The following is a 71,709-nucleotide window of genomic DNA, read 5'->3' as shown; positions in this document are numbered from 1 at the left end:
CCCTGAAAAATAAGTGGAGGAAAATCCATAAATGGGCATGTGGTGCTCATAAACTTGTTGTGCAGACTGAAGAAGGCCCAGGTGTTTAGTCTGAGGTCATGAAAAATAGGGAAGGAAAATCCATAAATGGGCATATGGGTGAAAGGTAATGGGAAATAAGGGGAAATTGGGTCAGTGTATTTAGAAAACATAGGAGATGATTCCGGTAAATAAGGTGATATGGCACCTGGGCTCCTAGGAGCGCCAGGGTATATATTGAGAAGATATCTGAGGTTTTTTTTTTTGGTTCTTCGGGGGCGAAAGTGTGTGTGTGCGTGTGGGGGCGCGTGCGCGCGCACGCGGGCGCGTGCCCGTGTCCGCGGGTCAAGGTGGGTGGTTTTTATTTTTGCAAGGACGTCGCGAGAGTTCTTGTTTTTCTTGATTGATTTTGCATGACATGCTCTTTTTGGGGGTTTTCATTTGTTACTTCTAATTTGGCAATTTGTTACTTCTAATTTGGCAATTTGTTACTTCTAATTTGGCAATTTGTTACTTCTAATTTGGCAATTTATAATTTGTTGGCTGAGTGACCACAATAAAGAAGTTTGCTCATTCTCATCCAGGTCTGAGGAGTTTTCTCAGTATTTTTGTAGTAATTATAGAGTTAACAGTGAAATTTAACTAAAGGCCTAAGAGAAGAGATCACCCTGTGATGTGTCGACTTGGAGACCGGCTCTGAGTTCCGACACTTATCTTATAAACATAGCGTAACATACAATAATATAAACTCGCATAGCATAACCTGCATAGCATAGCCTAACATAGCGTATCATAACAGACTGTACAACCCGTCAGCCCTAAGGTCGCTTCCAGCTCAACGAACGCACCATTAAACACGAACATGCATGCCGTATTGATTTACCCTAAGTTCAAAGCATCTTCAAACTTCCCTTTCGGCTTGAGTATACTAATAGTAATCACGACCTCTATAGTTCCATATCGCAAACACAAAAGGAGATAGCTTGTAGTTTAAACTCCAATTAGCTGCCAAGTGTAAATCGCAGCAGCAGCAGAGGAGAGGAGAGGAGATGAGAGGAAGCAGCCCCCACAAAAGATAGCTTGCGGTTTAAACTCCAAATAGACACCAAGTTTAAATCACAGTTGCAGCAATGCAGAGGAAACAGCCAAGCAGATAGACTGGAAAAAAAAGCATTTAAATAGGGCGCCCTGTTTGAAAGGGACCAATAGCGCGCGTAGGAATCAGATCAGCTGATGGGCGGGGTTAGTAAATTGACATCAGCTGATAGCCAAGCTTGACTATGTGGCCTGCCTGAACTGACGCTGAACGCTATATTTATTGGATAGTAGCAATAAGTTGAAAAATATGAGAACGGTTCACACTCACATAACAATTGGCTACTAAGCAGTGAGAAACAGGACTATGAAGTAGTAAGTTCTGCAAACAGAATTATGAAAGCACAAGCAATTTTGCAATGTTATTGAACATGTTATGACAAACAGTATAATTGATAACAGGCTGGATAAACCTACCACAGCTCTACAACAATGAATCATAAGTAGTTAACTGTTTAATTTTATTTATTTATTTATTTTTGTGTGTGCATAACTAAACGTGAGCTAGATTAGTAACGATGGCTACTGGGGATCTCTGAGGAGACAGCAGCTTGTGAAGCTTGCCAACTCTGGGAGTCGTTGACAGAAAATGTACTGTATTTAAACTGCAAGGGTACAATGAAATGCACATGACATGAAAAGACTAATTATAAAGATGCTGATTGTTGGTACAGACAAAACAAAAATTGTAATACAAGTAGAATGAACGGTCATATCAGCCACATTTGTAAGGATAACAATAATGACAGAAATACAATAATAGCAAGCAAAGCAAAACAGAATGGAAATTCAAAGTAACTATGTGGAAAGGCAATGCTTAATATGGGTGTATGTAACACTATGTTGAGGCTAATATAGTGGCCAACGATCAGGACACAGACTCAATTTTTTTTGTGTTAGATCAAATTATATTGAAAACAAATTAAATCATTCAAATTGAAGACACTAGAAACCGTTTTGCAGAAACACACTGCATATGTCTTAAACATCTGTGAGAATATAAGGGCATTAAAGCAAGACAAAATTGAAACCTAAAAACAAACCAAATATTTGCTTGTTCTATATGCTCTTCACTCAAAGGTTGAGACTGAATTGAATGGTATCACTGAAATTGTATTTTCACTGGTGCAATGAATGGGATGTACTATGTACTATGAATGGGATATGCCAATAGTCCCAGTTGTGAAGTAAGACAGATCTGTGTGCACCTCTGGTGACTGTAAACCCAATCCTACAAATTGCACTCTATCCTCTGCCACTTGTAGAGAACCTGTGTGTTTTCTAGTGAGAGGACAGTGTTTTATTAAAGTAGACTTTTCACATGATTCCCTGCAGATGAGGTTCATTTCCCATATGTTACCCAGCAGAAAACAAAGAAAAAAGATGCCGTATATATATTCTATTTCAGGCACAATGAGCAACTTTCTGTTACTGCCACTGATATTTGGACTCAAAGACTTGGGCTGACTCAACCTTGGCTACAGTCATTGAAATGGTCTAAGAACACAAGCAGTGAACTGTCAAGCTGCACAAACTGCACAAAGAGTCCAAGATGAGTTACATACTGGCTATCCTGGGATTGTCAGAATGAAGCCTTGGGTGTGTAAAAGAGAGTTTGAGAGTAATCATTTGACTTAATTTAATTTGAAAACACAATTCTCAAATTGCAACCTTCTTCAGGCCAATCATGTGAAACATATAAGCTCAGTTCCTCATCACACAACTACCAACAAGCAGTCTGAAAGATTTGTCCGAACAGTAAAACAAACATTGAAGGCCTCTGGGGACACATCTACACTTCAGACACAGCTTGAAACATTCAATGAGGAGGTGCAATGAGGAATGGAGACACATGTAAGTGTCACTTGTCCAGCACCATTGCAAAAGGAGGAAAATGTTCATACTGACACCCCAGTAGAGAAGCAGACAACTCAACATACCTGGCATTCCACCAGCACAGGATAGACATTACCTGGTCAGAGTAATCAAACCTTCAGATTGTCATACCTTGTAGAATTTTGCCATGATCAGGATCCCTGCTGGATTAAGTTAATTGTAATTAGTTACACGGCTGTCAAGTGTCACGCATTGAGCGTGACAGTCACGCATTTCGGTCTTTTCTCCCACTCTCCCACCACACATTGTATTTCTCAGGCAGAAAAACTGACTATTTATCATATATTTAATATGCCGCAGCACCCAAAATGTATCTGTCCGCACCGGTCTCTATATGGAACCGGGCAGGCATCAAGCGTGTCTCTGTAATTGTTCAGCATCATCCTCATTCACCCACAGAGAAAACCACTGGGGCTGCGCTCATCACTTTGAGCACAGAGTAAGCCATGATCTCCTGTTGTAATGTTACAACAAATTCACTTGTTTGACACAAACAATGGCATTTTGACTGCTGTTAGAGATGTTTCCCAGATAATCAGCATCAGTTTTTCATGAGTGTCTGTAACTTAGCCAACAGTTTAACAGCCTGTTAACTGACAACACCTGCTCAGAACAAGTAGTCTAGGCCAGTGGTTCTCAAACTGGGGGCTGTAGCGATTATGGCTCACGAAGTAAGGTAAATATTTATAAGTAACTATAACGTGTTATAGTGACTTCTAAATATTTTAACCTAAGTTGAAATTAATGGTAATGGAATTAACGTTACACTTATTTGGTCTGTTTGTCTGGCGAACAGGCCGTGTAACCTTTATTAATTCTATGAAGGCGGCATCTTCCCGGCCAAGAAAGATTCGCTTCCCTTTTACTTTATACCGTAATTTAAATTAAATTAACTTAATAGAGCATGTAGTTCAGACCCGATGTTGCAGGTACCGTAATTTGTGAGCGATACTCAGAGACAATCACTTATTTGGCACAAAAATTTGGCATTTAATGAATGAGACAAACACAACATAAACTAACTACACAAACAAACAAAAGAAACAGGGAAAATGAAGATGAAAATAAAATAAAACAAAAGAAATTAAAATTGGGGAAAGGGAGGCAGAGACTGGAAAGAAGAAATTAGAGAAAGGAAGGAAAGGAATGGCAAGCTTAAACTTCAAAATTAATCACACCCTAACTGGGAAATCGTCACAGAAACTTAAATTCACCTTATGATTCAATGAAAGATTCCTACTTAAAATTACGCATCTAAATTGTTTGGTAAAGGAAACGGTTACTTGCATTGGCTTATTGCACAAGAGTCCGGATGCAACAGAGAAATCTCTGAAGTCAGTTAGGGTGGGGTCAGATGTTCTTCCAAGTTCTCCTGAAAATCAGAGCAGTTGTCGTTCTTGGAAGTGAAGCTTGCTGGAACTTCTTTGAAGGAAGATGGAGTCGTCTCCAAGTTGTTCCGAAAGTCTGACCACGGATTAGTGGTGTTTGTGACAATTTAAAGGTCGTGAACTCCACCCATCTTTGGGGAGATGACCAATACTTCGGTTAAGATTTTGGAGGGAAAAACTCCCTTTGTTTCAGGTGTCTGTGGGCGTGGTTTAGCTATCAAACTTTTAGATGACTTTAAAGTTTGATCCAGGGTGTATTAAGACGGTATGGCGCCTTTCGTGCTCAAATAAAATACACCATTGTTTGAAAAAAGAGTAACTAATAATTTTGTGGTCATTTGGATACTAAACATGAAGGGTAATGACAGTATAAAGGCAGCGGTACATTACATACACAGATCAGTAATCGAAGGGTAACATGTTAATACGATATTGTGTTCTTATAAAGGCAAAGAAACAAAAATGAAACATAAAACAAGATGCACTTTCATTAGGGAAGTAAAAAGAAAACGATAGCTTCGTATACATTCTGACATCAGACCTCAAAGGGGCATACAGCATTAGAACAGGTATACATTAACATGCCATGATCAGTAATTAGAGTATAACTGATGTTAAATACAATGTTGTTTTCTGACGCATGAATAAAATACACCCTTGTCAGGAAATTAAGGAGCAAATAATTTTAAGTCAGGCAAGCCTTAAAAGAAGAACACATTACAAAAAGGGTTATAAGAATGAGAACCTTAGAGTACCTTATCTTCGGGTTTTATTAGTAAAAGGAATGTCTCATTGTGTTGTGTGTGTGTGTGTGTGTGTGTGTTGAGGGCCCCTATGAGTTCAATCAGAGCCGCATGGGGTTATCTGGTCTTTGTGTAGGCTCCAGTCATTCTGGAGCCAGGTGTGTGTGTAAAACTGGGTTGCTCATCGGTTAATTGAGGAGTAGATGTTGAAATTTAGGGTGCCTGGGACATGAAATCTAAAATGACCTGTACCAGATGCTACAGGGCCCTGAGATGGTGCCAGAAAACATCTGAGTAATAGAGGCCCCTGCTTCCTTTTATCAAAGGTGAAGTATTGAAGCAATTTGTGAGGCTATCAAAGTTCACAGCCTTGGTTTTAGTGCTTCCACATTCTAATGCTGATGCCCAGAGGATGTTTTTGATGGTTGGTTTGAACAAAACCTCAACATAAAACAGCTTGTCTCTGGACGGGACATTGTCCTCAATCATACCCCTAAAAATGGCTGGGCTTGAGCCAAACTGTTTTAAATGGGAACCAACATTACAAATGATAAAGGAGTCCAAAAAGGCAACAAACACTTTACAATAATAATAATAATAATACATTTTATTTAAAGGCGCCTTTCTAACACTCCAGGTACAAAAGAAGAAGAAAAACAACAAAAAATATAGTTATACAATACTTACATAGAAAAAAAATTGGACCAACATTACAAATCATGATCTAGAATATGCTAAACTAAACAGATGAGTTTTAAGCTGAGATTTAAATGATGAAAGAGAATCAATATTACGGAGCTCAGATGGAAGTGAGTTCCAGAGCTGAGGTGCAGAGTAACTGAAAGCTCTGTTCCCCATCGTTACAAGACGGACAGAGGGAACAATGAAATGAGTGGAAGAAGAAGACCTAAGAGTGCGAGTTGGTTTTGGAGTATGAAGAAGATCAAGAAGATATGAAGGTGCAAGCTTGTGGATAGCTTTAAATGTTAGAAGAAGAATTTTATACTTGATACGAAAATTAATGGGAAGCCAGTGTAGCTGTTCCAGAACAGGTGTAATATGATGGATAGAGGGAGTACGAGTGATAATACGGGCAGAAGAGTTTTGAACGAGTTGCAGCTTATGAAGGGTTTTGTGAGGAAGCCCAGTAAGAAGAGAATTACAGTAGTCAAGCCGGGAGGTTACTAGACTGTGAATAAGAGTGGTGGTAGATTCAGTGGTGAGAAAGGAACGAAGCCTATTGATATTTCGAAGGTGAAAGTAGGCAGCCCGAGTAACATTATTTACATGTGAGGTAAAAGAAAGGGTACTATCAAAAATGACACCAAGACTCTTAACCTGAGATGAGGGAGCTATGAGAAATTCATCAATGGAAATAAGAAAATTTGAAAATTTGTTAAGTACAGTTTTTGTGCCTATAATGAGAAATTCTGTTTTATTGCTATTTAGTTTAAGAAAATTTGCTGAAAACCATGATAATAAACCACAACAGTCATAATCTCTCTCTCTCTCTCTCTCTCTCTCTCTCTCTCTCTCTCTCTCTCTCTCTCTCACACACACACACACACACACACTCAAAACTCTGTCTTCAAAACTTGAGAGCCCTGTAGTTATGTTATTGTATCTGTTCACAAAACTACACAACACACTAGGCTTGTTATAGTTTTCAAATGCACTATTTCACCCTCTTTTTTAATGTTGAAAGTGTTTCAATCTAAACGAATCAGCCAACATTAATGAGTAAGCAGATCCTTGTTTGTTTACCTAGAACAACAATTACCAAGTTGTTTATTTCAGCAGGAAAGAATTTATGGTAAAACTATAATGATTTCAATAATGCTCATAATTATAAGTTGCACAAAAGCTCCTGGTTACACAATTCCACTTGACTATGTGCAGTTGTATAAAGGAAATTATTCATAAGAACACTCTCCTGTGTCACACAGATGAGGATGGGTTTCCTTTTGAGTCTGGTTCCTATCAGGGTTTCTTCCTCATACTGTCTCATGTAGTTTTTCCTTGCCACTGTTTTTTCTGGGTGCTCATAGTGATAAATATAATTTTAAATTTTGCATTTATATGCAGAATTTTTATTTTCCTGTAAAGTATGCATGTGATGGCCTTTATTCTCTCTAGACCAAACTAGTAAGTAGGTATTTGCCTAGATTTGGAATTATGGGAACACTTCAAATCTTCTTTTGATGGATGAGCTAATCAACATATTTATGACAAGCAATTGCTTAGGGCTTTTGAACTGCCAAGTCACCTAAAGCTTGGCCTCCTTTGCACTACATATTACTGCACACTGTTCTTGAAAGATAAACTCTCACTTTATGTCAAGATAAATAAAGAATGTTTTGAGTTCATTAATATGGAATAGAAACAATGTGTTCAACTTGATTGACAGATGCAAATATAATTAACATCAATTGACAATAATTGTGAGAAAAGCCACCAAAAATATTGCCAGAAACAGGCTCAGAAACTGTATTTTCAGAAAAAGATTTACTAGAAGAAAAGATGAAATTTTACATCTAATATTTTATAAATAATAACAATGGTAAAGATAATTGGACATTTATTTAAATCACGGTTTGTTTACTTTGCACTCCTACATTTTTCAGTGTAGACACTAAACAGTTGTAGAAGCATTTTATGGTTTGTACATTTTATATATATTAAATATATATTTAAAATGTACTGTGTTATGGTTTCTACTGTTCAGTGCATTTTTAATGTACTGTTTTTCTTATGGCTTGACAGGTGTGCTGTATTAGTAAACTCTTATTTTCTTGTGCTATATTTTATTTTATATTATACCAGTTTAGGGTCGGAAGACAAAGTGACCACTAGGGGATGAGCCAGAAACAAGCTTCATTGCAGCTTTAAAGCATTAAATCCTCTAAAAACACGAAAAAACCTATTTACCTAGAAAAGTCTATACTCTCAAGATTTTCTTAAGCCCACACACAAAGCATAATATGATTCATAGACGTCATACTATTTGAAAATTTTTTTGGAGAAAACTGACCTAGGTGGCGCTAGACCATTTTTCCCCTTATATTTAGACGCTTTCCTTTCTTCACTGGGGTAATATTTTCCAAAACAAATAGTCCACAAAAATCCCCAGAGGTCCAAGGAACTGCAATCTGTAAGCCTTTTAATCCAAAACGCTTTGGTCGCCTCGCAAATATTCCGTTTGTGTTCCGAAAACTGAAAACAGTAGTGCGCCATCATCTAGTTTTTCGGCTCTAACTTCTCATTGGGGGGGGGTTCAAAAATTCTAAATTTACGTCATATTTATAGCCCAGGGCCTAACGAATGAAACAAGCCCTCACTTGAGCCAATCGGTGCTTGCATTGCAGAGATAGACGGCTGAGAAGCCAATGATGTCATGACATCATTTTTGGAAACCCGCCTTTGACTGACAATTACTCCTTCCAATAGCAATGAAATGGGCCGGGACCTCTACAGCTCTTTAGCCAATAAGGAGACGATTCCAACGGTATGCAACATGCCAAGTCTCCGCAGCCTGGAGCTGCGTGAAAAAGGTGCGCAAAAGAATTATTGCGCAATCCTCGACCTTTTCACAGTCTCACAGCTCAGGGTGTCACAGCAGACTTTTCACAGCAGACTTGTAGACAGAGAGGCTCTGTGTGTTTTAGGCCTTTTAAACTGAGCAAGCAGTCTTTTAATTCAAAGTTATACAGTAAACAAGTACACAAAAACACATGACCGGACGGACATGTCCGTAGAAAAATATTTTTATTGAAGCCATTTTTGTGTCTTTTGACTTGATTTTTTTTTGGTGAGAGCCAAGACATGTGGCTATGACCCTCAGTTGTTATTTGGTCCCTAACATGTTCCAGAGAAATAAGATTAATCAGTTTATCAGGTAAACAACTCAGGCGGAAAAGAAAACCTTCTAGCCACTGTAACTTTGTGCCAGTAAGATACAAGTGTCAGAATCAATCTGACACTTGTATCTGAAACTAGAGAATCTCTTCTTTCCAATGAGAGGCTCACCCCTGTGGGTCAAAGTATGTGGGAGCTGTACCACTTTTTGTTGGGTAAGTCATGTAGGCGAAAAACCTGCAAAAAGGGGGCGAGGTCCTGAACAGGTTAATAATAGGTGATAACATCCTTCAGCAAATTGGATGACTTTATCATATATTTGCACAATAAAAACCTTTGTGGACTGGATTGTGTAACCTCATATCTTGTGTATATGAAAGAATTTATTTTAACTAATATAAATATAGTAAATATAGTAATATACTAATAAAGATTTACTGTGGAAATATTCAATCAAAGTGTATAAATGTGTAAGTAAAATGTTGCTATTTTAAAATCAAGTGGTGAATAAAATATGTGAAATTTGAAAAATAATGTATTATCTAAAATTGAAGATTTTCACTTTAATTTAACTGCCATTTTGCTGAAAACCAATCTGTATTTAATAAAACTTCTGTTTATGTTTTCTAGTAGTATGCATAACTTTATATATATATATATATATATATATATATATATATATATATATATATATATATATATATATAATGAATTAATCAGAAGTAGAATAAAAGCTAGCTATTGATGCAAGTGCAAACTTACAAAAAAAGAAAATAAGCAGAATGAATGAACTAAATATCCTTTGTAAATTTTATATGTGTATGTGTATTTCAGTATGTGATATGAGCCAGATGTATCATGGGACAAATGCAGATGTGGCTAATCAGGAGAAGTGGATTATGGGCTGGTGACAATGAATTTAATGTTGGTGTTATGGTACTTTTGTGCAAAAATTCTTCTGAAATGTGACACAAATAAGCTTTGATAAAGTGGAACTAAATGAGAAATATTACAGGGCATTTAATGGGGGTTTGGCAAAAAACGCAAAAGGTCAAAGTACTCAAAGTTCTTTTCATTCACATCTTCTACTTCTGTAGCAATACAGCTTAAATGAACAATACATTTTTAAGAAAAAATATCTTTAAAAAGATTGGCTGGAAAGTTGAACTGAGCTTTTCTACATAAACGTAAGAGAAAAAGAAAGGGAATGATAAAACATTTTATCCTCTTTGCATCCGTTCCGCCCACTATTTTGTCAGGCAGACCGATTTCACTTGCGTGACAAGCGAACTTGTGTGTGAGGGAGTGATAAAACTTAGCGCTATAGCAACTTATGAGCCAATAGAAACAGGAGAAGCTGTTTACAATGGGGTGTAGCGTTGCTATAGTTGCTGGACAAACCTCCTGCAGCAGGTATTAAATGCAGACCCCCCCTTGAGCACGCAGGTTTTGCCAGAAACGCGCAAGCATTTATACCCCCATCGTATCGGAGCCGTGTGAGTATCAACGTTAACCACTCAATCTTTCAGTTTCGCCCCATCAATCAACAGTTAACGTTACACCACGCCATTTCTAATAAGGATATAAACGACATACCGTGCCTTTCTGGATGCCCTATTTATCGCCCTTTTTATCTTAACTTCATAAAAGCAGGTGAGTTTACACAACGTTAATTCTCTCTCTCTCTCTCTCTCTCTCTCTCTCTCTCTCTCTCTCTCTCTCTCTCTCTCTCTATAACATATATATATATATATATATATATATATATATATATATATATATATATATATATATATATATATATATACACACACAGAAATGAAGAAATAATATATATAAAATTTGTTAAAACCTTAATAATAAACCCTCATAATTGTTTAACTATGTTTACTATGTTTATGTTTAACCTGTTAGTGAGTAAAGTCAGTGTGGCCTTTGGAAGTTCTTGTTTTGTTGGAAGAATTTCCTTTTGGAAGACTTTCTCAGACAGCTTTCATAGCGAGCTGAGACTGTTCGGGAAATTCTATGACCTTCAGTTTGTCATGTATGCTGGCTTTTAGTGGCTTGATCATTCACCATTCTTATTTCAAATTTTAAAGAAAGATGCTTACACTTCAGACTCATATTCTTAACTAAGCTCTTTTGATATGTTTCAGTTAATGTTTGCCTCATACATAATACATAATACATAAAACTGGCTGTGGACTAGATGGGCATTTTAGTGTTTTCTATACAGGTCACCATTTGTGAAGTGCATTAAAAGGTGACAGACATGCTGTCATTGAGTTGTATAGATTCCTGCCCCAAGGACTCTATGGGGATGGAAGAAGAAGTAGCCATTCCTGCTATGAAGGTGAAGGACCTAATAGAAAGCAGCAGTTTTAACAACAGCAGTTCTGACAACCTGGATGACAGCCTTACCAGTCTGCAGTGGTTGCAAGAGTTCTCTATCCTTAGTGCCAGTGGAAGGCAACAAGATATTTCTACTAGCCAACACCAGAGCAACCTCTTTGAGCAGCAGTTGGGTGGAGAAGCCCCTGCATCTCCTTTAGCAGGTGACCTTGCCACTATAGGCATGCCACTGACCCCTGGTAAGCCTACATCGACAGCAGTTCCTGCCTTGTGCACTCTGCCCAGCTTGGTTGCACATGGGCACTGCCCAGATGAGGTTGACTACAAGACAAATCCCCATGTTAAGCCACCATACTCATATGCAACCCTCATTTGCATGGCTATGCAAGCTAGCAAGAAAAGTAAAATCACACTCTCTTGTATCTATAAATGGATCACTGACAACTTCTGCTACTTCCGCCATGCTGACCCTACCTGGCAGGTAAGTTAAACTGGTCACCAAAAGTCGATAACAGTGATCACTTTGTTTTCAAATTTATTTGCCTCCCCAAATAGCAAAATTGACTATGTATATCCAGGAAATTTAATTTTAATAATAATAATTTTGCATTTATGCTACAGTATACTAAAGTCAGAGCGAAAGACCAATTATGATAGCAACCATATCAGACCCTTAGGATTTTGGATATAAACAAACATCTTCTTAGCACAATGATTGTCTGTTAAATACAGTAGCACTGAAGCAAAGCTTAGGTGCTGTCTAGATTGAAAAAAATGCAGTTAGTTTAGTCATCCAATGTACTAATTAAATTTGAAATTTTTTTGAGAAATAAAAAAACACTTGTGGGTGAATGATTAATTAGCCCCCTAGCTTTCTCAGGATAAGCCAGACATTTCCTCAGTTTTTAGTCACTCTAACTCAAAACATTAAGATATAATGTTTAACTAGGATTAAAGGGTCAGTGCTTCTTTTAAATATAGTTTCTTAGTGGTACTTTTTCAAGCTCTACAATTATGCTGATTAAAATAGGGAATGAACAAAGAACTTGTGTTCACCATTCCCAAAGTGTTTCGCTTTACTGTAGAGAAAAATAATAAGGAAAAGCATGAATTTAACGAAATGATTAATGAAAGATGCTATTGTGGTTTTGTCTTCTCTCCAAATAAATTCAGAATTCCATCCGGCACAATCTCTCACTGAATAAATGCTTCGTAAAAGTTCCAAGGCAGAAGGATGAGCCAGGAAAAGGTGGTTTCTGGAAAATTGATCCGCATTATGCTGAACGTCTCCTGACTGGAGCTTATAAGAAGCGAAAGATGCCTCCAGTACAGATTAATCCAGCTCTTAAAAATCAACTCCGAATGATTTCACAGCCTGTCATGACCATGCCAACAAATGTCACAAGTGTTCTACATGTTAGTCCTGAGTCACAGCAGCTCTTACAAGAATTTGAGGAAGTCACTGGACTTAACCTGAACTGGGATCCTCGCCTAGCAGAAACCACTTCATTTGATTGCTCCAGTGCAGTAAAAGACTGCAAAAGAAAACAGCCATATGGCCAACGGGCTGGAGGTGCCAAAGCTTTTTGCCGCTCTAGTTCCCCACTGCTGGCCACAGAGGAACCAAAAGTTCTGGGATCTCTAAAGGGTAATTTTGACTGGGATGCTTTGCTAAATTCGGCCCTGAACGGAGATTTGAACCTGAATGAGGGTGGTCCTCTGAGCCCAGTGCCACAAGATGGGGACCTAATCGTACATAGCTTTCATGTTAACCCAATGGAGGCCTCTGTCAGTATTGCAGAGAGTAGCATGCTATTAGAAACACAAAAGGACAGTAGTGTTGATTTTGATGAGGAGACATTTTTAGCAACAGAATTTTTACAGAGTCCTTGGACAGAGGAAGAGGAGAAGAATCATCCTGATTTTCTTTGTACTTCTACTGTTAACATCAATCAGCTCTTTGATCTGGGTGACTCACTTCGTGACGACATTGACAGCAGAATTGAATCTCTTCTCTAAAGAGTTATAATATGTAACCAATACCATTAAAATATTATAAGGAGTGGTGAAGTTTAGGGCTGTTATATTCCAGAGTACAAACTTTGGTTCTACAGCATTACCTTTTTTAATTTTTTTTGTTTGTTTTTGGCAAGTGATTTACCTAAAAGCCACTGATCAAAAACTGCCACAACAGTTCTATTAAAATCAAATTCTTCATGACTGGACTGTGAAACCACACCTGACAAACAATGAAATTACAGAAAGAAATTAGTTAAAATTAAATCCTAATTTTTTTGCCCATTGTTTACATTCTAGATGTTTATTTTAACTATTTATAGTTAAAATCAAGTAAGAAATACATATTTGTAGCATCTACAAAATACAATAAGAAAATGTAAATGTAACCATTTATTCCAATCGAGGTACCTGCTTACAAGGAACAAAATATGCAAATAAACATATACCACAATGATAATACTGGACTCCTAGCTATATGCAGTTTCATATAACTAAACTCTTTTTATTCTCACTACAAGCATTTTAGCTCATATACTAACAATAACAGTTGTACATTAACAATAATATGTATTAGAATGGCATCCTAAAATGTGTTGAAGATAGCATAGAATTATTACTTTATAATGTTTAATATGAAAGTGCCACACGTCCGCTCATTGTAATTCAATTTCTTTTTTCTTTTAGCATCTTAAAAAAATATTTAAAAAACTAACAAAAAACTTCTTAAAAGAAATCTTTTAATATTAGCATATACATTTTAAGATAAAACATATTAAATATATACTATTACATTATTAAATATCTACAATACAGTTCTTTACTCTTAAGCATAGCGTTAAATTTTTATTTCCTGAATTCTGATTAAAATGTTTAATTCAGCTACAGATGCCTATACCTATAATAGTTAATATGTACCAATTGTAATAGCTGGCAAAGACAGTGTTATGTGTTGTTATGTTCTGAGCTGAAATGAAATACTGGTATTCTCCTTCTGTGTATTATAATTAAATGACAATACAGCCTGACACTCTTAGAATTATATATGGGCTTGTGCTAGATACCAGTGTTCTAGACTGTATAATTTTGAAAGTCAGTATTTCTGCTCTTTTGGTGTTTTGTACTCAGAAAATTTTCACATCCCTTATAGTTTCAGGCCTCCATCCAATTGGATCCATGGGGAGACTTATGGGGATGAGTGTTCCAGTCCCTCATATCATTGGCTGAACAGTGCATTGGCTACAATAACAACTACCACCACCACTTGATTAGTGAGTGAGCATGATTAGTTAAATGGATCTACTTATGTATTCAATGCCATCTAGAACATAATAAAATTTTATCATAAGTGAATACCATAGTGTTAGCAGATCCCTATGTACACTGAAGGTGACCCCAAAATATTTGTCTTTCCCTGAGATATTTAAAGCCAAATGCAAAGCTAAAATCTAAATGCATTTCTTCTGCTACATTTCTGCATGTAACAGGATCAGTGATTTTGCTGTTGATAACTGAGGCAGATGGTGTTAGGATTATTACTAATTACAATTATTATTACGATTTTTTTTTGATGAATTAACATTTGCAATATTTAGACATACATCTATATAAAAGATAATATTAGCACTTTAAATATTCATTAAACACTAATATTTTGGCTATTATATAATGCTTTCCTTACTTTTCTGTGAAGGACAGGTTATCTCTAGAATGACCAATGCATACTGGAAAGAGTCCTTCCAGGTAGAATGCATGGTTGGTAATTATAATGTTGACACTTGGTTAAATGAGAGGCCAGAGTAACCTGATGCAAACATTATTGTCCATCACTGCTGAAGGAAGCGTGTAAGGAGAGCTCCCTGATGAAAGGTTAAACCTAGCATGTTTTTTAGCCAGTCCAGCAATATTTGGAAACAAAACTGCATAGTACAAAAACATTTACTGAAAAGGGGAGAAAATGTTGAGATCATCAGTGCTATGAATGTAATTCAGGGACATCACATACATTAACAGGTAAGATTTAATTTCTACGTAGCCAGACATTTGTTACGAGGGTCAAACAACTTTGGTGTCAGAGCTTCTATCAAACTGCGTTTTCAGGATAAATTTTCCACTGTTGCCACCACAACTCCAATGGTATTCCTTGAGCTGTGTAACAAAAAGCGAAGAGCACAGAGTGACCACTGGTTCAGGAATCATCTCTAAGCTCAACTTTCCCCCTTTTTCCAGAAAAAGCCCGAAAAAGGGGGGTAACTGGACAAGAGAGAGGTAGAAAACATCTTTTTTTCAGCACATGCCCCTCTCATAAAGACCTGTCTCCTGGGTAACTGTGGGTGCCATTGTCATGAAGACTGGATGCAAAATGGGAAAGGGCCCATAACAGTTTCTGCAAAACACAGAAAGAGAAAGAGTCTGGTGTTTCCCAGGATTTATCACAGTGATGGTGCAGTTTTTGAAATTACATGGCTCTAGTGATCTAGTAAATGAAAAAGTGTACATATGTGAATTCATAGAATGTATGCTGCCATTGAAATAAGAATTATCTAAAGTATTTTAAGTGAAGGTCTGTGCTCCAGAATCCTTAAACTACAGATACTGTATAACTAGTCTCTACAGGTATTGAATTCTGTAACACACTACAACACACCTGTAGTTAATTGTAACAAAAAGCTATGTTGTAGAGGTCAGAAAAGAAATGTGGCATTCATGCTTGGGCAACAATTAGTAGAAAGATAAGCACTGGCATTACACATGAATTCAATATGCCCTCTAAAGAGATTATTTATACTGTAGTGGTTTCTTCATATAGTTGCCAGCATTTTTGCTTATGTTGCAATAAGCAAAAATAGCCAAGTACATTTAGTAAAAAGTGAATGTCTACACCTTACAGACACAGATGCAACTGAAATGTGGATGTCACACAAGAGCAGTTTGTCATTGTATGCAGAGTTGCTGGTGGTGGGTTTATGGTGTGTGTGTTCTCTGAGCCAGTGCCTCTTTGTGTGTGAGACACTAGTATCAGGGTAATCTGACATCCATCACCAACTTAGTGGGCAATACACACAGTGCAGAGAGAACAATGCCTAGTGAAACTGTGGGAGGCCTCTTATTCATTACACAAAGCTGTGACTCTCTTTTGTAGGTGTTTGGGAAGCAGAGGGGGATGAGATGGCAAAAGATTGCCATGACAAAACTGTTTACCACCTTAGCCAGAAGAGGGATCATCATGTCTTGGAGTGATATGCTGTCACTATACACCATTCTGTTATTTGTATTTTTTTCTTTATAGTTTCTTTATGTTTCTGTAATTGTTCTAGGTGAAACAGGGCTACATTCACCATTTTCTTAAAAATGTGAATTAAAAATACCATACAGTAGCATGTGGTGCCAACTGTGTGCATACAGCACTTGTAAGCACCTCATATTTTCCTTAATCATTGAAAATTGTACAGTTATAAGGTCTCTGTGGACAAATACAGCAGGTCTGAATGACTATATATGATGACACTGTTTTGGAGTGTAAGAAATGCAGTTATTTGCTGCACCTTTAGTAGAGGTGCACTCAGCAAATATCTGATCTCTTCACTTGGAAGGGCACATCAGACTGCTCCTATAAGTAGAAATAATTACATAGAGATATAGAAAAAGAAACACAACAAAGCTCATAGCAGCCAGGTTCAAGCTTTGCTGTTTACTGTGTGTAATCCTTCTGGCCTCCACTTTGAATGGGCAAGTCCAGACCTGTAATGCCGAGCGGGAGGCAAGCCCAGCATTACTCAATGCTGAATAAAAAGTTAAACAATAAAAAGTTTATATATATATATATATATATATATATATATATATATATATATATATATATATATATATATATATATATATATAGGTGTGTGTGTGTGTACATACTGTTGGGTGGACTCTAATAAATAAGAATTTAGTCTTCTCTTTAGTATACAAGCTTAAATAAATTTCTTTATTTTTTGTTTCTCAGCAGAGTGAATACAGCAAAATTATGCATGATGCTACTTTACATATCTTAGGTTCTATTGTCAATAGGTGAGCAGCTGTGGTGACAAAAATCCCACAAAAGGCCCAAACAGATCTAAAGTGGGACCCCCTCATAGAGCAGCCCAGCCAGAGCTTTGTCTTTTCCTAATTCTAACACAGCGGTAGCCATAGAGTCTCAGGACTCTAACCTCAGCACGGACCTGTGATGTGCCTAGCACTCCTGGAACTAGACTGGAAAAAAATAGACAATGAAGCGAAACAAAACTTTTTTTTTCCTCTCCCACAGGCTTCTTGCTGTCTGTCCAGGGCTAGTAGTGGACAGTGTGGAAACACTGTTTCAATCAGCATTTTTTATCCTGTGGATATCAGAACACAGAATCAGAGCAGAAGAAATCACAGAAATAGTGTAGAAATTGTTTATTGTGCATTTTTACTATATGAATTATTACATGATCACTATATACAGTAAATGTATCTGATTAAATGACATTTTAATGTGTAATGCATCCAGAGAGATTGTGATGTAACTCATACTGTTACATATTGAAAAATTCTGAGAGTTTATATGCATGTCTGTTAGCAGAGGGGCACCTGAAACCTATGTTATATGTGATGTGTTGGCAACTTAATTATTATTACTGTTAATAGGTGAACTGGAGATCCATGAATTTTTTTAAGTTTATCAGCTAAGCATCTCTTCTTCATTCTTATACAAAAAGAAATAGAAATGCCCAGTCTGTTACTGTGGGGGTGATCTTTAGACCCTTCAATGGATCAAACACTTATTAACTGAGAGGAATGCAAACAAGTCAGGACTTACAGGCTAGACACAGTAGAAAGACAGAAAAAAAAGGAGGGGAACGTCCCGCAATCACCACCTCGACAAACACAAAATAATCCGTTCAGTGAATACGCTTTAACGTTTTAGAACTAGGGAAAGCAATTAAGGGAGGAATATTTGACTTCACACTGAGTTGTAAAACTGTGTATTTTCCCCTTTATTCACTGTGTATTATTAGATGTAAGTGCACAAGCAATATATTGTATTTAAGCATTCCATACTGTACTAATTGAGAGCGATAACTGTCCCGTTCCTCCCAAGCGCGGACACAACCACACTGCAGGAATGGAAATTAGATTCATATAATTTGCTTAAGTTATGAATGAAACATCTGTCACGATGAGACACAGGTGAGACAAAGGCGAGTGAGGATCCAAATGCAGTTTAAAGTTTTAATAAACAAAACACAATTGAACAGGCAGGCAACACGGAACAAAACAGGAAACGGGAACATGGACATGAACACACCCCATACCAACAACGACTAACACCAGGGAAGTGAACAAACAGAGTAAATGTAGTAAACAGGAACCAATCACAAAGCGGAGACAATCCGAGACAAATACAAAACACCTGGGGAAGAGATGGAGTGCAATTAGTGTCCATGGTAACAAATGAGTGGGCGGAGCAAACAATTAACAGGGCAAGGCAGCAGACAGAAACAAAGGAAAAAAAAGACAGACTCATTACAGCTTAATAGCTCCCTGTTCTATTTTTAATATGAAATTGATAGATATCAAAATATACATCTTAGCTAAAAATGCTAAATTGTAAGAAAACTGTAAGAAAAAAATACTGCATTACCCTCTAGCATTATTCTTATATATCCCCGTAATTAGTGTTTAACATAGGAGGGGAAGTATACTCATTTTTCTAGTAATATGGACACTGAGACAATCAGAGTTCTCTGATCAACTTTGTTTGAATAAAATTCTTGAGAAGAAGCACTAAATACAGCTAACCTACATTTTCTAAGTATACCAGATTTCAATAATTACTTTTCCCTACAAAAACATTTGTCCCCAAGGCGTAGTGTAGGGTGTCCAATCGTATCCATTTGTTATCCGTGGATGCAGGTTGTCACTCCAGCCAAAATGAGCCACGCCACATAATGAATCAGTTGATCTTGCGTACCAACAGCAGGCATTTGTGGATAATAGTGGACAATGTCTAGGTTGCCTAGGTTGACATTTTACTTGGAAAAAGGGATGTCCACTCAGGCTCAGTGCTTTCAATCAACAAAGTTCTAGTGCGACTTTTTCCGCTGACTCCAGCCCTCACTGGCCAATGGATGATCATGCGCCTGTACACGAGATCACGTCAGCAGCAGAGTTGATATCGATATACAGTGAATGAGTCAGACGCTTTTTACACTAGCTAAACAACCATTACATTTCTTTAAAAAAAAAAGGAAAATGCTGTCTGTAAAGGTCTGTGCTCTTGTATACAGGGGCTTACTGATGTGTATTGATGTTTCTCGGCGGGTGGGGTGTAATTCGGGTTAATCGCTTCCGGGTATCTGTTAGATCACTAGACTGGAAAAGAAAACTAAACTAGAACGGTACATTTCCTAAAGAAAATGTGAATGTGCTTGCACGTGGCAAATTCCCCTCATCGTGCTGAGTGTTTTGATATATGACATGTCCATGTTGTGCTAATTTTTTTATTTCGCTTATTTTGGGGGCGGGGCTACACGTGACGTCACGTGAATACCCGGTGGGGTGCCAATACTTTTGTCGAAAAGTGGCTACTGAGGGTTTGGACATTTCATGTCAATACTGCAGTCATTATGGGATTCTACTTTTATTATACTGCATCGAATAGTACATGCAATTCTTAATGTTGAATGATAGATAGATAGATAGATAGATAGATAGATAGATAGATAGATAGATAGATAGATAGAGGTGTGGTAAATGTATTGACTGGGGGCCAATACTTTTGGAATCATTGGATTGATAGTGTGGAGTTGATAGTTACATGTACTGAGAGTCTCTTTTACATCTACAGAGAGAAAAGAAGAGAAGCCGAATTTTAAGAATTCCCCATTCAAATCTATGGGAAAAAAGCCCCTTTGAGCTTCCGCATCTGGAATTCCGGAAATCCGATCACTTACAAAAAAATAGCACACTTCTGGCCGGTCAATTTGACACCTCATTTATGGGTCTAGGACAAAAGCTGCGGGACAAGTTACACGCCAAAATTTTGTCCAGCAAGATAATAAGAATGTTGCTTTGCAAGCACCATTAATAATAATAATAACTAGAACGTACATTTCCTGAAGAAAATGTGAATGGTGCTTGCACGTGGCAAGTTTCCCTCATTGTGCTGAGTGTTTTGATATGTCACATATGTACCTATATGTGATATGTACCTCCAAAGTTTATAATGGGGGTCTATGGGGAAAAAAGGCCATTTTGAGACCCGGTACCGGAAGTACCGGTACTCTAATTGCTTAGAAAAGTCATCGCACACCTCTCCTCAATGAGCGAAGTTTATAACACATCATTTTACGCTGGATATGCGCATAAGCACTTTGTGCCACTCTGCTTTGGAACCTTTGATGCTATAATAGTTTTTGCAACGAAATATTATTAATATTTAGCCTTTTTATTTGTTCCTTATACCTTATTGTTAATGCTGTTGCTGAATTATACAGAAGCCTATTATATGTTTCGTCATAGGTTATGATTTTATGCTGTTTTTATGTATAATAAATTTGTGTGTAGTAGTGTGAAGAAGTTTATTTATAATGAAGTACTGGGTTGTGTAACAAATAAAAGAGTGATCATAAGTTCAACACAGGGGATATAGATATTATATAAACTGATTAAGAAAAAACAGCACCACTATTTGATTGGTATAAGCCAATAAGCAGATTTTGGTTATTAAAATCAGATCAGTAAGTAAAATTGTTAAAAGTGTATACTGTGCTGGGACCTGTGTTCCTCTTAGCCATCTTAGTGCTGTGCTGTTATGTCTGTATTAGCCATTGGACAGTTTGGCTGCATTTGTTGAGATTGCATGTTGTGCAGAGGACAGAATACATTGAGCTTTTTTGAAATGGAAAAAGATATAGAACTTAAATTTTCTTTGCTCCTTTTGAAGTAAAAAATAGATGTCTTGTGTCTATGTGTCCACTGATGAGCTTAAATAGTACTGTATCATAGTTGTGAGCCTAATGCTGAAATGAAACCGTACATACCTTATCTGCATGACCTTATCTCCTTAAGTTTATATTCACAGAAACTATTGGGGGAACTGCCCATGAGCATTGGAATCTATTTTTGCCATTGTTGATTTGGCAGAAAGTTCCGGCTCTTAGCAGTTAGTGTATTATTGTTTCTAGTTCATGGTTTTCCACGATTGTGACCTCAAACCTAAACACCAAGTACTACCCACATTTGTTAGTTTGGTAACAATCCAGTTGCAAGAAATGTCAGGGATATCAAAAACATGTTTCTTTCACTTTCAGTATCAGCTTGCACATCATTTGCACACGTTAATGTTTCCCAGGCCTCCAAAGTGTCAAATGTTTCCACTATTCAAATTGATGTCATTAACAAAGGAATTTCCAACGCTTCGAGGCACAGGAAGTGCCACCTCCACCTCCCAGTTTTTCTTCATGATGTTCAGATTGTTTGGGTTACACGTGTGTGCTGCAATTTTTAAAAAGTGCCACAGATTCTCAATAGAATTGTGCTCAGGACTTAGGTAATGTATCTTTTTGTTCCTAAGCCACTCTAGTGTTGCTTTGGCCTTGTGCTTAGGACCATTGTCCTGCTGAAAGATGAATTTCCTCCCAATCATCATTTTTTTTTAGCAGACTGAAGCAGGTTCTTTTGTAGCATTACTCTAAATATTCCTCCATCCAATCTTACTTCAATTCTAACAAGATGCCCACTCCCTGCTGATGAGAAACATCCTCACAGCATGATGCTGCCACCACATAGCCCAAATTTCTTTTATCTTAGTCTCATCTGACCACAAAACCTTCTCCAAAATCACAGCTGGGTTGCTCATATGCTTTTCGGAAAAAATCAGACGTGCTTTCAGATGGTATTTTTTGTGTAACGACTTCTTGCTTGCCATTGTTCCATACAGGTTGACACCATTTCTCCAATTCTATATAAAGTATAATGAATATTTATTAATGCAGCCTTTTTTGCTTTCTCTAGCCAAATAAAAATAATAAAACCTGTTATTGATTTGGAGTTCCATTGTGCTTTTATTAAAGTTGAAGTGAAATATTATCACTCTCAAAGGGAGGAAGTTGGTTATGTGCTGGCACTTGCTCTTCTGAATATGTCCACTTTGGGCAGGATGTCACAAGCCCATTCTGCTGATTCTCATAAGCATCAAATATAAGTTTAAGTTTAAGTTTATTTTATTTGTATAGCACTTTTTTACAATGGGCTTTGTCTCAAAGCAACTTTATAGAACATGAACATAGAAACGAAGGTAAACATGAAGCGAAATATAGAGTATTAATATAGTAAAAATTCAAGATATACAGTATATAGTTCAGTGTGTATGTATGTATGTATGTATGTATGTATGTATGTATTTATGTATGTATATGTATTTATCCCCAATGAGCAAGTCTGAGGTAACTGAGGCAGCAGCAGCAAGGAAAAACTCCCTTAAATTGGTAAGGAAGAAACCTTGAGAGGAACCAGACTCAAAGGGGAACCCATCCTCATATGGGTGACACTAGAGGGTGTGATTACAAATATACAGTCAAACAAATGTTGAATTGGTGTAAAGGTCACATGGAGTTCAGATCTCCTCTTGGTATCATAGAGTCCCACTGGAGCTGGTAGATCTGTAGATGTCTCAGGATTCTCAGAGTGAGCCTCATCTCAGTGGGGGTCCAAAATCTTCATCGCACGGAAGATGATCAGAGCTGGTACAATGTCTGGATGCCTCAGGATGGGTGTGAAAAAGAAAAGCAGTGTAGAGGGATTAACATATCTGCTGTTCATAAAAATGTGCAAGTCTGACATAATTGTGCATAATTTTATGGGATGTATTATGTGTGTGTGTATGCCTGACTAAAGAGATGAAATTTTAATCTGCTTTTGAACTGGGAAAGTGTGTCTGAGCCCCGAACACTATCAGGAAGACTATTCCAAAGTTTATATAGACATATAAATAGACAGATAGACAGATATTCTGGGAACTACCAGAAGTCCTGAGTTTTGTGATCTCAGAGAGCGTGAAGGATTGTAAGGGTTGTGTTAAAAGACTAGTTAGATATATGATCATACTTTCTTGTCCTAGTGAGAACTCTGGCAGCTGCATTTTGGACTAACTGTAACCTGTTTATTAGAGATGCAGGACACTGCCTGGTTTGGAAACAGCACCGCTGGCAACCGTAAAACCCTGAAAAGGGTCGTGCGAACTGCCAGCCACATTGTTGGAGGTGAGCTTCCCTCCCTCCAGTACATCTACAACAGGCGGTGTATAAGAAAAGCTCGGAGGATCACTAATGCTCTCTCTGCTCCCCTCAGGAAGATGTCTCCGCAGCATCCGATCCTGCACTATTCGACTGAGGGATAGCTTTTTCTCTCAGGCCATCAGACTAATTAACAGCCATAACTAACACAGCATACAGCATACTTCCACAATATGGTATGATACACACTGCACTCAAACTTTAACAGTTCAACACTAGACTACACACACACACACACACACACACACACACACACACACACACACACACACACACACACACACACACACACACACTGCATTCATACTGCATCTATACACACACACTGCATTTAATTTAATATAACAATCTATCTGACAATAAGCTATCGGTACCACAGGACATTTCTGTATCCGTACAGTCTGCTGCACCTTACATGTTACATATATATTACATGTATATAATACATATAATACATATATATAATTCATACTGTATATAATGGGTAGTGCATTGTAAATATGTCTAGTAGTACACTGTGTGTAATGACTTTGTATGAGCACATTGCATCTTTTCCACAATTTCCGCATTTGCACATTTCAACTGGTACTAAGCATTTTCAAAAATTTTTAACCTGTTTGTAAATTGTTCTAATTTCTGTTTCTTAACTACTGCATGTAAATGGTTCTGCAATTTCTGGAGCTTACTCCCAAGAATTTCACTCACCATGGCACATGGCTGTGGTGATGTGACAATAAAGGTGGCTTGACTTGAAAATAGTACAGTCTAGAGCTCATGAATGCATGAACTATCTTCTCAGCATCAGATACAGGCAGGATGTTTCTCAGCTTGGCAATGTTTCTAAGGTGGAAGAAGGATGTTTTGTGGTATGGGTGATTGATTTTCAAAAGACAAGTTGCTGTCTAATATAACACCCAGGTCTTTCACTGTTGAGCTTCTAGTAACAGTACATCCCTCTAAATGTAAGTTAAATTGTGAGAGTTTCTGTGTACTGGTTTTTGAACCTATAAGAAATACTCTGTCTTATCAGAGTTTAACAACAGAAAGTTGCAGCTCATCCAGTCTTTTATCTCTCTAAGGCATTATAGTTGAAGTATGCCTTGAAAATGTCAAAGGTCGTGGACCTTGGTTTGACTAAGAAACACACTGAAGCTCTGTGGTCTTGTCTGATGTTCAGGTTAAAAGTTTAGCAAAACTGGTGGGTTTAACCTAATCTGTCCTGGAGCAGGTTACCTGTGGAACAGAAGTTACCATGCCAATGAACACCAGTAAAAGCTGAGCCACTGTCATAGTGCCTAAAACCCAGCATAATACACCATTTTTATGGTATTTTATTTAAGGCAGGAAATTAGTCAATATGTGCAATAGAGTTTTTTTCAAAAACTATTACAGAGAATGCAATATTGTAACTAATTATTTTCAATTTTACTTTAGGTCTGTCAAGCCCACTGTTTACATAAAACACTTTAACTATTAATGGTCATTAATTGTCTAAAGGTCTCAGAGTTTTTACATTGATTAGGATTTAGTCCTTGCTAGGAGGGCCACTGTTATAGAAGCATTTGAACATTCATTCAAAAATATGTATAGAAATGGTTAAACAGATATTCATAAATAGAAGGTTATCAATTACATTCTACTTCAAGAATTAAATTAAAGTACAGTAAGTACAAAATAAAAATAAGATGTCTTGGTGAGGTGTGATGTAATATAGATAGTTTTACAATTGCAAACACATCAGTAAGCACACATTCCAAAGGTTTTTTTAATTTCTTATATCAGTTTGACAGTGATTTTTTTTAATCAAATAATGACACATCTTGACACTGCTGACATTAGATTGTAAAATTTAAATGTTTTTCAGTTCAGGAAAGCTTGCAGTTTTTAGAAAATTATTAAAAAAAAGGGTTAGGCACTTCTGCTCTTATAATTATAAGCTCCTTATCTGGCATAGCTTTTATTATTTACTAGAGAACTGGCCTTGACTTATATTTGGCATACACTGTATTCATGTTTGATTAAATTGAGACAGTGGTTTTGACATAATTATATACAATGGGTTAGTACTTGTTATTTTGTATTTTTAATCTAAAGCATACATTTGGGAAGACAAGATTTGTATAGCTGGCTATGCCTTAAATTTCAAGTGTTTATATTTTATTACAAATTTAATTATAAGTTACTTCTCAAGGTGTACCAGTCTCTGAGAAGAGGTAGACTATGACAGATGAATGCTTCATAGCATAAGTACTGCATTATCAGAACTGTCAGTCATCACATCAGCCGTGTATGTTAAACACACTACTGCTGCTGCATATTGTACAAAAAGCATATTGCACAATATTGTTATTTGCACTTCCCACACTTTATGTACATAACTGATCAGTTATATATTCTGTATTCATATTTAATACTCATAATATCTATTGTATGACATCTGCATTTTCTTGTATAGTCTTTATTTTCTTGTATAGTATAGTGTTATTTATGTCTGTACTTTTGAGAGTCACAAACAGCTGGAACCAAATTCTTTGTGTGTGCCAACACACTTGGCCAATAAACCTGATTCTGATTCTGATATTGGTCACATATCACAAATGGTACTTTTTTTTTGGACTAATTGGAACATAAAGGTGGTAAAACAATGTTATGATGATAATTATTTACAATGATATTTATAGCAAAATATAGCAAGTGTATGATCGGTTAATGAAATGGACAGAGTGCGACTAATGTGGTTTGAGTTATGAATGACGTTTCAGGAAGGAAACAAAGCTTTGTTTTATGTGGTCAAGTTCCACTAGCACTAATACTGAGGAAGTAAAACTGCCCAATACAATATAGGCCATATACAATTGACTCACATTTGATAAGAATCTACAATATTTATGTAAAATATACATTATAATTTCTCTTAAAACTGACTGACCAAATATTCACTTTTTCAGTGTGCACTACTAGGCGTTTCATTTATTGTTTCTGTCCAATGGGACTAGACAATCACAAGAAATCCGAACACAGCAACTTTCTCTAAAATCTTATATTAACTCAGTGCGGTTTATAATTAGCTTTGTTCGGGGAACCGGGATGGACGAAAAATACCTGTGTGCCACGTTTTCTGGGTCAAAATAAATATATTTAAGTTCAAAACTTGCCTCTCTTTTATATTAAAATTGTTATATTACTTTATGTTAAACAGCCATTCAAGAATTGAAGTCATTTTGTTTGAGCCTGAAAACACAAAAATGTGCCAGACTTCGGACTTGGACTGGGAAACTGATTTCCACTCTTATCGACAGCAAATACTGCTTCTATTCTGCCCTCTTGTGGGAAAGCTACAGAATTATAACAGAACATTGGGATGCACTAGGACCCAGGGGTTGAAAAGGTGTTTTTGAGAACGGCTGCGACGGATATTCAACCGGAACTGGAATTCAGTGCCTTTCGCTCACTAGAGCACGTGTTTACTATGTTTACGTGAAGATGGCTGCAAACGGTACTCAGTTGGGGCTTGTTCAGGTTGATTTTTGTAATGAATTGCTGAGGTAAGCGAGATTAATGACAGTATTATTTTTTTGTTTATACTCATGTGAACCTTCCGTTTTAAGCACATGTACAGAACGAGGTCTCAGTGACGGGACTTCTTGGTAAAACAGGTGTTTTTGGTCATCCACCTGTTTAATTACGCAGTGTAAAATAAATATTTATTTAAGACTTATTAACTTCATACTGCACACGACAAACGGACACGACTGTCGGATTTCGCCCCCTAGTGACAGTCGCACGGAATGTGCAATATGATCGTGTAGACGTCAACATGGGAGAGAAAGCTAATTCTCGCGGTCTCGGAAAACCCATTACTATATGATCGTGACAACCGAAAATATCCACGAAAATCTTCTATATTGAGGCGCAACTCCTGCACTAAACGGTGATACTCACCGAGACCTTTTCTCCGAGTCAGGTAGTGTTTTATCCACACTGAATTGCAATGTTTTCTTTTGCGTCTCCAGTAAAGGAGAGCAAAAACAAGAGCCTGTATTCTCCCTCCATTTATCACGGTGAATGAATTAATGAAGGAGTAAATACAATCAATCAATGCAACAATAAATCCAGAAAGACCGCGTATAATTATTGAGGAAACATGGACACAACATTAAAAATAATACAATATAAATATTAATAATGTATTACTTTTTTTATCAATAACAATGTATTTAAAACAAAAAGATTGTTTTTGATAAAGTTTAAAAATGACAAGTTAATATTAATACTTTTCAATAATTCTTGTCACCTCGTGCACACGAACCTGATTGGACAACATTGGAAAACATCACTTCCGGTCAGCATATCGGATGCGATGTAGTCGCACAAATTCCAATTTTTTAACGGATCCAAGAATTACGGATCCGCAGATGGTCGGCACCTCACACAGTGACTTTGCGACTCTCCATAGGAAACGAATGACTTCCGGTTTATCGGCGGTAGTTTGTCGTGTGCAGTGTGAAGGCCGCTTAAGCCACCTAAAGTGCATCTGTGCAACCTGGTGCTAACGAGGACAAAACAAACAAGACAGACAAGACAGTGCAGGACAAAACAAACAAGACAGTGCAGGACAAAGGACAGTGATACTAGATATGATTCGTATCTCATTGTGAGATAAAGGAACAAGCAGAGGTCACAGACCTGGGCTGACAATTAAATCTTAGTTAATAGGTATTTTGGACAATGGAACAATTTTAGTTATTTTGCCAGAAGTATGGAACCCATATTCTTTGCCAGGCCTTTCCTGCAGCTACTTACAGTCTTTCTGCCTTAGGTTTTGCTCAGTTGTCAGAATCAGAATCACGTTTATTGGCCAAGTGTGTTGACACACACAAGGAATTTGGTTCTAGCTGTTTGTGACTCTCAAAAGTACAGAAACAAATAACACTATACTAGACAGTTAGCTTGGACTATACTACAAAACAGGCTATACAGATGATGTGATACAATATAGACAGCACAAGTATTAAATATGAATACAGAATATATGACTGATCAGTTATGTAAATAAAGTACAAATAACAATATTGTGCAAAATTATGCTTTTGTGCAATATGCAGCAGCAGCAGTGTGTGTAACATACAGGCATGTTTGTATTTTCTATTTTCCACTACAGTACAGCACATAAAATTGGACTGAACTTAAATTGTTATCCCAAGAGTAAGCTGAAGAGGCCCTGAGCATGCAGTCAGAGCTAGAATTAAAATATTGACCATCGATAAGAGTTTGTGTTATATTTGTGATTTCCTGGAGTGTTTAATTTGTTAGTATACTCAAAGCCTTGTAGCCATTTGTTAATTTATTTACTGTCCCATGTTTTCCCTTACAGTTCATCAGAACTATTTCAAAGTCGGAGCCAAAGTCATAAGATTCCTGTGAGGGGTCAAAAAGAGTTTTTACCAAATAAGTCTGAGCAGCAAAAGGCATGTTTGCAGAAGACCCTTGATGAGCACTGGGTGCTTGTGAAGGAGGAACGAGTGGAGCGAGTGTGAGTTGTTTGTTCTCGCAGTTTAGTACTCGCAGTTTGTTCAACATAACACCTTCAAACAGTCATGTTTTAGCATATGTTCTAAATTTCTGTAAGTTTACAGTAATTGTCTGTCTAGTATTACATATACAATTCAAGTAGGGTGACTGCAGGGTCCCACCTATAGGATATAACAATTTGCAAAGTTTCAAGAATGCAATTGAAATCCCATGTATATTTCAATGACTATGGTTTAAGGAAGCGAGATCTTTGTTTTTTTGGATGTTTCCAGTTGTCAAGCACATTCAACACAACATCAGGAGGGGCTTTATGCAGAGTGGGATTGCAAGAATGTTTACCTTGTTGTTTGGTGGCTCGATATTCCTTACGCCTGATTGCTAAAAATGACATTTTATTGTTTTAAACAAATTTTTATACAAATAGCCATGTAATAGTGTTAAGCCACAAACACATAAAGCACCACTGAAAGCACCACTGTATACATACTCAAATCTGTATTTTATGTGCATCTGGATGATTAAAGATAACATCCACTAGATGGCATGTCAAACCCAGAACATCCCTCTCACTTTGTTATACTGAGCTTCATCTCAAATGGAAAACTCTTGCCCTTTACATTCAAAAGAATTTTGTCTCTTAACATAGAAGAGAAAAGAGTTACATGAATGAAACTTTATTACTTTTGTTGACATTTTGAAATTGAAACCTTATCTATAATAGAAAACCTGTTCAAATTTATACTCAAAAACTGTGTACTTGATACACGCAGTGCCATTTGGTGCTATTATTACTACTATTTATACTAGAATTGTACCATGCAATGCAATAAACTTCATTAATGTTCCTTGGTTCCTCTTGGTAATCTCTTCTGGGTTACAGAGTGGAGTCGTTGGACCAATTAGACATGAATGCATTATTTAGAGATTCGTTATGTTCTGATTGAGAATGATACATTTATCATAAATGCTGTCAGAACTAAAATATATATTTATTATTGGGTTGTATGAAGTGTAATAAGACACATGGTTAAATGATTGTTTTTTCATGAAAATAAATTAGTTATTTTACATGGTTCAATTTGGTTTACAAATTTATTTTAGTGACATGTTACATTTATTAGATTTCAGCCAAAAAGAATGTCTAATGAAAAGGATATTTATATCATATTAAAAGTTTTACTGTCTAAACACAATATTTAACCTAATGCTTAACACTGAACTTATGTAAACTATTATTTTAAATGAAATTTCAACTTAATTAAAATTAACTATATTATAAAAAAGACTATTTTATTAAAAAAAATTTAGATAATGAATTGAATGGTGTTTTGAATTAAGTTACAAATGTAAGGTTTTAGTTATATTAAGATCACATAACACTTTAATTGAATAGCACCTGTGTGGAATTATTTGTGACTATAGATGGCAGCTGGTTACACCAGAACTAATTTAGCTATACTGATAGCTAAATCAGGGGCTAAATCTAAAATTGATCAGGGGCTAAATCTAAAATTGTGTTTTGTTTCCTCATTTATTCTTGGTTCATTTCTTTTTTCCCCTCATGTTTAGTGGGAACCTGGTGAATGCAGAATGGATCCCTGAGGAAAAGCTAGTGAAGCTAAAGTCTCCAGCTGTGAGTTCCCCTGTACAAGCATTACTTTTGTTAACTGTTAATTCATGCTTCTTGTAACATGTACAAGAAGCTTGTAACATCATGTACACAAACTTGTAACTCACTTTTACCGTGGTAATGACACCATCTATAAACACAATATAATACAATTCTGTTGCAGGGAAAATTTTGGCAGACAATGGGATATTCTGATCAAGGAAAGCAGTGCTTGTTTCCTGAGGAGGCTCTTTACCTCATGGAATGTGTATGTACTTACCGTACTCATTATTTTGCTTATAATGAATGGGCCAGATGGGCCCCTTATGCAATTCTATACTTAAGAAATAAATGCATGTTCATGCTTTTTTTGTTGATCATATGGAATGTTGATCTATTATTAAATATAACAGGGCAATGTGCAGGTGTTTTACCACGATCTCCCTATCTCCATCCAAGAGGGTTATGAAAGTTTCCTTTCTGCTGAAACTGTGACTTTCATTCAGTACCAGGTTTGTTTGTGTTTTTACATTTGGTGGATTCTTTTGGTGGTCTTTTTTGGTATTAGTAGACCACATCATATAGCTGTATTTTTTTTCTTTATAATTTGCCTTAAAAACTCTTAAATTTACTTGGAGACTCAGTAAATGTCTGTTGTGGAAGAGACTGCATTTTATAGGCTTAAAAATGTGCCACTGAAGATTATATTTCTCTAAAATTACTGAGTTGTTCGGGTCATGGAGAAAATAAATGTAGAGTCAGTTGTCAATGTTCATAGTAAGATTTTTATTTTTATTTTTAAACATGTTTATAAATGTGAATACCATCATAGACCACTACCGATTACACAATGTTTACATTGCACATATGTATCTTTTTGTTTTTGCAAGGCACACTTACAATTCCTGTTCATATAGCAAAAACATGTCAAGAAGCTTTTATTGTCATTTCAACCATATATAGCTTTTGTATACACAGTGAAATGAGACAATGTTTCTCCAAGACCATGGTGCTACATAAAATAAAGACCTGTGCAACCTTATTTTTGCAAGACAAAACAAAAAGACAAAAGACTGTGCAAAAAATAAGACATTGCACAAAAGACATTACACAAAAGACAATAAATAAAAACAGTGCCCGCCAGTGTAAATACTGTTCTCAACCAATATTTCATGTGCAGAAATACAGAAATGAGGTTACATGAGGTAATGTAAAGTATCGTGCAAAACAGCAATCAACTGAAATGTGAGACAGCATATGCAAAGAGCAAAAACAGTGTGCAAAACAGCATGTAATGCTGGATGTTAGGGCTGCACGATTTTTGGGAAAATGTCATATTGCGATTATTGAGGTCAATATAGTGTGTAAATTACCAACTTAATGCAAGTTATACATGGTATTGCACACACCTTTATAGATGATATTTGGAGCAATATTACATGTAATTATTAAACTTGATTCCCTTACATTACATTTGCTTTTAAGCCTAATTATTACTTTTGATTATGATGTGATTGTGACAGGGGAAGAGGTTTCAGGTTGGGGGTGCTGTGTTTTTTCTGTCACCACTTTTGAATAAGAAACAATATCAAGGTTATAAAAACTTGTCAAAACTCCGTGAATCACAAAAGTATCAGTGAGAAGTTGAGAACACTCGTTTAAACAGTGCATACACTCGAACTTGACTGCACATCACATTTTTTACTTTATTGATACTGCTTTTAATTGTAATGCAAAGACCAGTCATCGGGACATAAACTGTCATGTACAATAAAAGCACCTGCGCAGTGACAGGAAATATCATTTAACACAAAAAGCCGCCTAGACGGTGGACTTGTGCTCAGGTTTTTTAAATTTTTTTTTGTTTGTTTGTTTTTTTTGGGGTTTTTTTTGAGCGGCATGTGGACGAATTTTTTCTATGCACACACTATTTTATTTCTTGATAACAGACCGCTGCTAACTATAACCGATGCCATGAAAAACAGAGCGTTGGAATGGACACACAGGATTCTAACCGTGCAGTCTTGTTATCGTCTCGTCTTAGTCATGAAAAAAAAAAGGTTGTTGATGAACATATTTCGTCTCATCTCATCTGACGAAATTAACACTACATATAGCAGAGGTAGCATTTATTTTCTGGCCATCAGTTCAGTGTCCGTCTGCTCGGCATCCATCTTCACCCGTTCCATGCTGCACACCGGAAAAAGTCACATGACCATATGCACCACACGTGCCACTGCCTAAACTGAAATTCTTTATTAGCGGATAGCGGTGTATTTTATGGAATAGGCAAACAGCTTTCAGAGAGAATGGGTTGTCATGTCCGCACATGCATTTATTTATTATTTATTTATTTATTTCATAAAATCACAGCATTTTGCGTCATATAATCGCACAGGCTTGATATCGCGATTGCGATATGATTAATCGTGCAGCACTACTGGATGTATATATGCCATTGGCTTTGCGGATGCAGCGTTTTATCAACACTCAGAGACAGGTTGTTGGCTCTAAACCAGGCACCTCCTCTCTATATGCTGACTTGTCGTTCTTGCTGAAGAGACCCACCATGGTCGTGTCATCGGCAAACTTAATGATATGGTTCCATCTGTGCATTGCTACACAGTTGTGAGTCAGCAAGGTGAACAGCAGTGGGCTGAACACCCAATACTGAGGGGCTCCACTGTGGTGGTGCTCCCAGTCTGGAAGTCCAGGATCAAGTTACAGAGGCAGGCTCAGCTTTTCAATCAGGTGCTGATGGATGATTGTGTTGAAGGCTGAACTAAGGTCTATGAACAGCATTTGTACGCAAGTGTCTTTATTGTCCAGGTGGGTGAGAGCTAAATGAAGGGCAGTGGCAATGGTAAATTAATTAACAATACACTTGAATCTGATCTACTGTGCCTCCACTCAGTTCCCAGCTCTCTCAAGGCTTCAGCTCAGTTTTTTGCTCTTCTATGATCTCTGCTGAAAGCATGCATTTGCAGTGGACACTTTGAGGTTGTCCCCCCAGGGGACATCAGAGATATGTGCTTTCTCTAACAATACTTAAATCAAGACTAAAATCTTGCTTCTCAAAATGGCATTTTACATTGATATACAGTATTTCTTTATATATTTCTCCTTTTGTTCCTGTTTTGTGGGGTTTTTTTGTCAGATTTTTTTTATCATGCTCAGATAATATAAAACTTAGTTGTACAGCACATTTAACAATTATTTTTATTAACTCTGTACAGCACATTTTGACTTTGGTACGTAAATGTGTATAAAACTTAGTTGTACAGCACATTTAACAATTATTTTTATTAACTCTGTACAGCACATTTTGACTTTGGTTGTCACATTTACGTACTTTGGTACGTAAATGTGATTTTAAATAAAATAATTGCTAGAAATCTATAGTCTATAAACTTTCAATGCATGTCTCATTTGACTCCTACCCTACAATGAGTAGTTAATCCATTATTTCAGAAGAATATTCCACAGTCCAGGAAAACCTAACAAAAGATTGATACTTATGAAAGATCTTGCATTTCTTTTCTGAAGTCTAACTTTTCCCATCAATAGGTATTCGGTCATTTAAAAAGACTAGGATATGTGGTAAACCGATTTGATACAAGGTAATTATACATGCACATTTAGTGATTGTAATGTCTGTTCATAAGTTTCCAAAAGGTGTCTCATCTTTCTGATAGATTGCCATCTTTGTATAGACAACAGCTGAATCTGCCCCTATCCAACAACGGACTACAAAAGCAGTTTAAGAGGAAATGGAGCCTGATTCCTGGTGATAGGTAGCCACCATTTCACCAATGCCTGCTCAGTGACACTTTCTCTTATTTACACATCTGGCTTGCTTGATATTTACCACACTTTTGTTAATTTGTGTTCAGTTTTGTCTACCTAAATCTACCTAAATTTTGACAGTTACCAATCGAATAATCGTAAGACATACCCAGAAATCTGTTACTGTACAGTTCTCAGTTACATAGCATTGTCTAAATCATATGGGTATTAAATAGGAAATGGGCTTTTTAGGTGATTAAGGTTAATTTACTAACAAGCTTTTTATTTTGTTATTTGTAGGTTCCATTTATATGTCTCTTCATATTATGATTCTGCTTTTGTTTAGACTGTGCAATAAGAAAAGTACTGCAAATCCAGAGGTATCTGCAGGACAACATGAAGGTGAACTTAAATCCAATGTCCCATACAGCAGCTTGGAATCTCCAGGCCAATTACAAATGCAACAAGCCTTCCAGGGTGAGACATTGATTCTGGATCAGTCTTTAAACAGAGCTCCAGGGAGGAACTGGTGGACTAATATGCTAAGCAAACCACAGGCTAATTCATTTCAGCCTTCAGTATGGTACTGGGACTTCAGCTGCATCTTTTTTCCAGATCTGGGCTCATATAGTGCCAACTGTGCTTCCCTGCCCCCTCCTGATCCCAGCTTGCTCCCTGGTGCTCTGCAGGTACAAGAGTGCCACCTAGATCAGTGGCACAGAAATATCAATATGCGGCAGGAACTTTGGTCCAAGCAAGAGTGGCAGAGGGAGCAAAACCAACACCGATGCAACATTAATGATGATCAACGTGTGCGTCATTGCAGGAACTGGGTCGAGTATTTAGAGCTGGTGGATAAAAGAAGGAGCAAGCAGCACAACAAAAGGCCCAAAAACTATGGGGAACAGGAGGTTTTGCCTCTTGCTCAGCCCAGAAAATGTAGCTCACATCGTAAGTGTTTAATTTGAAATGTCAATTATATTAAAGCCCCAGTCAGATCAGATGTATTCTTACTTTACCGGAACTCCTTTTATACAATCTCTACATGCATTCTAGCAGTAATTTGACTCGTATCAAAATATTATTAGGTATTAGGTGTTTATCAGCTCTGGTGTTTATTACAATACAGAGTGTCATATTTAGAGCTTGATACAACTGCTTACAGAACAAATGACTGCTTTAATTCCTGGTGGATGTTCTTGGTGGTGTTTATTGTTCATGCAAGCAGATGTTTCTGGTTTTTGTAAACATGTTTTCTGGCATTGTTTGTCTTCTCATTTCTTTTTGTGTAGGTGAGCTTCTGGAGCACATAAACATTATTCAGTCTTATGATTTGTTGACAGAAAACTCCAGGTACATAAAGATAATCATTTAACTTGACATTATGTTTTACTATAGAAAACTAACACGTGTGGCCAGGCAGTGGTTTGATGTTTTGCTTCAGCTGTTAAATTATATGGTATGCCACTTTGCCCTTCCCCTCTTAGGTTACCTTGCTCAGAACTGTGGAGAATCATCTTTAACCTTTACCAGCCTGACACTGAGTTTAAGAAAAGTTGCCCAGGAAAGCCCTATACCTGTTTGTGTGTTTGCAGGTAAATATGGACTCTATCTGACATTATCTGACCCCCCCCCCCCCCCTTTTTTTTTTAAACCCTTCCATACTTTGTCTAACACACTTTGGGCCTTATGATGTATAAATAAGGCTTTCTCTTCAAACCGAAAGTCTGAATTTAGAGCTCATATTTATTATTTAGTTTCAACTCTTATATACTCTGGTAGACACATAAAGTAACAGTTTTCTCAATTTGTGTTTGAAGCTGATTTTATTAGTAATGCTGCACTTACCACTTTGAGTGGGGGTTTCCACAACCAGTATGGGAGGTTGTCTGGCCATTTTATATTCTGGCACCGAGGTCTCCACTTCACACATTCTGCTTCCTGTTTTGTGGTCACTAATCATATCCTCATATGCTAGTTTACTTGGTTAGGGACTATGAATACCACCCATAAATTAAAAAGCCCTGTCATTTTATATAGTCATTTAATAAAGATTATGACTTTTAGCCAAAAAAAGCCATAAATTAACCCAGTCTTTTAATTATGACAGAAGAAATGCTGCTGTATAAACAGGAAAAGGGCTAGTCACATATCCTCAAGCCATAATCAAATGCCTCAGCTGAGGGAAGACTTTGCTCTACTCATGCTTCTGAGAGAAAGGAAAAAGGCTTTTTTTTTTTTTTGGAAGGACGTATGCTGGCTTAAAAAACATTTCCATTTTTAACATTGTTTTTCCGAATACTATTAATATTTATATCCATTATGAATAATTCTTAAAAAAAACGTGTAAAGTGTTTAGTGTCCAACACTAACTATCTAATGTTTGCACTATGCAACATTTGTTCTTGACTTGAAAAGCAATTTTTGTGATTTCACTCAGCAACAGTAACTTGAGCCTTTGTGTCTTTTTTTGAAGTTTTGATGGGCCAGTGCCAAACTTGCATGTCTTGAAGAAGCTGTCTTTGCAAAGTGGTGACGTGGCTATGACATTTGCAGTGGTGGACCATGGAGATATTTCCTTCTACTCATTCAAGGATTTTAAGCTGCCCACTGATGTCTATTAAAAGGACTTCATGTATAAATTGAAGAAGCCAATTGTAACCAACAAAGTCATCATATCTATTATAGTCATATATATCTATTAAGAGCATTTTGATGTAATTATATTTTATTTCAAATGCTTATTCATAACACACTGCACCTGTGTATAAGCAGGGCAAATAACATATTTTGCACAATAAAAGTACATAAAATAATATTCAAATAAGGTCAATAAATGTCATTGTTTCCTCAATATTTGAAAGAGAATCAAATATCTAGATGGTATCTAGATCTATGACCTGCAGGGCTTTAAACATGATTAGGATCTGGCTGCTCATCATTAGTACCCAACATGCCACAACTCAATTTTCTGCAAAATATATACTGATTACAAAAATGTATTATTTACTTTTATTTAGATTCCTTTTTTGTTATTTATTTTTATTCCAGCATCTTATTTCCAGTCATATAATTTCCTAATCGCTTACCACTTATGTACACTCACATTAACTTTACTGTAACAAATGTACACATGCACATGTGTGCAGTTATCTAACTAGCCAGTCATGTGGTGGCAGTAGCACTGTGCAAACAATCATGCAGATGCAGCCCAAGATCTGCCTCAATCAGACAACACACTATAATAAAAAAAAATTCACAACACAGTGGCAAGATGAATCCTTTCAGACTAGAGCAACAGCTTTACTCATTTGTTCAAAATACAAGCATTTTTTAATTAACGTAAACATATTTTCAAACAAAAAACTCCTTTCAGATTCAATCTGGACAAGATTCTGCTGACTGTTTTATACAATGTGACCTTTAAAGGCAAAACTGAACATACATGATAATTGAAAATAGACTTGAGTATAGGGGGAACATGGTATGGAAACACTGGCACCATATTCATTTTTCTTTTATTTAGATTGTGTCATGTCCCTCAGACCACTTTCTTTATCAATAATAACATAACAAGCACTGGTATGTTATATACCATAGGTCACTGACAGGCAGACCACGGTCCGGGTCCGGACCCAGAAGTTGTCCTATACGGACCCGGACCTAGAGCCAAAACAAAAGGTTATGATTTAAAACTTGACGGGGTGCTTCCATTTTAACCGGCACAGCTTTTGCAATCTTTACAATAGTGGTAGTGGAAACACACAGACCAATTACATGCGAGTTAAGTCATCCCGCGTGATACCACTTAGCCAATCAAATCTGTGCATTCCTGAAGTAAACACTGCGACTCAACAGCGCAAGACAGATGAGAGAGAATGGCCCTGACTCCATTCAAGCCCAGGTTTATCCCTAACCCAAGCCAAGCTAGAGCTCAGTTCTCTCACTGATATATAAAGTGAAAGTTTAGTGAAAGTAAAGAACCACTTTATTTAAACATACACAATATTCACATTTTATTTATTTTCTCTTATTTTGGAATGTAGCCCTACTTTTATTTATTTAATGAGAGAACATTATACATATCTACAATCATACATATGTTCAGTTCTGTTACGTGACAATAAATATTGTCAAAAGGTTTTTGAATTGTACTGAATTTATGTTGATACAACTACTAGGCTACTTAAATATATCACACTAACTAGTTAGACATTATGATCTTCTAGGACCTTTGCTCCAAGAAATTTTCTCTTACTGGACCTCTTTAAATTTTAGTTGAATACCTCTTGTCCTAGACCTTAATCAAATCGAGCCACGACATCCGTGGACAAAGTCACATGTGAGGACCCACCTCAGAACTTACAGGATCTGCAGCTGTCTCGGTGCAACTTACGTCTTGTGGAGTCCAAGCCTCGATGGGTCAGAGCTGATTTGCTTGCAGAAGGGGAAACTACACAAAATTAGGCAGTTGGTTTTAATGTATTAAATAGACAGTTAAACAGACATATAGATAATCACACATATACACTGATCAGCCGTAACATTAAAATCAGCTGCCTTATACATCCAGTCACACAGTTTTATTACTTTTTAATACTTAAATCTATATGTATGACTCCAAAACTGATAATATGATAACAATAACCTTCTAATTAATGCTTATTTATGAAACAATTCTACAGTGGTTTCTTTCAACATGCAAGCTTAGGGTTTTCCAGTATTCTTGTTGAAGGTTTTATTTAAACTTGCAAGTATTCACCTCTTCAGAGGTTCACTTACAGAGGTTGTTTTTAAAATGTGTCTAACTTACTAAAACTTTAGCTAGGAATCTATTTCCAATAAATGTATACATAATACACTTTAAAATGCATCATACTGTCCTGCAGAACTAATGAGTATTTAGAGAAAAATGTGTTCAATTGTTTTATTTTACAAAACACAAAAACAAGATACAGAGAATAGAAGCAAAGTAGCTAATTAGGTGCTGAATTTTATTTTGGTTCCTAAGATTGAGTAGTGATCTCAAAGTATGCTATAAGCATCACAAAGTTTAAAAATGAAAATATTTTGAATATAGTCAACATGATGTAGTATAAAATATAAGCCAAATATGATTACATATTATAGGCATTTTTTTGTTTTTAGACATTTTAATAAATTCCGGCAGGAAATAGTCAACCATAGTGTTGGAAATCTATGCATCTTCATTAAAATATTTCTAAAACTGTAATAGACCATATCCTGTCTGAAATAAGTGAAAATGTCTATGAAATTTTTGTTAAAGATATATCTATTAATGAAATATGCATTTACTTTCCTCAAACAGTCCAACTTTGTATCAGCTAAATTAATGAAACCCAGAAAGGTAACTAGCAGTACAATATATACATTTAATAGTTTTAATGTACAGTCAGGTATAACAAAGGGCCCTGGTTGAAGTGGAAGGAATTCAGCAACAAAGTACACATCCAGAACCATGATACATGCTTGAAAATATTAGCTTGAATTTGGTTTGTTGTAAAAAACAAAAAAACAAAAATAAAAGTGTACTATAAAACATATGTTCCCATAATTATCTAAATCAATGGATATGATAAATGGAGATAAAGAACCTTATGTAAAAAAAAGACGATAAATTCAAGATTCAACTGATTTTAATCATGTTATTAAGTAAAACTGAAAGGCATACATGATAATAAAGCTATAACAGGTTTTCCATTACATAGGATCAGTCATAGATCTATCTATCTATCTATCTATCTATCTATCTATCTATCTATCTATCTATCTATCTATCTATCTATCTATCTATCTATCGACATGAAATGACAGTATTAGTGTCTATATTTGTATAAGCACTTGTATAAGAACATTATTTTAAGCAAGTAGAAGCAGAAATGCTATTTTAGGGAGCTGACTGTGAGACAAATCGGATTCTTTGAGAGTACAGTAGGTCAATGACGTACAGCACCAGGTTGGCAAAGGTGAACACTGCCACCACAAGCTTGCTGTCCCATGGGCATTTTCCCTGGGGGCACTCATCCGGTCGCCCAGGAGAGCCATACTTCTTATCAAAACTGAAGACCGGCCACACCACAGCAGCACTCATGTACAGCAAGACTGCCAGGAAAGTGTATATAATCACAAAGCGGTCAAATGGCAGCCTCAGAACTATCGTCCTTCCTGAGACTGTCAGAATCACCACTACCACTGTAATGGCAAAGCATAGACTGTAGACCACTACACAGTACTGTGTGGGAATGTGCCGATGGTACTCACTGTCGTTTGCAAGAGCACCAAAAATTATGCAAGCAATGAAGGCCTGAACTACCTTTAGCAGACCTGACAAGGTGGACATGTAACCAACTACATGGCCTGGTTTGGCACGTGTGAGGAGAACCTCAGCACCATAGGCAAAAGAACAGATGCTGGAGCAGACAGTAACAGCAATGCGATAGTTGCGCACTTCACAGCCTTCAGTCGGGCATTCATTGCCGAGGAAATATACAGGGTACACAACGGAAGCTGTGATGTACATTAATGTGGAAAGCATGGCAAAGGCCACAGTGAAATTGTCCCAGGAGATTGGCACGCAGCCATGCAGGCGAACCACATCAAGAACAAAAATAATCAATGTCATGGCGAAACAGAAGCACCACACGAACATGCAGAAGGTGCCATAGGTGGCACTGAAGCCTGCGCTGTGAGCCACCAAAGCCATCGTGGTGCAGCCCAATATCAGTTGGCACATGCGAGCAACACCCAGTAAAGATAGCACTGCATCTCGGTTCAGGTAGTGACCTCCATAGGGATCCATCAGCAGATCTTCTTGGTGCAAGCTGGATGGATTTAAACAGCTTCTTTTAGAATCAGTGTTACTATGCCTCCACATATGACTCCACAGCCTCGCCCTCTGTCCAGCTCTTTTTTTAGATGCCCTTTAATTACCAGTCTTCTTCTGTGCTTTCCTGTCACACTTTGAAACTCAGTGTGTGGATCAGATTCTTAGTTCTTGTGTTGTTTGTTTCTCTCTAAACGTGAATAATTTAAACCAAGGGTTTTACAAAAAAGTTCACAGTTATATTTTAATATAGTGATATGTAATATATTAAAATATTGTCACTTAAAAAAATATGCCATACCTTTATATATTGATAGAAGTGAATGTAAAATATTCCTGAGGTTCAGTAAAGTATCCTTTGTATATAAAAAAGCTTCAAAATCTTGTCAGTGTAGTTCCCCTTACAAAAGAGCACTGAAGATTCCTTATCCATGCCATAGAAGAGTTTTAAAAGAGCAGATTAATAACTTTTTCATAGCCTTGTTTCTGTGTCCATCAAACCTTCAAACTCCTTCAAACTCTCCCACTTGATCTGCTAGGAAACTTGTACCGAGTTGTACCACACCAGCTCTATAAATAGGAACACATGTCTCAGTCAGGCAAATGTGTATGTACTGTAGTTATCTTAGGGCGGGGATGTGGTTTAGCCTAGAGGACTGCATTTATGTCTACTACAGCACTGGTTCATGCAAATAAAGCATATAACATTTGCAATAACAAAGGGAAATTGTAAGACTGGCAAACATATACTTTTTTTTATATTCCCTAGATTTCTATTTTAAGTAGTGTCCTAGCAGGCCAACCTAGCAAAAAGTTTATGAATTGAAAGGAGTCTATAGTGGAAAGGAATTGAATACACTAAAACCAACTTTTCTATTTAAAATAATCGTAAAAAACACTTTTATATATATATATATATATATATCTATATATATATATATATATATATATATATATATATATATTACGATTATTTTAAATATATATATAATTATTTTAAATAGAAAAGTTGGTTTTACAAAGCTTTACTTTGATCTCTATATTCTATTAATTGTTCTTCAACTATTTGAGTAATGTGTGATTTCCTGTATGTAATTCCACAGTGTTATACCCTGACACTAGACTGACATTTTCTTCACAAAGCAATGATTTTTCTTGTCACAATGCCAAAAATCTTGGATACATAAAATTCAAGCTATGGAAAGATGTTTTAGTGCTAGCTAACAAGGTAGCCAATTACATAAATACAAGATCAGTATTGTTGAATGACAAGAGTGCATTAAAAAAGAATTTTTGCCCTTAAGTAAAATAAAACTATTTTGTAGATACATAATATTTTCTAGATAAATTTAATAATCATGATGTAAAATGTATAAATTGTTTTACGTATGCTATTTATAGTGACAAATCAACTAGAGGCCATTCATTTTAATGAATTTATTTAATAAATACATTTTTGGCAACTATAATCAAAATGTTTCATTTTAGCATCAATAAAACTGATTAAATTTATTAAACTGATTGTCAGTTTAAATGCTGGTTATGCCACACATGGCAGGAATGGCTACTGGTGACCTAGAGTAGAGCACTGGAGCAAAAAAATCACTGCATGTGTGAACAAAGCTTGAGACATTAAGATACCTTCATTGAGTCACAATCAGACAAACTGCAAATCAAGTCATTTATGATTGAAGGGCTTTGGTTGGAGCATCTATTAAGCAACTATGTCCAACTGTGCCCTGTCAAATTTGCAAGTAGATGAGTTGCACAAAAATAACAATATATAACACTTTTTGTAATGTACCACAAATAGCACACCTGTAATTTGTGGAATCCGCTGCATTATTTATATCTGTGTGCATTTGTACATCATGTGACATTTGTTGAACAGCCTACATTTACACATATGTTTTTGAAGCATATCTCATGTCAAATTATGTGGTTCAAAACACGTGTGTTTTTTGTGAGGTCTGCTCTAGCCAGATAGCTAGAACATTTTTGATAATTCCCATTTGCTCTACAGGCCACAAGCACCAGGCAATTCTACAGCTTGTACTCAAGGTAGAGAAATGCCTGTCGCATAACTTTTCTGTTTTTGTAAATTAAAATATAACTACAAGCTATAATCTATAATCTAATTGTAAAACGGCAGTATATTCCAGCTGCTATCCCCAGTGATCTTTAACTGTATTTGAATATATTGTCTTCTGGTATGGTAGGATTTGGAGTTTTGTTTACTATCTGCTTAAATTACTTTATTCTAAAGTAGTGTGATTTGAATTTTGTTATATTTTAAAGCATTTAAATTGAAGTATCCCTCTAACGCATTGTAAATAAGTGTCTAGTACTGTTTTGATGTATCCTAACACCATATTTTAATCTCACTCTTGGTTGACTGCAGATAAGTGCCTCAAACACATTGTAAAGGTGCTATACAAATAAATCTATACATAATAGGAATTCTGAATAATTTCACAAACCTTTATGCTTTACTTTATATTTATCCTTATTGAGCAGCCAGAGGAAAGAGTGACAATGAAATACTCCCTGAGACAATAAAAGGTAGAAACCTTGAGAGGAGCCAGATTCAAAATAGAACCCAATCTCATCTGGGTGACTATGTGATTAACTAATGTCAATTCTACAACTGTATTTTGTCAAGTGGAGTTGTGTAACCAGAAACTTCTGAGAATATATAAAGTCAGTATAAAGTCAGTAAAGTCAGCATCAGTGTGTTTTCTGCATTCATTATAGATTTAACATAAATTCCTTTCTCCAGAAGGCATCAAACATTCAATTCGTGGTTTTTTTTTTTTTGTTTCAATCTGCTTCTTCAATCCCTTCTTGTCTCAACGCAAGAATGTTTTATTTTGTTTTGCATTCACCCATTTAAAAAATATGCACGTATGCATATATATATATGCACACACACATACGGTATATATACACACACACACAAAACTAACATCTCCACACACACACACAACTAACATCTCCACACACACACACAACTAACATCTCCACACACACACACAACTAACATCTCCACACACACACACAACTAACATCTCCACACACACACACACACTGGAGGCATTATTGAACGTTTAGAAATTTGTTCATCCATTCCTTTTGCTGCTTTTCACTCTTCTTCCTCTTTAGTTGGCGGTAAGCATGGACCACCCTTTCATGTTCTTCCTCAATTATCTTCTGCCGTGCCATAGATGGTTTAGCTGTTGAGACATCTGTGTGGCCAAGGATAGAACTCAGAAGAAGGCTATTGGATACCCTCTAGAGAATTTTTCCAAACATAAATATTAAAACTTTAGTAAAAAACACAATAGATTAAAATTAATATACTTGTATTTAATGTGTTTACATTTTGTAATAAGACAAAGTTTCAGATGTAGCTTACCTGAGGTTTCACAGGAGCCTTCTTTGGTTTGACAGTCAGTGATGGAGGTTCCATCACAACCTCTCCAAATTGTACTTTATCTTCAAGAAAAATAAAGAACAAAAACTTATTTACAAATTGAATCAAAATGATAATAAGCATATCTAATATTAGTATGTTCTTTTTTGCAAGTACATGCCTGCAAATATATTTTTCTCAATGTCCTCTTGTAGCTTGACCTTTTTTTCATGGAGCAATTTTCTTTGATTGTACCTTATTAGAAAGTGCACGCGCAAACACACACACACACACAAACACACACACACACACAATGAATTCAACAATAATAATGTGTACAATGTACATAGACCTAAACAACAAACCAGTATGTAACTAACTTTTTTTTTTTTAGATTTTTGTTTGAAGTTGTTGCCTTCTCCTCCGGAATTCGTTCAGGATGTCTCTCTGGCTGGTTTTTTGTGAGAAAGAGAACATGGTGCGCTTCTTGTGACATGCGCCGTAGGTAAGCTCTCTCAGACTCTTTCTTTCCTCTTCGAAAGTGTGGAATTTTGATCTGTTCCTGCTCACAGAGTTCTGTCTGTGCTTTGGGCTTGCATGCTACAGTGAAGATTGAACAAAAAGTTAAAAGTATTCCAGGTTTGATTCCCAGGAAGGGAGCGAACTCAGCCACTGAAGAGTTAACTCGCAGTGCCGGACCCAACCCCTTATAAAAATGGCAGAGTTGCTTCAGAAAGGGCATCTGGCGTAAAACCTGTGCCAAATCTATTATGCAGATCACGTGATCCGCTGTGGTGACCTCAAACAGGGAGCAGTCCTGTTTTTAAGTACTTCTACATAAATATCTTTTCTCATAATGCTATCTGTGTAACAGTTCTTTTTCAGTAAAACCACCAATGAGGCTTTGAATTATAAGCCTCACCATTTTTCCTCCATACATAGTGCTGTACATTATGGCCAAACAGTTCCATTTTCTGTTTTTTTTTTTTTTTTTAAATCATTCACCAGTGCCTATCCTGTGTCCTGTGGTTCACATAATCCTTTCACATCAAAGCTCATCTCTGGGATTTAATATTTTCATCTTTCATGAATGGTATTTAACATTTAACAATCTTTTTTTCCCCCCAAAATGACTGTTTTTGACAAATTACAAAGTTTGTTTTGCTTATTCTCTTACATTTCTGTCCAATAACCTCACTATCAAACTATGACTATTTTGCTTGATTTTTGAAAACTTTTTTTTTTTTTTTTTTGCATTTTAACACACTTTTCATCTATAATCTGCAAACAAAACTGACAAGTGAGGACATATCTTAGCAATCCATTTTGATTCCAACTTGTAACATACAATATATTTAAAAGATTACCAAATTTTTTGTAAATTCTTGGCAATGGAGTCTGGCATAAGCTGCAAATGTATATAGCTAATAATGTAACAACGATCTACACCAAAACAAAAACAACAACAAAAAGTGACCTAAGGATATCCAGGGGTAACTACTGTATTGGTCATGTAATCCATACCTCTCATGATCTTCTTCACTTTACTGGATCCCATATTCATTTTTTCTTTACTTTTCATAATTCTACGCAGTTGAAAAGGTATTTGCTCCAGATGTTCATCCAGTTGAGGTTTCATAACTTTCCTTTTTAACTTCTTGCTAAAGGAAACAGATTAATAACTTTTATACAATTTTTAACAACTTTAAAAATTGCTAAAAAAAAAAAAAAAAAAAAGGGGCAACAAATTTCCAGAGAAATTAATTAGTCTGTGTTATGAAGCAAGTGTTGTGATGCATTTCACATAGACTAAAACAAACTTCATAGGCATGAAGCCTAAAGAAAACAGTTTCATCTAAAGTATGGAAACACTTTACACTATTGTGAACACTGATTATCTCCTTAAAATGGAACCTTTCAAGGGGTGGGATAGATGTTTGGCAGAAAACGAAGCCAGTTCAACAAGTCGGCCATTTATTTAAAACAAGAAAAATGGGCAAGAATAAGTCACTGGCCAACAAGGTGCCAGCTTGTGATGGCTACATGATTGGGTCAGAATGTCTCCAAAATATCAGGTCACCAAAACTGGTCAAAGAATAGACTGACCACACGTTTTTGTGAACTGTAGACACACATACACTGATCAGTCATAACATAATGAGCCATAATTAGCACTGACAGGTGAAGTGAATGATACTGATTATTCTTTTCATCATGGCATCTTAAAGTGGGTGGCAAATATTAGGCAGCATTTGAACATTTTGTACTCAAAGTTGATGTGTTAGAAGCAGCAAGTCTGGCAAGGGCCAAATTAAAATAACTAGTAGACTGGGACAGAGCATATCTTGTGCAGATCTTGTGTGGTGTCCCAATTCTGCAGTGGTCAGTATCTATCAAAAGTGGTCCAAGGAAGGAACAGTGGTGAAGCAGTGACAGGGTAATGTGCGGCCAAGACTCATTGATGTACTTGATTGAATGCTGAATGCTGGTTCTGTTGCAAAGGTTCCACAATACACAGTGCATCATAGTTTATTGCTTATGGGGCTGTATAACCGCATACCATGGCACCAAGGTGCACTACGGGAAAAAGGCAAGCCAGCAGAGTTATTGTAATACTTTTGGCAATGTTCAGCTGGGAAACATTGGGTCCTGCCATCTATGTGGATGTTACTTGGACACGTACCACCTACCTACGCATTGTTGTAGACTGTACACCCTTTCAGCAGGATAATGTGCCCTGCCACAAAGCAAAATCGGGTCAGGATTGGTTTGAGGAGCACAACGAGTTTGAGGTATTGACTTCGCCTCTCTTTCTCGCTCATATATATAAAATATATATATAATAAATATAGATATGGGGGTAGATACTGCTGCTAAGGGAATGAACTGTCGTGGCTACAACGCAAGTGATTACAGGTTTCTCGTACTTAACAGTATTACATCGTAACAACAAACTGTCAAAATGAGTTAAAATACTTGGCTTATCTTAATGTATTATTTTCTGTACAGTCTGTCGATTGATATTCTTTAAATAACAGACAATTCTGAAGAGAACTAACACGTGCTATCTTTAGGACTAGCTCTCAGAACATCTAAAAGGTCGAGTGGAGTATTCGTCTAGGTATTTTAATAACTCCTACCTTGGGTTCTGTTCTGTTTGCTGATGAGTGAATTTTGAAGCTTTAGTTCGTCTGTTTTTTCCCATCGTATCTACTTGTTTCCCAGTGTGGTTACCAATCTGCGTCTCGTGCCAGATCTACGCATGCGCGCTCATTACGTTTGATGACGGGATTCGAGCCACGCATGCGCAGTGTAAATGAGTCAGTGGAAGCGCATCATATATATATATATACACACTAGATGTCGCCTTGAGTACGGCAGTATATTGGAACGAATGCGTCAATAGAGCCGCCATCTTGGTACAGGGGACCCCCTCCTCTTAATGCATCAGCGTCAATGTAGGCAAAGAAATAAAATCACCATAAATCGTCATGAATGCGATTTTATAGGTTTTTTTTTTGTTTGTTCCAAAGTCAGACATGTATTTTCATTTAGTGTAGAGAAAAATTGAGGTTTTGATATTAAGATAATCTGCTTTTTCAAAATAATAATAGTAAAAATATTGCTAGTAGGTGTAAGTTTATTAGTTACATTCTTCCACTTGAGTAAACTTCAAATGAACAATCACCTTAGCCAGAGGTGGCAAAAGTACACACATCCTTTACTCAAGTGGAAGTACAGATCCCCCTTTTTTAAAGACTCCAGTAAAAGTAGAAGTAGTGACTACACTCTTTTACTCAAGTTAAAGTAAAGAAGTATGGGCTCTGGCATGTACTTAAGTAAAAAGTCGCCGTTACTACTACAGGCACTGATGTAGGTGAGGTAGGGTGGAGTCAGCGTTCACGTTCATCCCAAAGGTGTTCAGTAGGGATGAGATCAGAAAACAACCACGTAGGAAAGGTCAGGAGACCCAATACTTTTGGAAATATAATGTATACCAAGTGTATCACCAAGGCCATATCCCAAATTGAAAAAAAAAATCGCTCTTGGATCAAACTGATAAGTAATTTTCTTTCCCATCGACATGTCCTGCATTTTAACGTCATTTTCATTGTTTATTTATGGAAGTAAAAATTATACTCATAGTTTTAGAGTGGCTGAGATTACAGACAGGGGGCTGAAGCCACCCTAAAAAAAGGTGTAGAACCGCCCCTGGTTGACACAATTCACAACGCATTCGCCAGGAATCCTTTTTGACGCCGATTATTTCAAACATCTCCCTTATATATATATGGCCATGGGTGTTCAGGAATGTCCTCGTTGTTAGTTATTTTAACATTAGCCATTCCTTGTAGGCGTGCTGCTCATTGTTAGCTCCGCTCTCCTTAGTCTATGTCTGATAGCCAGTAAATAATACAGTACACCAGTCACATGGTGAAAAAGCCGCAAAATGATAGGATGATAGGCAGGAAACAGCGCTCAATGAGAAGAAATAATACTAAAAGTAACGAGTCCGTTTTGAAAATGTAAGAAGTAAAAAGTACAGATATTTGTGTAAAAATGTAATGAGTAAAACTAAAAAGTTGTCCGAAAAATAAATAGTGGAGTAAAGTACTGATACCAGAAAAATTGACTTAAGTACAGTAACGAAGTATTTTTACTCCGTTACTTCCCACCTCTGACCTTAGCCTACTGCATACAACACTGCTACAATGGTGTGACTATACATGTTAATTTAAGCATTAAATTGTATTGGTTTATTAAATATGATACACAAAGCAATTTGCAGGTGGAAGCAAATCACAAATTTGAGAGGAACATCTGAAAGTTAGATAGTTGAGGTGCCAAAGAAAGTTCAATCTTTACTTTATTCCTGTCCCGCAATACTTTTGCCACATTAAATAAGTATGTACTAAAGTCAATAAACCAAAACAAAAAACAAAACAAGGACTGAGACAAACCAACGTAACCAGAAATATAATTTCCTAACATTCAATATCATAAAACACATCCTCACTTGTGAAATGGTTTTTATATTTCATTCGTTTGAACAACCAAATTCAGCACAGAAGTACAGCATCCTCTATGCATTTGAAGTACAAGACACCTGTACAAAGATGGCGGCAGTTTTGACGTATTTTTAGCCTCAAGGCAACATGTAGTATAGATATCTATGGAAGCGCATTAGGTAGTGATGTTTGTATCATGCATGCGTTAATGATTTACGGCGAAAGACATGCGGAAATATGACGCATACCTACCAAATTTCCTAAAATATTTATCTGCCCACATGAATCCCATGTGGGTCATTTGCAGGTTATTTACCCGCACTGGGCTAACGCATGGTAGCTAACAAGGATTCACACTTATTTTTAGGATGGAAAAATACGCAGCTTCCAACACAGTATTATTTTCGGGAAAAATAAATGTGAAAGACAGGCGTTACAGAACAAATGAAACACACTGTAGGTCTGACCAACCACTGCATTTGTTTTTACAGTGATTTCAAAGTTACGTTAGCTTGAAGTTCAAAACCTCCATAACAAAATAAGTTTGTTACTGTTAAATATTGTAATTTAACCATTTAGTATTTAAATAAATTGTTGAAATAAATCCAATCTACTATATACAGAGCAATAATAACCCAAACAGTTGGCCAAACTGCAACATCTGCTGTCATTTTGAAGACAGGCAAGAGTGACACCTCCAACCATTAGTGCCTTGCACAATCTCACGGCCCCCAGTTTGAGAACCACTGGCCTAGGCTACTTGTTCTGAGAAGGTGTTGTCAGTGAACAGGCTGTAAAACTGTTGTAAAACTGGTTTTCTCTGTGGGTTGAACGTGGATGATGCTGAACAATTCCAGGATATGCTTTTTTTCCCCATTGGTTGTTGCATTAAATCTTATCCAGATACAATAGCTATTTTCTGATTGGCTATTGTGTAGCCTTTTTTGATTGGCTGATAAGTTTCAGGCTCGACTAGTAAAAAAGTAAAAATTGTAAATTTTTCTGTGTGAGAAATAAAGAAATACAATGTGTGGTGGGAGTGCGTGACAAAAGACCAAAACGAGTGACTGTCATGCTCAATGCATGATACTTGCACGCCCTGATCTGCTATCTGATAAAGGATTCGTTTTTTAGGAATCATTTAATGCTGCCTTAGCAATTCCAAGGAGCTTGCTTATGTGGTGAATGTCTTTCCCACATACCTGATTAAGAGAAAGTGGAATTTCAGATGTTTTCAGAATTGTACCACCTGAACCAAAATGTGCAAACCCTGGAACCACCAGAAACCCCAGGCAAACAGCAAAATTAAGGGATGTGATAGCACTGGGTACAAACAGAAGTGTGCCACAAACAAAAGTTGACAAACTCATGATTAACTTTATTTGTAAGGGTCTTAACAAACCTTGGAAAGGAGATCTGCTGCTCATGCTTGACAGAGGTCGAAAGGGTCCCACACCTTTAATGTCCTAGAACAGTGGTCTCCAATCTTATCCACAAAGGGCCGGTGTGGGTGCAGGTTTTCATTCCAACCAAGCAGAAGCCCCTTTCCAGATAAGATTAGACACCGCTCTCCTAGAAAGTCCTCTTGACAACATTCATTGTTGATACAGAATAAGGGGGAATGTGGTAAGAACCACAAGTCAAACCAAGACTTATCTGAAGAGTTTAATGCCAACCACCATAACACATTCGAAATATCAGTCTTGAGTACCATTTTCATCCAAATGAAAGGTTAGCATGCCACCTGTTAGTAATTACAAAAATTATGTAAAATCTGCATTACTAATCACAAAAAAGTCTCGCTGAAGTTGAAAAAGTACTTTATTCCTCCCTTATAAATATGGTTGTGTTTAGTTTTAGAGGATTTTAAAAATTATTTAGCGTTTCCAGTCACTCTGTACCAACATTAATCTTTTAGGAACTTGCTAAAAAGTTTCCAAATACAATGATCATTATAAATTGCTATTTTATTTTTATATATTTGTTTTAGTACTACATACAGTGAGGGAAATTTTTTTTGATACCCTGCTGATTTTGTACGTTTGCACACTGACAAAGAAACAATCAGACTGTGCTTTTAATGGTATGATTGTTTTAACAGAAAGAGACAGAATAACAACAAATAAATCCAGAAAAACACAATTTAAAATAAGTTATAAGTTGATGTGAAATAATTATTTGACCCCTTGCCAAAACATGACTTAGCACAAGACAAAACCCTTGTTGGCAATCACAGAGGTCAGATGTTTCTTATAGTTGGCCACCAGGTTTGCACAAATCTCAGGAGGGATTTTGTCACACTCCTCTTTGCAGATCGTCTCCAATTCATTAAGGTTTCAAGGCTGATGTTTGGCAATTTGAACCTTCAGGTTCTTCCACAGATGTTCTATGGGATTACGGTCTGGTGACTGGCTGGTTTACTCCAGGATCTTAATGCACTTCTTCTTGAGCCACTCCTTTGTTGCCTTGGCCATTTGTTTAGGGTCATTGTCATGATGCCAAAGAGCTTGATTTTGGTCTTATCAGACCACACATCAGACTTTTACCCAGTTCTCTTCTGAATCATTCAGATGTTCATTGGCAAACTTCAGACATGTCTGTACATGTGCTTTCTTGACCAGATGGACGTTGCTGGCACTGCAGGATTTTAGTCCTTCACTGTAGTGTGTTACCAATAGCTTTCTTGGTGACTGTGGTTCCAGCTGCACTGAGATCATTGACAAGGTCCTCCTATGTAGTTCTGGGGTAATTCCTCACCATTCTCATGATCATTGAAACTGCATGAGGTGAGATCTTGAATGGAGATTGACATATTTTGTTTTTCTTCCAATTGTGAATAATCACATCAACTCTTGTCACCTTCTAATCAAGCTGCTTGAAGCACTCTATGCACTTGATGCATTTTACTGAATTTTTTTTTGTTATTCGGTGTCTTAAAATAACCCTACCATTAAAATTATACACTGATCGTCCGTTTTGTAGTGGGAAAACATCCAAAATCAGCAGAGTATCAAATAATTTTTCCCCTCACTGTATATGTAAATAGACTGTTCTCTTCCATCTTACATTGACTCCCATAACATTTTTTCTTAAATAATACACTTTCATGGATAAGATGTACCTTTAAGAAGAAACATTTAAAAACATTTTTTAAAAACACTTCCTTATGTAAGATTTTAATTTTCACTGCTGTTAGAAATATGCTGTTGCAAGCTACCTGCTAAAAACATTTCATAATGTATATCGTGCTGTGTGCTGCCTAAAAAGTAAAGACACCATTGCTGCACATGGCTTGGGATCTGGGTCAGGTAACATTAGCTGACAGAGCTGACTGAAAATGACTTGTTCACACATGATTTATACAACCCTTACACAGTCGATTTGTGCATCTTTACAGGATTGTTATTTTTCACATACTTAAAGTATCTGATAAAAGTATCTATTGTTTTGGGGTTTTTTTTGGCAGAAAGCAAATTTAACAGCTATAAAAACTCCATAATATACTACATAATGTACATGATCCTTGTTATGCATGTGAGAATTATATCCCTATGGAAAGAGGTACAGTAGAAAAGGTTGAATAACAATACCATCTTGAACACAAGAAAAAATATTTTATTAAACTGATTTCCAAAAACAAATAAAGTTGCATTTATAACCACATAAAATTTAAACTAAAGAGGGAAAGTTACATGGCAGCAGATTAACTTTTAGGCCACTGAGAATTATTGTTTATATACAACAAATGCACAACATGCTTGCCACTACGTTTGGTCCCAAAAGTCCACACTCACGGATTGATCCCAAAAGTCAGTCGTTGGCCGCATCACGTCTCAGAAATCCAAAAGCTGCAACATTTTAAATTCATGTAATTTTGATCCAAGCTAAAACAATAACACTAGAAAAGCCACGTTTAGTTTTTTCTCAATACACCAGGACTCTAAAGTGACTGGCCAGAAATCCTTGATTAATGTTCTGTAACAGCAGCTCACACAATACATGTGGCTGCAAAACAGAGAGATTTACATTAATGCATTCATTATAATTTGCTATTGTTTCTACAGTAATAGTTATACAGGATGCAGACTTCTTAACAATCATTACATTTTCTACCGTCTTTAGGACAGAGGATTTAGCACATTCTGTATTCTCAGTAACATGATTTTTTTTATTTTTCCTGTAATGGAAAGAGGCTGGAGTGGGAATGATTCATTACAGACCATTTCAATGGCTATTCGTGGGTTTATGTAAGTGATCTCTTTGGTCCTCAAACATTTCTGGTTAGTTGCTGTGCACATTTAATACATTGGCGGGAGGACATTTATAAACATTGCTATTACGACAGTTTATTTAAACAAGTGATTAAAAATGTCAACTGTTAAATTAGGACGGCTGTTGCATACTCTCCAATACAATCTATTTTTATTAGTCGGTATTTACTATTATTTAAAGGCTGCAAAACAAGTTTATGCTTTAGAATTTTAAAAATAAAAGTTGAAGTTAATTGGTGCGAGAGTAGAAGATGCCGAGCACAGAGTTAGGTGGGAACACCGAAAGTAGAAGAAGAATAATTTTAAAAATAAAAGATGCTATAGCCAGCACTGAATTGCATGGACCTTCTTGTTTAGTTGTGACCACATGCAAGTCTCAGATGGAGCACTGCAACCCTGTTCCAAACTTGGACCTTTTTGTTTAGACATTTTGTAACATATAAAATAATTACATTTGTAATGATTAAAAATGTACATAATTATTTTACTTGGATACGGATACAGTTAAGTAATGTAATTTATTATTTGCAAATAATACACATGCAATGTGCAGTGACCACTAAGAAACTCCCCATTGACCTTAGTGACAAACCATGCAAAATTTGTGTGCGTGTGTGTGTGTGTGTATATATAAAGTATCCAGAATGCCATAAGCTTGTCTCATATAGACACACTCAGTTTCATACAGATACACATCTGGACGTTACTTGAGGTAAACGTAAACCATTTATGGCATTCTGGCTTTGTCTGTAAAGTTGTTGCCTTAAAGCATTAATTAGAGGGTCCAATAATTCAAATCGGTCGTTTATTTAGAGTGCTGTTAATTGATCAGTTTGAGCTGACTTAAAAAATATGTATTTGTCAGTTTGTTTTGACAGATCTGTGATTTAAAAAGAGCACCACCAGAAATGCTTCAGGATCAAACATGAACAGAAGAATTGCAACACGTTTGTTATTGTTTACATTCTTAAAATGGTCTATAGCTACTATAATGTAAGCGATAACAAGCTGATAGTACTATCCTAACAACTGCATACCAGGAACAAACAACAGTTGATCTTTTGGAGATCCTTTGACCTAGTCTTTTAGCCATCACAATTTGGTCCTTGTCAAAGTCAGCTCCATAATTTTGCCAATCTTTCCTGCTACCAAATCATCAACTTCAAGAAGAGACTGTTTATTTGCGCTTAAACATTGCCAGTTTCTTCCACATTAGTAAAAAAAACCCTTAAATTTTAGTCTACCAATTTTAGACAAAAGTATTCTCTTATACATGGAAAAATATGGTAAGAAGTGTGGTATAGTTACACGAGTTAAATAATGACATGCTAAGATAAAGCATAATATCTGGTTGTGATTATGCCTTTAACATTAGGATAATTTTTTTTACCTAAATATACTCACCAGCTGAGGCAAAATTTTCTCAACATGTTCCAAATCCACACCAACACAGTCTTCATTCTCTGCATGTTTTATTGCTCTGCGTGTTGCTTCTGCAATGTTTTTTGAGATATTTAGAAAAATATCTTTCTGATGATATGACTCATGACTTCATATAAACAACCCCAGAAAGGTCATTATTCAAAAGTTTCTCATTCTAATTTTCCACCTTAAATGAGCACATATTTCATATTGTATTATCTCTTAATTATTAATAGGGAATTGCAAACTGAAAAAAAAAAATCAAATTAACAGGATTACTACAGAAACTTTTCAGGAAGGTGACTTCACAGTCACTGGAGTTGGTACAGTGTGTCATTCTTGATATGTCATGCTTAAACCCATTACATACAAACCCTTTAACAATCAACAAATAATGAGACTTAATTATTCATCAACTTAATTTTTTCTTGGAAAATGTGGAAAAAATCTAAGATTGCCTACATATTCACTTTTCAGTGCCCACAATATAGGACCCAATTGTGATTATCTTCACTCTCACAAAAAAGGTAGAAACTATAGTGAACTCCTTCTGGAGTTCTAAATCAAGTATGCAAATAAATTAGAATGCCCTGGTTTTAATATCTTGATCAAGATCTATTTATGTTTATTCTTGATTTTCAACTTACATTATCATTGTATAAAACATTTGAAACCAGAAGTCTATAACTTATTCACCAGTTACTTATTGCTGTTGTCTTGGGCTTCAGTTAAACTGTTGTGCTAAGTTTATTCATACCTGTGAATTTGCACCTGACTCCTAAGTGTGTTTGTAGTCCCAAAACCTATAGATTAGAACCTATAGATACAGTTGTTTGTAGAGATGTGATTGGTACCTTCACCTAACTTTATCCTTGGCATCCTCTACTCTAGCATCAATTACCTTCATGTCCTCATTTAACACCTCCATATATCTCCTCTTTGGCCTTCCTCTTGACCTCTTACCTGGCAGCCAACAATCCCCAACATCCTTCTACCAATATAACCATCTTCCTCCTCTTTACATGTCCAAACCATCTCAAATGTAGCCTCTCTGACCTTGTCCCCAAAACAGCCAACCTGATCTGTCACTCTGATGTGCTCGTTCCTAATCCTGTCCAGCCTCGTCACTCCTAAAGAGAACCTCAACATCCTCATCTCTGCCTCATGTCTTTTTGTCAGTGCTACAGTCTTTAACCCGTACAGCAGAGGTGATCTCACTACTGTCTTCTACACCTTTTCGTTGATTCTTGCTGACACTTTCCTGTCACACAACACGCCTGACAATTTTCTCCATCCACTCCAACCCGCCTGCCCTCACCTTTTCACCTCTTTTCTACACTCCCCATTGCACTGGGTGGTATGAGCCCAAATACTTAAACTCCTGCACTTTCTTGACCTCAGCCCCCTGTAACCTCACTGTTCTACTTCCCTCCCTCTCATACTGTAGATGTATTCTGTCATACTAGGACTGACTTTCATTCCCCTTCTTTCCAAAACAGACCTCCACCTTTCTAAGTGTTCCTATTTGCTACTCTCATTATTGTCCATGGAGATTCCTGTCTCAGACCTGCCAACCTTGGTAAAAAATTTTGAGTAGCAACTTACTGCAGCGACACGCCGTGAGGTCAGGCACATTTGCTGGTCAGTGTTGATTAAGTTCACCTGCTCACTCATCACAACTTTTTACTTAGCACATAGTTCTCACTCACCACCATATCTAATTATTCAACATACAAGTAGACCATGAAGAACAGAATACGATTGATATTTAAAAAATTACATTAGTTTCGTCATGTTATAGCATGACTGCGTGCTATAAAAGGGATACACGGACGCTCGCGGATATTGATTTCTGCGTGCTTGCGCCAGTTTGACTTTTCCATTAAAGTACGCCGGCAATGCGTTTACAGGCATGACTTACGTTTCCTAGGAAATACTGGCAAATAAAATAAAACTTGATCTGTGCGTAAAACATAAACTTGAGGAACAACACCGGACACTTAGGCACATGCCCCAGTAAAGGCGTCTAACGACGCATGTGGTTCGGCAGGCTTATTAAAATGGATGCAATACACAATTCTGGCCATTTACCTTTGAAACGTTAAGTCCTCACTTGTAAAAACAGTCACTGTAAGAAGAATTGAAGACGGACAGAGACAGATGAAAACCACACTCGTTTTGATGGCTCTCCGCTTGTAGCGTTGAAGAGTTTTAAACTGGCGCTATGATTGGTCGAATTATTATTTTCCCAGGTTGCTGCCCAATGCGGTTACACCTATAGGCGCATTGCCTGGTGCGCAAATGCACAGACAGATGAACTCAAAGGCATCAATGGTTTTTTACAATGCATATTTTGAAGTGACAAATCGTGGCAGCGTACCTTGATGTCTAAATGTGTATCTGCTACACAAAATGCGTAAAGGTTGGCAGGTCTGCTGTCTGACTTTAATGGTCAAACTGACCATCACCATAGCAAACAAGAAGGGGCTCAAATCCGGTCCTTGATGTAGCCTCACCTTAAACTCCTCTGTCTAACCTACAGCACATCTCACACTCCTCTCATACATATCCTGAACTACTCTTACGAGCTACTCTGCCACTCCTCATACAGTACCCAGCGCCTCTTTGGCACCCTGTCACACGCTTTCTCTAAATTAAAAAAAAACAACAACAACAAAAAAACAAAAACAAAACGCAGTGCAGCTCCTTCTGACCATCTCGTACTTCTCCATTAACATTCTGAGTAGAGCTTTTTCAGGGCATGAAGACATACTGCTGCACACAAATCTGATTTTACACATCACTGTGTCGCAAACATAAAGGGACTTTAAAAAAATAATTTTAAAAACTGTCAGATTAGAATGGAAACAATTATATGCATTAAATCCTACTTACCGATAACGAAAATTCTCAGCATCTCAGCCATGAGACTGACAGAATCGTTGCTGACTTTATAAAAATAGAGAAAGAGATTAATCTTTGGCTAGACATAGAATTCAGTAGTTAGCTAAACTAGGACTTGAAAATATGTTACCATACCTTTGCTTTTGTCGTCCTTAAAGAACAGCATTAAAAGTTTGCTGACGGTTTCCTACAAATACACTATCTTCGTTAAGCATTTTATTTAGCTATCGAGCTTAGCGATTACCAAAAACACAGCTGTTAGATACCGATAAATGATTTAAAATATACCTTTTTGAAAATTACTTCGCGCGCTTGATCAACCATTGTTATTCGTCTTCTTTTATTTTTAATGGCGGTTAAAAAAGCTTGACATCCTGAATTAATTGCGCTTTTTTCCGCCGCCTACTGGACTGGAGTGTGTTGAGCAACCAAAACCTTATTAAATAACATTCCTGTTATTCTTAAAAAAAAAATGAATTAAAAATTTTGTGCTTTTTTGGCTGCTTTGTTTTAGCCACTATAATTAAATAGTTGAAATATTCTATTTTAAATAAACTCAACTAAATCTAATTTGTCACATATGTACATAACCATACACATTAGGACATCTAATGTACATGCTTTTTAATGTCTGTGACATAAAAGTAGAATAAAATAATATGATACTATGAATGGTACTATAACTAAACCAGTAGGTATAAAAGATTTCATGATGAAAGGAGCTAGCCCAAGTCTGGCTCATCCCTAAGCTGGATTTTCAGTTTCCATTCACCTATTCATAGGTATGTCAAATAGTAATTACTGTCTGACTGTTGAAAATGTTACTGCTGATGCTTATACCAAATAACAGTAACACTGTGAATAGAATTCTCAGTAGCATTAAGTGTAGTAGATGCATAATTGTTGAGTTGTGCTACACTACTGTTGCAGCTAGCGTTGCATTCGGATGAGTTCTAGGCATGTTTATTTTTCCAGCTGCCGATACATTAGTCTCACGGTCAGACAGCTCACAGTAAGAGACAACCGTAACTCTTCTTCTTTTTCTTCTGATTTTTATTGGCGGATGGCAAACCAACTTTAGGTGCATTTACCGCCACCTACTGGACTGGAGTGTGGAGCGCATAATGGTTTGGAAGAAAATAAGTAAGTAAGTAAGTAAGTAAGTAAGTAAGTAAGTAAGTAAGTAAAAAAAAAAAAAATTAATAATACAACTGTATGTTAAATTCTATTGATCAGTTTTGTTTGTTTTAAGAAAATAACTCATTCCTGGAATATCCTAAACTGCTTTGATTCGTTTCCTAATAGAACCCGAAGGGAGAAATCATTTATACCAAACGATCGTAGAGCTTGAATTAATTTATTTCTTGCTCCTGCATATGCATCACACTCTATAAGTACATGCTCTACTGATTCTGCTTGACCACACTTATCACAATTTCCATTTTCATGTTTACCCATTTTATATAAACGCTGATTTAATGCACAATGTCCGAGACTAAAAGGTGGCGTAATAAATAAATGCTGACGCACCTTGTTTTGAGTGAACCCTTGGTATCTCTAACTGACCTGATCCTAATGATCTGAGTAGTCTGCTTGGTTTATATTCAATTAGCATATCTGTAATGTATTTCGGTCCTAAGCCATGAAGTGATTTATAAACGAGTACTGTAACAATACTTTAAAATCTATTCTAAATGTAACTGGAAGCCAGTGTAAGGACCTGAGGACTGGAGTGATGTGCTCAGATTTTTTGGTTCTGGTCAGAATTCTGGCAGCAGCGTTCTGTATGAGCTGCAGCTGTCTAATGGTCTTTTTGGGGATCCCAGTAAGGAGTCCATTGCAATAATCCACCCTGCTGGTGATGAAAGCATGAACAAGTTTTTCTAAGTCCTGTCTTGAGACAAAACATCTAATTCTGGCTATATTTCTGAGATGATAGTAAGCTGATTTGCTTATCGCTTTCACATGACTACTGAAATTAAGGTCAGACTCTAAAATTACACCAAGATTTCTGACTTTATTTTGTGTCTTTAGACCCCTAGAGTCATGTTGTGTGTTAACCTTGAGAGTTTCATCTTTATTTCCGAATACAATGACGTCGGTTTTGTCTTTGTTTAACTGGAGGAAGTTTTGATACATCCAACTGTTAATTTCATCAATGCACTTACATAGAGAGTCAATGGGGCTGTCATTAGGGGACAGGGCTAAGTATATCTGGGTGTCATCTGCATAGCTGTGGTAAGCAATTTGGTTCTTTTTCATTATTTGACCAATTGGGAGCATATATAAATTAAAGAGAAGCGGTGCAAGAATTGAGCCCTGTGGGACTCCACATTTCATGGATGTCCACTCAGATTTATGGTTACCTATGTTCACATAGTAACCTCTCCCTTTTAGGTATGATTTAAACCATTTGAGGACCATCCCAGAAAGCCCTACCCAGTTTTCCAGTCTATGTAAGAGTATGGTGTGATCTACCATGTCAAAGGCAGCACTAAGATCTAGTAGCACCAGCACTGATATTTTACCCGAATCAGAGTTTAAGCGAATATCATTTATTATCTTTATGAGCACTGTCTCTGTGCAGTGATGCTGGCGGAAACCAGATTGAAAATTGTCCAGGTAGCCATTTGAGTTTAAGAATTTGTTCAGCTGATTGAAAACAACCTTTTCAATGATCTTGCCTATAAAAGGAAGATTAGAGTTTGGTCTGTAGTTGCTAAGTATGGTTTTGTCTAGGTTACTCTTTTTTAGGAGAGGCTTAACAACTGGTGTTTACAACTACCGTATATTTTGACTTTGAATTGGGGAATATATACTGCTGATGCTGTTCTTCCAGATTCAGGATCTTTGGAGCCATCTTTGTATACTTATAATATGCTGAAATATGACTGTTCGATGTATTGTTGCACTGCTATATTTGTTAACATATTTCTTTCTTTATGTTTGTCTTTGTATAGCTTAGTGTCGACTACTGGCAAAGGGAAAAGCCAAGGAGGAATTGCTGAAGTTGCTACAGAAGGAGCAATATTGATGGCACTAATTCCCATATTCTGTGCTTCCTCTTTTGCAGTCCATCCAAAGCTTGATAGTCTTTTATACTCATATTCCCAGCAATTCTTTAAAACATTTTTAACTGGATGACTATCCAAGTGTCCCTTTACAGTGATCCAATATCTCATCTTTAATTTGAGCCTTCGGATTTCCAGAGGCATTTCACCCATCTCTACTTGTACTGCTGTTATTGGAGATGTTCTTATGGCTCCACAACATATTCGCATAGCTTGTGATTGGATTGCCTCAATCTTTAACAGGTGTGTTTTAGATGCAGAACTATACACCATACTGCCATAGTCAATAGCTGCTCTTATCAGTGCACAATAAACCATTTTAAGAGACTGACGAAATGGCCACCATTCAACTCCTGATAAACACCTCATTACATTTATCACCTTTTTACCTTTGTCTATCATTTTCTGAATATGAGCTCTAAAATTCAATTCAATTCAAAACAAAATTCAAACAGCGCCGTCATCTGCATACATAGATCTTCCTATCCCCGTGTCTATCTGATTAAAAATATCATTAATCATTAGATTAAACAGAATGGGACTGCTAACACTTCCTTGAGGTGTTCCATTCTCTATTTCATATATCTGAGACAATTCAGACCCCACCCTAACTTGTATAGTTCTTTCAAACAGGAAGTTCTTGATCCAATTATACATTCTACCTTGTATTTCCATTTTTTCTAATTTTATTAATAGTCCCTCCTTCCACATCATGTCGTAAGCTTTTTCAACATCAAAGAATACTCCTATTAACACTTCTTTGTTTACTTGTGCCTTTCTTATTTCAGCTTCCAAACACAGCACAGAATCCATAGTGTTTCGCCCTTTCCGAAAACCACTTTGATATGGTGCTAAAATTTTATTCTTCTCGATGATACACACCAATCTGCTCATTACCATACGTTCCATTAGTTTGCAAAGTATTGATGTTAATGCAATGGGCCTGTAATTATTTGATTGTGTATGCTCTTTGCCTGGCTTTGCTATTGGTACTATAACACCATGCTTCCAGTCAGCTGGTAACTTCCCTGACTCACACACCTTATTAAAAAGACTTAAGATTATACTTAATGATGACTCTGATAGATGTTTTACCATCTCATAACATATATCTTCTGTTCTGGTGAAGTTTGTTTAACTCCTGCAAGTGCTTTCTTCAGCTCATATAGAGTAAACTCTGAGTCTAAAGTACATCCAGATGGTCCTTTTTCTTTCAGTAGTTGAGGGTACTTATTCAGGATATGTTCCCTATACCTCCTCATTTCATCTGACAGATTTGAACTATTGTGCACTTTAGTAAATGTTTCTGCTAGAACCTCTGCTTTTTCGCTGTCTGATATGACTAATTTATCTTTATATACTAAAACAGGAATGCTGCTATTTCTTTGTTTTCCACCCATTTTCCTTATCATACTCCAAACTTCATTTATTTCAATATCTTCCCCAATATTGCTGCAAAATTCCCTCCAATAATTTCTCTTAGATGTCCGTATTACTCTTCTCACTATGGCCTGTGTTTTTTTATACTGTATAAATTCATTATAATTGAATGATTTTCTAACTTTCTTAAACGCTTTATTCCTTTTCCTAATTGCCTCACTACACTCCACCATGGGACGTCTTTCTTCCTGATTCCAGCCATCTTCTTACCTATTACCTCTATAGAGGTACTTTGAAGAACTTCACATATCTTAAAATTGAAATCCTCTACATGGTCCATAGACTTACTAATTTCTGACATTCTGTTACTGCACACCGCTTTAAATTTGCCCCAGTTGGCTGATTTAAATTTCCACCTCGGCATTCTTTCCGTCACAATTTGTGCTACATCTAAACCGATCGTACTGTTGATAGGGAAATGATCACTCGCAACTGTACTTTGATTCAATACTTTCCAATCACATTTTCTTGCTAAACATTCAGAGACTAGAGTTAAGTCTAATATTGAATATTTTCCTTGTGGCAAATCAACTCTTGTATAGCTACCATCATTGATGCACACTAATCCTCCCCAATCGAGCATGTCTTCCACAATCAGTCCATTACTATCTGTGTTTGTACTCCCCCATAATGTGCTGTGGGCATTAAAATCACCACACCACACCACTTTGTTACTTCCTTTTCCTCCAATATTTTCTAGCTTAACCTTGCTTAACCTGTCACATGGATTGTAAAAGTTAATTATTCTAATACTATATACACCTTCCCATATTTCCACCACTACAACCTCTTGCTCCCCATTTACCTCAACTTTTCTATACCCAATATCTTGTTTAATAAATGTTGCTACCCCACCACCATTTCCTTCGTTTCTATCTTTTCTGATTGAAATGTAACCATGAATTAAATTTTTTTGAGGTTTAATAGAGGTTTCAGTCACGTTTCTTGAACACATATAATGTCCGGACTATTTTCTTGATTTGTGATAATTTTTTTTCTTTTTTTTTTTGTGATAAATTATTGACCATTGGCAATTAAACTTCTTGCATTCCATTGCATTATTGTTAACACCATTATGTACCACCACATGTTTGACTGTTTTCTGTCTGATTACTGTTTGTGACTTAAGCTTTTCATTTATCATATCTACTGTAACTTCTTCTAACTCCAAGTACTTTTCTGCAGCTCTAATAATGATTTTAATTCTCTCTGTCCTGCTTTCAGTTTGGGCGGAACAATTCACCACTTCTGCTATGAATGCTACGAATGAGACTTTATCAACAATCACTTCACTCTCTTTACTTTGCTCTTTCACCACTGTCTCTTGTTGTGGTACTGTTGTCCTTGTTTCAATTACTTTGGGTGCTTGTTTTACTTTCTTTATAGCCTCAGCATATGATATTCCTGCTGCCACTCTGACATTTTGTACTTTCACTGCATTCTTCCTTACTGAACAACCTCCATATCCTGCACTGTGCTCTCCTCCACAATTACAGCATTTTGGTTCAATACCTTGCCCACATTTACCATATTCATGCTCACCTCCACACCGTGCACATCTCTGTTTTCCTTTACAAACTGCTGCTACGTGGCCAAATTTTTGGCATTTGTAACATCTTAGCGGCGGAGGAACATATGGCCTGACATTGTAGCTCATAAAGCCTAAATATACTCTCTCAGGCAGTTTGTTCTCATCAAAGTTTAACATTACTGAGAGGCTGTCAGTCTTCTCATTATTTCCAAGGCACTTGAGCCGCCTGACATCCTTTACTGTTGCCCCAGATATATTTCTTAAGATTTTCTCAGCTGAAACATCAGTTGGGATCCCTGTTATCACACCTCTAACCCAAATCTTCTCTTCTGGGATTGAGCATACTACTTTGTGTCCAAGTAGTGATTTTAGTCCCAGGGCCGTTTTTTGTTGTCTATCATCTGTACAGAACAATATCAGTTTGCCATCCCTCAATGTCTTTATACTTTCAACTATTCCTAATTTTTCTTCAAGTGCTTTTGTTAATTTCAATGGGTTTATGACATTTACGGACTCAGTAGCAAACTTCAGCAAAACTTTATACTCCTCTTTTCTCCTTCTTGTCTGTTGATTTCCCTTTACACTTTCCGTTTCTGAGATTTGTCCCCAATTTTTCTTTCTTTTCCGAGTTTCTACCAATTTCCATTCATTACCTCCACTATCCTCATCAGCCAATTCTTCCTCCATTTCCGGATCGCTTCCGGAATCTACGCTACTTCCTACCTGTCGCTACTCGATCCGTACAGTAACACGATCGGTTCCGCGCATGTGCGAAATGACGTCACTTCCTGTCATCACCGACAGCAGTTTCGGAAATTAACGCTATCCTTACCGTTGTCATAGCATTTTATTTGTATTGCTCGTTTAATGTCTGTTCTGTGTGCAAGTTTGCTTACTCTAACTTGTTTTTATGGTATTGTTGTCCTAAGCAATCACTAAAATATTATATAAAATGTTTAAGGTTAATATGTGACACAAAATAAAACTTATTAGAAAATGTAGTAAAATTAAACTATAGTTTACCTATGTTACGGAAATACAGATGTGTTTGTGTTTACATTTACAAAAACACAGGACTAAACTGATTTATTCATAAATTAATTTGTTCCCTCCCTCACTCCCTCACTGAACATGGCATTGACCTTTAAGCCTTTTTCATCAATGCAGTAGGACAAAAATGTTTCCATGTCCTCTTGACATTGAAAAATAAACATAAAGTCATCCTCTGCCTCAGAGAATTCATCACACATTACCCTTTTGAGAGCAGTTTTTATTTATTTATTTTTTTATTTTCCGTGAGTGAGGGAGGGAACAAATTAATTTATGAATAAATCAGTTTAGTCCTGTGTTTTTGTAAATGTAAACATCTGTATTTCCCAAATTATGTGTAACATATGTAAACTATAGTTTAATTTTGTGTCACATATTAACCTTAAAATTGTATATATTATTTTAGTGATTGCTTAGGGCAACAATACCATAAGAGTAAGCAAACTTGCACACAAAACAGACATTTAACGAGCAATATTATTAATTGTTGTAAGGCAGACAAATAAGAGTTGTAAATAATAAGACTTGCAAATAAAGTGCTACGACAACGGTAAGGATAGTGTTAATATCCGAAACTGCCGTCGGCGATAACAGGAGGTGACGTCATTTCGCACATGCGCGGAACCGATCGTGTTGCTGGTACAGATCGAGTAGCGACACTACCGTCAGCGCTCCAGTCACAATCCAGCTGTCGCCCTCCGACTGTTCCGGGTCCTGTCGAGACTCTGCCGCAGGCAATGGTTGGAGCTGTTCAGCGCCCGCCACAACCGTAACTCCCTTAGGACAAACATATTAACGCAAACGCGTTTACAATAGCTTACACGTTAGTGCCCCCTCGTGGCTTACTCATATGCATAATACAAAACTGTAGAGCATTACATTAACATACAACTGAGGACATAATGAACATATTTTAACAATAATACACAATGTATTCTTTTAATAATTAGGTCATAATGAAATATATCTAATTGTGATTCACTTAGACAAATTATATCGGTTTAGTTGTTGACTATTCTTAATGTTAAGTTGGATGTAAATTTTGCTTATTAGATATAGGCTATCAGTTATATTAAAACCTGTTGTGCTTTTTTATTTTTCACTAAGCAGAGTTAGTCAGGAAGTGGTACAGGCCAGGTAAAGTCTCAGACTGGGGTCAGCACAGTGGTGTAGTCGGGGCCATACGCACGTATACGGAGTATGCTTACTTTTTCCCCAGGGCTGTTTGCGTATAGCGACTTCTATGGCTTAATATTAGCGTATACCCTTGGTATACCCACTTGTTTTGCTGCTTAAAACGTCCATAATTTACCCTCATCTTTTCTTCCCCTTTAACTGCATCGCATTTTTAACTCGCAAAACTTCGTTGTAATTGGTTCATTTTTATTTGAATTCCGCCACCTTTCCCCGCCCCCGACAGCTGTCGTGTACCAACTTCACCGAGCATTTACAGTTTACTTCATCAACAGAAGCTGGTGTCATGCTGAAGCAGACTTAAGTAAAGTTGGCCGCATATTCACAAATTCGTGTTTCCCGAGTCAATAACTCCTGATCGAAACGCTGTTACTACACAAATAACACCTCTTTTCTATCGTAGTAATGTACTGTAATGTAGTAATGTAAAAAAACAGTCAATGACTTCACTGTAATACACTGTACTGTCACCAAATTCAGCTCACACATCTCTGATGTCCTGATAGTTATACTACAACACTTATTTTGAGAATCCTTGCTTTTTGATTATTTTTATTGTTTGCATTATAAACAATATACAACAATATACATTTCACTGTGATGTAAACTTCAAGTCAAGTAGAGTCAAGAAGCTTTTATTGTCATTTTAACCATATATAGCCTTTGCAGTACATAGTGAAATGAGACAACGTTTCTCCAGGATCATGGTGCTACATAAAACAAAGGGCTAAGGACATGTAAGTAGTCTTAGCCACATAAAGTGCAACTGTGCAACCTGGTGCAAACAGTGCAGGACAAGACAAACAAGACAGACAAGACAGTGCAGGACAAAAGACAGTGTAGACAAAATGTTACAAGGCAATACAAAAAGTACAAAAAATGCAATACACAAAAGACAATAAACAGTAACAGCGCCGACCGACCAGTGTATATACTGTATGTGAATACTGAAGTTTCAAACAATATTTTGTGCAGTAACATTAGAATGAACACAGTTTCTTAGCAGCAGATCCTTGGGATAATATATAGAATTGTGCAAAAAACAGCAAATGATTGAAATATTGTATAATATGTGCAAAATGGCTGAGATATTGTACAATATGTGCAAAAATTAAATGGCTGAGATTTTGAGACATTGAAAACTAAATGGCTGAGATATTGTACAATATGTGCAAAAACGGCTGAAATGTCGGACAGTTTGTGCAAAAACAGAAGAAAAGTGTGCAAAACAGCATGTAAACAGTTTGATGGATTGCAAGCAGCATGTAAACAGTTTGATGTGTCAGTGTGTGTGTTTTGTGTGGGTCAGTGTGGGTCTGTGCAGTCCATACAGATGACGTGTGTATGTTGTGCTCAGTACATTTCAGCTATTGAGAAGTCTGATGGCTTGTGCAAGAAACTATTACACAGTCTGGTCGTGAGGGCCCGAATGCTTCGGTACCTTTTTCCAGACGGCAGGAGGGTGAAGAGTGTGTGAGAGGGGTGTGTGGGGTCATCCACAATGCTGTTGGCTTTGTTGATGCAGTGTGTGGTGTAAGTGTCCATGATAGAGGGAAGAGATACCTCAATGATCTTCTCCGCTGTCCTCACTATCCGCTGCAGGGTTTTGCGATTCAAGATTGTACAGTTCCCAAACCAGACAGTGATGCAGCTGCTCAGGATGCTCTCAATGGTCCCTCTGTAGAACATGGTCAGGATGTGAGGGAGATGTGCCTTTCTCAGCCTTTGTAGGAAGTAGAGACACTGCTGGGCTTTCTTGGTGATGGTGCTGGTGTTGAGTGACCAGGTGAGGTTCTCTGCTAGATCAACACCAAGAAATTTGGTGCTCTTGAGGATCTCTACGGATGGTCCTTCGGTGTTCAGCGGAGAGTGGTTGCTCTGTGCTCTCCTGAAGTCCTCAATCATGTCTTTAGTTTTATCCACATTCAGAGAAAGGTTGTTGGCTCTACACCAGGCAGTTAGTTGTTGCACCTCCTCCCTGTATGCTGACTCGTCGTTCTTGTTGATGAGACCCACCACTGTCGTGTCATCGGTGAACTTGATAATATGATTCGATCTGTGCATTGCTGAACAGTTGTGAGTCAGCAAGGTGAACAGCAGTGGACTGAGCACGCATCCCTGAGGGGCTCCGGTGTTCAGTGTGGTGGTGCTGGAGATGCTGTTCCCGATCTGGACTGACTGAGGTCTCCCAGTCAGGAAGTGCAGGATCCAGTTGCAGAGGGAGGTGTTTAGTCCCTGGGTGCTGGGGGATGATTGTATTGAATGGTGAACTAAAGTCTATGAACAGCATTCGTACATAAGTGTCTTTATTGTCCAGGTGGGTGAGGGCTAAGTGGAGGGCTGTGGTAATGACATCGTCTGTGGAGCGGTTTGGACGATACGCGAACTGTAGGGCCTCATGACGAGCTTCTCGAAGCACTTCATAACTAAGGGTGTGAGTGCAACGGGACGATAGTCATTGAGGCAGGACACTGTAGACTTCTTTGGGACCGGAACGATGGTGGTAGTTTTGAGGCATGTAGGAACAACGGCGCTGCTCAGGGAAATGTTGCATTTCTGTTGGCTCTAAATGAAGTTAGCCCATCCAGCTGAATGGCGGTGTCCGGAACTCTGTCGCTGAGCCACGGCTCTGAGAAAACAAACACGCAGCAGTTTCTAATCTCTCGCCGTGTAGAGCGTTCGAGTCGGATGTAGTCCAGTTTATTGTCCAGGGAGAAAACGTTGGCTCGTAGAATGGATGGGAGAGTCGGCTGGCTAGGGTTTGTTTTTAGCCTAGTATGGACACCCGCCCACTTACCATGCTTCCGCTTCCTCAAGCACCGCTTTCAGTTTCCCCTCTCCTGCTCTCTGGTATCAGTCGACACCGGGGGAGGCCTGGTCTCCACAGCAAGCCGAGGTCCCACACAATTTCTGTACTTTATTAGGTCCTGGTGGTTGTATACATGAACACCGCTGTCTCTGGCATCCATGTAGTAGCAGTAGTCGGGCTAAAAAACGTAAATAAAAACTTAAAAAAACTTACATAGCACCGTATTGAATCTGGAGAGGCCGCTGCATGCTAATGCCACGCCACCATCTTGAACTCACAATGTGTAAATCAGCTTTTGTCAAACATATGTAATCCTGCTGCTTATATAAGAGCTATTATAGATATTGTTAAACTGTATGGTCTCTGTACTTGCTTTAGCTCAGTGCACAATGCACAATACCAAGGCATTTTATGTGGAACCATTTTGTGCAGGTTCCACACTGACTCTATAAGGGGGGGAATATGCAATTATATCTATAAAATATTTGCTTTAGAAATCCTGTAATGCATAAACAAAGTGAAATATATTACTTTAAATTTATCCATACACTCCCTGACAAAAGTCTTGTCACCTATCCAAGTTGTAGGAAGAATAGCTAATAACATGACTTCTAGTTGATCATTTGGAATTAAAAGTGACACATATGAAAGGCAAAGGCCTCTAGATTAAGCTTATTTTACCTAAATAAAATCTTATCGTGGCTTGATTTTTTAATTATTTAATTAGGACAGGAATGTGGAGGCTGAAGTATGAGAAGGAGCACCATCCTACTGAAGAATTTGCCCTCTCCTGTGGTATGTAATGGGCAGCAAGAATGTCTTGATACCTCAGGCTGTTGATGTTGCCATCCACTCTGCAGATCTCTCGCATGCCCCAATACTGAATGTAACCCCAAGGCATTATGTTTCCTACACCCAACTCCACTGTTTTCTGTGTGAATCTTGGGTCCATGCAGGTTCCAATAGGTCTTCTGCAGTATTTGCGATGATTGGGATGCAGTTCAATAAATGATTCATCAAAAAATCAACCGTTTTCCACTTTTCCACAGTCCATGTTACGATAGATAGAAAAAATGTTTGGAACATACTGTAACTGAACAAACAATGCATAATTGAATGATAAATAGTTTTAATATAAGTGTAGGAGTGCATTATGGTAGAGCATTACATTAGCATCGCAAAGGTTGTGGGAGCACAGATACTGATAAAATGCATGTAACTCAAATGCACTGTGAGTTTCTTTGGATAAACATGTCTGCTAAAGGCATGAATGCTAATGTCATGTAAATGCAAACATTGACTTCTGTGTGTTGTTTTTGCTTTTCTTGTTTTGGCAGCGTGGCAGGGAACAGGGGGTTTAAGTGGTGGGCGGGGGTAGAAGTATACCACTTTTCTTTTTTTAAGATTACACCACTGATAAGCACACATCTGACAAGCTTGAAAAGGGCTGTTTCACCTTACAAAACCATCATAGTTATTCTTGATGCAGAAAAAGCTTTTGATATGATCAATTGGAAATTCCTGTTTTCCACATTAGAGAGGTTTGGTTTTGGGGAGTCATTCATTAATTGGATCAAAATTCTGTATACATTACCTTCAGCCACTGTCATCACCAATGGACTAACATCACATATCTTCACGCTGCAACGGGGGACTAGACAAGGATGCTCTCTCTCCCCTTCATTATTTACCATTTTCATTGAGCGATTAGCAGCATCTATCCGTCAAAACAGCTACATTAAAGAAATTCAAACACTAAACATGCACCATAAAATTAGTCTTTACGCAGATGAAAACAGGAATTTCCAATTGATCCTATCAAAAGCTTTTTCTGCATCAAGAGTAACTATGATGGTTTTGTTTTTTTGAGTTGATGCATAATGCATCAAGTTAAAAAGTCTGCATGTGTTGTTGGATGAAAGTCTATCTTTGATGAAACCGGTTTTATCTACTGTATATTTACAAGACCCCTCATCATCTTTACAAGAAACGATTAAACTCATTGATTCATTCAACTCAAATTTCATCAAATCACAAACACCCCTCTTGCATCATCTAAATACACCCCGATCTGGAATAACCCAGATTTTATAGTTAATAAGAAGCCACTCAACCTACACACATGGGTAGATAAGGGCATCACACAACTTCAACA

At 37.0% G+C, this 71,709-nt stretch overlaps 5 protein-coding genes across 14 annotated transcripts; 2 read left to right on the top strand and 3 right to left on the bottom strand.

The window, feature by feature from the left end:
- Positions 1-10,391: 10,391 nt before the first annotated feature.
- foxj1a (forkhead box J1a) lies at positions 10,392-13,823 on the top strand. Of its 2 annotated transcripts, none has more exons than XM_027171708.2 (3): positions 10,392-10,648; positions 11,290-11,828; positions 12,521-13,823. In XM_027171708.2, exons 2-3 carry the CDS (start codon positions 11,310-11,312, stop codon positions 13,364-13,366), a joined length of 1,365 nt encoding a protein of 454 aa, XP_027027509.1. In that variant the 5' UTR covers positions 10,392-10,648; positions 11,290-11,309; the 3' UTR covers positions 13,367-13,823. The 2 variants fall into 2 exon arrangements, with proteins under 2 accessions (XP_027027509.1, XP_027027507.1); XM_027171706.2 differs by having other exon boundaries at positions 10,408-10,648; positions 11,232-11,828.
- Positions 13,824-26,978: 13,155 nt separating this feature from the next.
- tsen54 (TSEN54 tRNA splicing endonuclease subunit) lies at positions 26,979-37,413 on the top strand. 6 transcript variants are annotated; one of them, XM_027171863.2, is made up of 12 exons: positions 26,979-27,215; positions 29,045-29,203; positions 30,772-30,835; positions 30,996-31,079; positions 31,225-31,323; positions 34,379-34,431; positions 34,507-34,605; positions 34,944-35,074; positions 35,213-35,548; positions 35,890-35,950; positions 36,085-36,192; positions 37,074-37,413. In XM_027171863.2, the coding sequence occupies exons 1-12, from the start codon at positions 27,154-27,156 to the stop codon at positions 37,219-37,221; spliced, it is 1,404 nt and encodes a 467-aa protein (XP_027027664.1). In that variant the 5' UTR covers positions 26,979-27,153; the 3' UTR covers positions 37,222-37,413. The 6 variants fall into 6 exon arrangements, with proteins under 6 accessions (XP_027027664.1, XP_027027662.1, XP_027027663.1 ...); XM_027171861.2 differs by having other exon boundaries at positions 26,981-27,215; positions 31,237-31,323; positions 34,944-35,548; XM_027171862.2 differs by having other exon boundaries at positions 26,982-27,215; positions 34,525-34,605; positions 34,944-35,548.
- Positions 37,414-38,811: 1,398 nt separating this feature from the next.
- Positions 38,812-42,329, bottom strand: LOC113659118 (myeloid-associated differentiation marker-like protein 2). Its single transcript, XM_047800471.1, has 2 exons — positions 41,743-42,329; positions 38,812-41,631 (listed from the first exon to the last, which is right to left on the bottom strand). Exon 2 carries the CDS (start codon positions 41,490-41,492, stop codon positions 40,506-40,508), a length of 987 nt encoding a protein of 328 aa, XP_047656427.1. The 5' UTR covers positions 41,493-41,631; positions 41,743-42,329; the 3' UTR covers positions 38,812-40,505.
- Positions 42,330-42,863: 534 nt separating this feature from the next.
- ccdc137 (coiled-coil domain containing 137) lies at positions 42,864-48,152 on the bottom strand. Of its 3 annotated transcripts, XM_027171932.2 has the most exons (7): positions 47,994-48,113; positions 47,544-47,590; positions 46,378-46,514; positions 45,234-45,453; positions 45,035-45,108; positions 44,857-44,936; positions 42,864-44,732 (listed from the first exon to the last, which is right to left on the bottom strand). In XM_027171932.2, the coding sequence occupies exons 2-7, from the start codon at positions 47,549-47,551 to the stop codon at positions 44,538-44,540; spliced, it is 714 nt and encodes a 237-aa protein (XP_027027733.1). In that variant the 5' UTR covers positions 47,552-47,590; positions 47,994-48,113; the 3' UTR covers positions 42,864-44,537. The 3 variants fall into 3 exon arrangements, with proteins under 3 accessions (XP_027027733.1, XP_027027731.1, XP_027027734.1); XM_027171930.2 differs by lacking the exon at positions 47,544-47,590 and having other exon boundaries at positions 47,994-48,152; XM_027171933.2 differs by lacking the exon at positions 47,544-47,590 and having other exon boundaries at positions 46,378-46,510; positions 47,994-48,136.
- A 5,304-nt stretch (positions 48,153-53,456) lies between these two features.
- On the bottom strand, positions 53,457-58,902 carry cenpx (centromere protein X). Of its 2 annotated transcripts, none has more exons than XM_027171917.2 (5): positions 58,748-58,888; positions 58,595-58,646; positions 58,451-58,504; positions 55,538-55,626; positions 53,457-53,710 (listed from the first exon to the last, which is right to left on the bottom strand). In XM_027171917.2, the coding sequence occupies exons 1-5, from the start codon at positions 58,781-58,783 to the stop codon at positions 53,696-53,698; spliced, it is 246 nt and encodes an 81-aa protein (XP_027027718.1). In that variant the 5' UTR covers positions 58,784-58,888; the 3' UTR covers positions 53,457-53,695. The 2 variants fall into 2 exon arrangements, with proteins under 2 accessions (XP_027027718.1, XP_047657193.1); XM_047801237.1 differs by lacking the exon at positions 53,457-53,710 and adding an exon at positions 53,724-53,867 and having other exon boundaries at positions 58,748-58,902.
- Positions 58,903-71,709: the final 12,807 nt, after the last annotated feature.

The sequence above is a fragment of the Tachysurus fulvidraco genome, chromosome 15, assembly GCF_022655615.1.
Source record: "Tachysurus fulvidraco isolate hzauxx_2018 chromosome 15, HZAU_PFXX_2.0, whole genome shotgun sequence".
In the NCBI taxonomy this organism is placed as follows: domain Eukaryota; kingdom Metazoa; phylum Chordata; class Actinopteri; order Siluriformes; family Bagridae; genus Tachysurus; species Tachysurus fulvidraco.
Note: the sequence above shows the minus strand (reverse complement) of the source record. Positions and strands in the feature narration are given on the sequence as shown.

What these genes read in the sequence shown, in the direction of transcription:
- LOC113659118 (XM_047800471.1), bottom strand. Translation starts at nt 41,492, where the DNA reads ATGTGGAGGCATAGTAACACTGATTCTAAAAGAAGCTGTTTAAATCCA.
- tsen54 (XM_027171860.2), top strand. Translation starts at nt 27,154, where the DNA reads ATGGCTGCAAACGGTACTCAGTTGGGGCTTGTTCAGGTTGATTTTTGT. An exon ending in GAGGAACGAGTGGAGCGAGT is followed by an intron (nt 29,204 to 30,771) that starts GTGAGTTGTTTG and finishes CCTCATGTTTAG; the next exon opens with TGGGAACCTGGTGAATGCAG. An exon ending in CTCTTTACCTCATGGAATGT is followed by an intron (nt 31,080 to 31,224) that starts GTATGTACTTAC and finishes TAAATATAACAG; the next exon opens with GGCAATGTGCAGGTGTTTTA.
- foxj1a (XM_027171706.2), top strand. Translation starts at nt 11,268, where the DNA reads ATGCTGTCATTGAGTTGTATAGATTCCTGCCCCAAGGACTCTATGGGG. An exon ending in ATGCTGACCCTACCTGGCAG is followed by an intron (nt 11,829 to 12,520) that starts GTAAGTTAAACT and finishes AAATAAATTCAG; the next exon opens with AATTCCATCCGGCACAATCT.
- ccdc137 (XM_027171930.2), bottom strand. Translation starts at nt 48,058, where the DNA reads ATGGGAAAAAACAGACGAACTAAAGCTTCAAAATTCACTCATCAGCAA. An exon ending in AAAAATCTAAAAAAAAAAAA is followed by an intron (nt 45,109 to 45,233) that starts GTTAGTTACATA and finishes CTTTCTAATAAG; the next exon opens with GTACAATCAAAGAAAATTGC. An exon ending in AGGCTCCTGTGAAACCTCAG is followed by an intron (nt 44,733 to 44,856) that starts GTAAGCTACATC and finishes AAAATTCTCTAG; the next exon opens with AGGGTATCCAATAGCCTTCT.
- cenpx (XM_047801237.1), bottom strand. Translation starts at nt 58,783, where the DNA reads ATGGTTGATCAAGCGCGCGAAGTAATTTTCAAAAAG. An exon ending in TAAGGACGACAAAAGCAAAG is followed by an intron (nt 58,505 to 58,594) that starts GTATGGTAACAT and finishes ATTTTTATAAAG; the next exon opens with TCAGCAACGATTCTGTCAGT. An exon ending in GCTGAGAATTTTCGTTATCG is followed by an intron (nt 55,627 to 58,450) that starts GTAAGTAGGATT and finishes AAAACATTGCAG; the next exon opens with AAGCAACACGCAGAGCAATA.